Raw genomic sequence first — 72089 nt, 5'->3', positions numbered from 1 at the left:
TCCATTTCGGACAGCCGTGTCGCGGGCCACTTCACCGCAAAAATACAAAAAAGAAAAAAAATAGAGCAGATACTATTTTTTATTAGAAACAAGTTGTGCTTACCATTAATTATGTAGTAATTAGTTGGATATTTGAAGTTGTCTTCCCGAAATCAACTTCTGAATGTCCGGCCTCATCGTAGACACCAAGTCGGAGCACTGAATCGAAATGTTCGTCTATCGAAAAAAAGATTGAGAGACGCCCCTACGTAGGGATAAATACTTCTTCTTCCCTTTTTTCGTTTTGGCAATATTTAGAATAGGCGTTTCGAGTATTGCTGTTCACTATTTTCAACATACACAGCACACCATACAACATTTAATGTGCCTGTCATGTAAAGTAACAGAAGAAGATGAAGCACACTTTGTGTTACAATGTGGGATTTGCTTGCACCTTAGATATTTACACCGTAGATTTTACACTATGCCTAATGATTCAAAACTGAGTGTATTCTAGCATCAGCAGACACAAATATCATAAAAATCTGTCATATATCTTTTTATGCATTTGTATCCGCTGATAACGACGAACCGTTCTGTCTATCGAGCTCAATGAATGGTTTGTCTACTGACCCCGACGATTTCTCACCCTGTAGGTGACTTTATTTCTGACCATCCTGTGTATGAGACAAATATCTTGTTGCCGCTTGTGTGTTGGTTCCACTGGCAAGCTCACATCGTTCAATCCACTCTTTCCCCACCCGAGGGGCTAGGTTTTAAGGGGTAGGTAGATAAGTTAGAATAGAAGTAGTCGGGGCCCGTTCTACCATTAGGTCCACTAGGCGGTCACGGAGGTGGGAGGGGCGCGGAAATGGCTTGCTTTTTTTTTTTAAAGATGAATTTTAGGGGAAAATATCATTTTCATAGAGTGACATTAGCAGGATACCTTTATCTCTTCTTGTAATTCGACCACAATGCTAGTTTTTTTGTACGTGTAATACAGGAAAATCCCATTACTCAGGGGCATTTGTAGTGACCAGCTACCAGAGGGGAGTAGAGGTTGCAGGAGAGTCGCTAAAGAGGTGGGGCGGGGGAGGCGAGTTGTTGGTGGATGGTGTTGGTGTTGGTGGCGCAGTCCCGGAGGGGGGGGGGCGCAAATATGTCCTGCTGTTTTTTTTAAGTGATGAAAAATGTTAGGGAAAAATATTTTCATAAAATGACACTAGAAGATCACTAACTTTTTTTTTTGTAGGTTCACTTCACAAAATCACACGCGACTTTCTCAGTTCATGTGTTACGGCAAAGCCTATTACCTGAGGGCGCAGTTGCAGTCACCAGCTCACCAGCGGGGAAGAAGGGGATGGGTGAATGTGGAGGAGGGGTGGCGTTGGTAGATGGGCAAGGGGCTGGTCGGGGAGGATCCCTAGAATGCATGGGACCACATTCCAGCCTCACCTTTCTCTATTTTAGCCTAAGTCGGAAGAAGTTCCACACATTCTAAGGAAACACTGCAGCTGAGTTTAGGGACAACACTGACCTAAGGGCTGTGTACTGCGGTGACACTACTGGGGAGCTGACGAGTTTTGTACCGACTGTTGCTACTCATGGGTGTGAATATTTCACTTTTTAAAAATTAATTATTATCTTTTCAATTCAATGGGTGTATTACGCTTTATTTGTCCAATTGTAGTGTTAGTTTATTTTGATTTACTTTTATTATCTCAGAGTGCGTCTGTTTGCACACAGTTCTAACGGATATAGCTTGTTGCTATGCTCTATTGACAAAATATTTGAAATGTGGTCACTGCAAATGCCCCTGAGTAATGGGATTTTCCTGTATTATACAGGGGCATTTGCAGTGACCAGCTACCAGCGGGGGAGTAGAGGGCGCAGGAGATACGCTAAAGAGGCGGGGGCGGGGGAGGGAAGGTGTTGGTGGAAACCTCTCCAGTTGGCTTATAAGCTTGGGTGGAAGTAAGGAATGTTACACGTGATGGACATTCAGCTAGGTTATAATGTTTATTTGTCACACACATACACACCCACACCCACACACACACATCGTTCTTTACGGATCGATCGGCATTGTGTCTGGACTTTTCGAATGACTGCTAAATGTTTTGACTATACAGGGGCTCGCGAATTTGCATTCTGAGTCCTAAGACGGACCACGAAAATCAGGAATAGTAATATGCAAGGCTAGGTTTACTGTTTAAATTTGAAGTTAAGAAAATGAAGTTAAGCCTATATGTATAATTATTCCTATATTTTTGTTGATAAAAGGTTGTCTTTTGGGAGGTGATGTGGTGGTGGGGGGTGCGGTATTTGTCTCTCGCCTAGGGCGCAGAACAGCCTTGCGCCGGTGTTGGAAATAATAGTTGTATCACTTGTATGTGTAAATAATGTAAATAAATCTGTCTTTGAATTTGCTTATCTGTGTGAGCGTCTTACACCGAACAAGTGCAAGCGTGCCGTGCGTATGTCCTCGTGTGAAAGATGAACGCGTATCACTAGAGGAAAGACATTTAAATTGTGTTTCTGTAGTTGTGACACAGAAGGACACACATGAAGATCCGCGGAGAAACGACGCACCGTAGAAAACAATTTTGTCTTGGGGGGAAAGCAGGGTCTTTTGTGGATGCCAAGATCGGCTAAGTGCGGGTGTGTAGTAGGTGGAAAAAAAGAATTACACAACGCGAGGTAAATTAGGAAAAACACCCGACGAAGCAGAATTTTAGCAGAAAACTTTCCTTGGGAACTTCCGTCCTCTTCTTTGGAACACCAAAGAGGAAGGGACTGATGGGCGTTATGGGGGCTCAGTGTTAGCCTATCGGTCCGGCAACTCTCCTATAATTATATAGTCCACAGACACAGTAGCAAATGATGGCTCAATGACTTTCTATAGAAGTCCTCTCTTAGATAGTCTACAGGAGCTAACGTGAAGACGATGATTTTTACCTAGAAGTCGGTTTTTCTAACTAGTCCACAAGAGTCAGTGTTAAGGCATGCAAATGAGCTCAGGTACAGCATCTTCTCCACGCTATCCGCCTGCTAGAGAAAGAGAGAAAGTACAATAGTACTTGTATTGAGTTTCCCCGCGCTGTCTGCCTACCAGGGGAGAGCACTTACACGCAACGTGGAGAAGAGTTCGCTCCCTTGTAGTCTTTAAACATCGTCAAACATTTCACTCGAAGTTCACAGATGTTTCGCTCCACAAAGCTATGTCAGGAACAGTGATTTTGGCAGCAGAACTTTTTTTGCGTGAAAATGAATGCCCTTATCCATCAAGCTTTATTTGGCGTAACACAATTGGATGGGAGTTTAGTCTTTGTACAATGGGTCAGCGTAGATACTAGCAGAGGTTTGTCACTTCACTTGTCGACTGTAATGTTGCTTGTTTGTTTAATTATTACTATTAAATTTAGTATTAAGCTGGAAGAAACAGAGAAGAATATGAAAAAAGCTCATACGTAAAGTTAAATCTTAATTGTAACCTTTTGGCTTGTGATCGTAAAATCTGTTGGGTTTTTTTTTTGTTTCATTCTTTACAGCATGCGATATGGTCTTCCATTAAATTAGCCAGTTCGTCATGAGTCTTGAGAATTGTCAAAAAGAGAACGGAAAAATTAAGACGACCTTTCAGGATAATGGTTGTCAACATGTGCACCCAAACACGCCAAGGCATTGGGACGGCGGTCTCCCACTACCAGCATTATCTCCTACATTCGCAAGAGTCGTTATTTTCGCCATTGCGGTTGTCTGCTACGGCAACAGTTACGATGGAAACTTTGTATTTGACGATAGCGAAGCAATCGTTAATAATAAAGATGTACTTCCAGAAAGACCAGTTACTGACCTGCTTCTTCACGACTTCTGGGGCAACCAGCTTGTTAGTAAACAAAGCCACAAATCATATCGGCCCATAACAGTTTTGACATACAGGTAAGACACCGGTTTTGCAAAACAACAACTTTATGATGTATGTGGACATTCTGAATAATGTAAAGTTAGTAATATTTTATAAATGTTATGATGATGATGTTAATGAGTTGTATTTGTTAGCAAGTTATGATTAATTCATATTTATGTAGATACATATTCTCTAGATTATTTTGATGCCATAAAATACTTAAATTGTGATATGAAGGTTGTGAAATAAATTCTTTGTACAGGTGGAATGTTCAGCTCGCAGGTGGTGTTTTCCCCAAGGGTTTCCATATTGTCAACATCATCCTTCATGGACTTGTGTCAGTTTTGTTGTTTTCTGCATTTATATCAATTGTCAGCACCCATTCTTCAAACCATACATCAAAAGCAGCATTTCTGTCCTCACTGTTGTTTGCAGTCCATCCTATCCACACAGAGAGTGTAAGCATTGTTTGAACTACATAATAAAAAGAACACCTAGGGATGAAAGGGAGACCTTTTACATTATGCTTATAGCCCAGTAATTTTGGTGAGAAAAACTGTAGTTGGTGGATGTTATTCATATTATTTTTGTTATGAAAAGTTGTATTTATTATAGTTGTAGTCCAATAATTTGGGAAAATCTACAGTTGATGGATTCTATTTGTAATATTTTTGTGAACAGTTTATTCATTGATGTCTTATATTTTCTGACTCAGGTTGCTGGCTTAGTTGGCAGAGCTGACCTACTATGTGCCTTGTTTTTCCTCTTGTCTTTTATGGCATATGTCAAAACCTGCACCAATGGTAAGGGGGAAAGTCTTTGTTTTTAATTTCTTAGTCCCTAGTTAGAAATTGCTTTTGACCATATCTGGACATCACACTATTCCATGTTTATTATAATTTATCATAAATTTTAGTGTTCTTCCTCTGTTGATACACTATATGTTTGTTTTCTTAAGCACAAGAATTATATCAATCTGTTCTTTCACTTTGCTGTCTCACTGTATCATAAATCTGGAATCTTTCTGGAATGATTTTTTTTCTTTCCACAATGATGGGAAGAGGCTTGCTTTAGATAATGACAACTAATTAGCTATGTGACATTAACTTTCACCAAATATGCAAACTTTTTGAACAGTTATAAAAAAAAAATCATGAAAAGTAAACATGACGAGACAAACTAAAGTTGTAATTAAGGTTTCAAATCGGTAGAAATAAACTGTACCTACCTCATTCCATTGTGAAACAGCACTTTTTGTAAGCCCAAAGGAAACTAGTTATATCCGTTGCATTTCCAAATAGATGTGTGTGTATATATATGATATATATGTATGTTTGAACACATGGATACACAAAATATATAATCACTGATATGTTTAGTCAGTGGATTTTACTGGTCGAACACCAGGAAGAAATAAATAAGGACTTTCATGATGATGAAAAACAACTTTAGTAATGAAACAGACTCCATATGAAAAATGTCCTAGGTGTTGTGATGTGTGCCCTTGTGTTGCCATTTTTGTAAAGATTCAAATCTTCAGATGTAGCATCTTCGTGTTTCTGTGTAATTGTATTAAAAAATGGTTCACCCTTTTAAATGAGAAGATTTGGTCCATTTTTGTTTCTATAGTTATTTAGTGAATATGAATATGATGGATACACTTTTCTCCTAGAGTTGATTTTCTAGAAGCTAGCTAGTAATTCCTGATGTCTGCCAGCTGTTCCACAGCGAAATGGTAAAGACTGCTGCTCAGCAGTGTTTATGGTCATGTAACACTTGGATATTGCAAGTAGAGAATAGCAGCACACCTCTTACTTTTGTGCTTGTCAGCTTGTTGCTATACTTCTTATTGTCTGTATGGGATATAGCACACTTATTGCTAGGTGTATCTAACCATTTTGCACATTCGTTACAACTTTTTAATCTGGATAATGGACGTAGCACACTTCCTCTTTTTACCTCCTTCTATACATTATATAAGTTTGTATTAAACTTTGTAGTCTGACTATGTAATGTAGCTACATTTCTTAAATTTTGAATGTTAGGTGCAGCAGCTTTCCTATTGCAACAGTAATGGCTTTGCTGTTTATGTTCCAGACAACACTGGTAGACTGTGCTTCCCTGAGAAAGTGGACTGGTTGTGGATGATACTGAGTGTTGTATTTTGCTTCCTAGCAACATTCAGCAAGGAGCAGGGGATAACAGTACTTGTATGATTCCCAGCTTTTTTCTTTAGAGCTCCTCACTTAAACAGCATGCTTCTTAAGTAGTACCATAATAAACAGAATACAGTAATAAAAAACAGCAAAATAATACAGGTAATACAAAATCCAAAGTACTAGTGTTTACATGATTGGTTAAACAATAGCCTTTGATGAAGCATTGTAAGCAAGAATTATTTGGAACTGAAGTTTAAATAATTTTTAAAATAGCTGCTATATTCTGTTATACACTTTTATTTATTTTTAGAGCATTTGCCAGATTAAAAGCACGAACATTCTTTAACTATATGGGCTTAGAGCATCACCATTTGTTTTTTAATGTCCATTAGGAGTGTAGAGTTTCATCTGCCCTTATCCTGCTGTCTTGGGCAGTTTTTGTAACTTCTTTCCAGAGTAAATTTGCCTCCTGATGTTTCTGGCAGTTTATATAACCTCTTTGCACAGTAGATTTGCCTCTTACATGAAATCATACCTCATTGAGTTTTGGGGACATGGTTTTGTCCTAGGGATTCTTTTTAAATGTGACTAAACTTAGAGGTGAGAATGGTAATTTTCTGTTGTAGGGTGTCTCATGCGCTTATGATATCATATTTGTGTGCCAAATTCATCCTTTGAAACTGTTAAGTCCACAATCAGCATGTAAGTTGTCAAGGAAGGAGCAGCAGAATGGACATTCCAGGAATCAAAGGGTAAGAATAATATCACAATATTTCATCTTCAACAGTAACCATGACTGTCACTATTATTCACAAAATTATCATTGTTGCCCTCTTGTAAATAATACTAAAGCAATGCATCTTTTAACAATATTATTATTATCATCATCCCCATGGGTACAAACTCTCCTTTTGATGCTGTAGCCAAAAGAAAAGAGACTAATGCACATTGTCAAAAATCCTGACATGATGAGAATTACAATTGGTATCATGTGTCACTCGGCTCAAATCAGGAGCATGAATTTTTCAAAGAATCCTCTCCACACACTCACATACACAAATGACCTCTGATTCTTGCTGTTCCTGTCAATGTTCATTTGAGATGCTGATGTAACTGATCTTTTTCTCATATTATGTGCTGTCATGATGTCTAGTACATTTTGCACCTTTGACATGTTTTCTTACTCAATTCTGTGGTCAATTGAGACTTCAAATAGTCATGCTGATGTAACTCATCTTGTTCTGGGACTGTTCTTTCAGTTTGGGCATGGTTGTGGGGATGTGGGTTTTTTTTGTGCTCTATGCAAATCAATAGTTTGTCCAGTTCTAACCAAATTTGTGTCCTACTCCTTTCAGCAAGCAAACAATCTACCTGGCCCACAATTTAGTAATGTGTCAAGCACTTCGGTAGGAAAGTCTTGTGTCCTATTAAAAAAAAACAACTAATGTATACTTCTACGTCATATTTCTTACTTCACTACAATGTACAATGTGCCCTAACCTAAGCTGTGAGCGGTCCGGTGGCGCAACGGTTAGCGCCTGTCACCAATACAGTGAAGGTTGGCTGCCCAGAGTTCATTTCTCGTCTCGGGCACGCTGTTCTTTCTCTGCACGTGGCATCTGTTTACAGGGCTGACTGCCTTGCCGTGATATAGCCTTAGTTGCTGACACGGCGTAAAACACCATTCCCCACCCCCTAACCTAAGTTGTGGGTATGAAAGTCTTTTTTCTTATTTAAACGAAAACCAACAACAAAACAACAACTAGTGTGTTCTTCTACAGCATATTTCTTACTTTACCTAACACTCCAGTGCAAAGTGCCAGTTGTAACTGAGTTTTAAGCACTTTACTGCAACTCCCATCTTTTCAGCAATGCACAAACTATATGCATTAGTTGGAAATGAAGCTGAGGTCAGAGCTGTGTTCTCTATGGTTGCACTTTCATTCAGGCTGAAGTGTAAAGAGCAGGCAAATGGCTGCATGTCAGTTTATATACGGCAGCTTATAAACGTTGACTACAACATTTTATTACATTTTCTCGAAAACTGTTTTTCTGTATGCAATTTAAAGTTTGAGGCATTAGTAGGTGCAGCCAATAGAATCTAGGAGTGCAAAATACTTTTGTGTTCAATTTGGTCTTCAATGAGCATGGAGTCTTTACTCCATGACTTCGCTCTGTATATTTTTATGTTGTTGGTTTTTTTGTTTTTTAAATTCACTTTGGTCTTTAATATGCATGGACCCTTTACTCCTTGACTTCATTCTGTGTATTTTTTGGTTGTTTCTCTTATTTTATTTCAGGGATCATGCTTATATTCTTTTGTATCAAATCAACAGGGAAGCTCTCCATGGTTGCAGTCCCTGATTCAACGACAGTTTGTGCTCATCTTTTCAGCGGTAGCTTTTTTATTGTTGCGGTTAAAAGTCATGGGGCTTTCTCCTCCAACATTCCAAGTACATGACAACCCTCATTCATTTGCCAATGGCTCCCTTTACAGGGTTGGTATAGTTCTATATTCTTATTATTCATATCTTCAAGATGAAGCTTATTTTGGTGTTCTGCAGCGCCATTTAGAAAAAATTTTGATTTTCTTAGCATTTTACTAATTTACTAATTGTTTCAGTACTTTTTTCACTTTTATTGAAATTAATGCTGTTTGAAATTTCTTCTCACAAACTGGGCTGGTCGTCCTTTACATGACCTGCTATCGCCCATAATAGGCAAGAGTGGTGGGCCCTGTTAGCTGTAGCATCTAGTCATGTGCTCCCCCAATGACAGGTGTTGGTCAAGGGACAACTGATTGACTTCTCTTTGACCTTTGACATATTGTTTTGCAAATCTTTCGTGGTGACTTTATCAGAGAGCCTTAATGCTTGGCTGACAAATCTGCAGATGTGTGCTTTCTTGCATAAATATAAATCTTAAACATGCATATTGAAGGCAGATAAGTTAAAAAAAATTATTTGCTGAATGTGTTGGTAAATTTTGAAGAAGAAAAGTTAAGTCCTTCAAAGCATGGTTTAGTTCTTATTGGCTTTCACTGTTGTCATCATAAGAAAAAGTACACATTGTTTTTTAGTTGCTTTTCGTCCATTATTTTCTTAGAATAATTATTTGCTGAATATATCTTTCATAGACCTAATTTCTTGCATGCTACTATATGTGTGTAAGGGGAAAATCCAGTTTCTTCACCACCTCAAGGAAGCCACCATGAAAAGCCAAAGTGAAACAAAGAAAGGGGAGAGTAGTTATAACTAAACATTTTAAAGATACAGTGCTAGTTTGGGCCATTAAATGTTAAAGGAACACTCCAGTCCTCTAAAAAGCTGGGATAACATATAATCAGGTAACTCAGATAACTGAGAAGTCACTGTCAGTGAGTTAAAAATTGAAGCCTAAGAAGGGTTTTGGGTATATTTGTGCTATCCTTTAATTAGTGTGGGGAAACTTTAGCATAGGGTTGAGACTGGGACAATAAAGCGTTGGTGCTCGCTATGGTAAAAGGGGTAAAAATGTCACTTTGTATTCTGTGACTCAATAACCTTTCACAATTAGAAATCTACATGCTTTAAAATGAAATGCTTTGAGAGTGATGTCCCTTCAACTAACTGCCTGGAGACGTCCAGATATCTGTCATTTTATCTCATCCATGGATCAAAATCAATTGAAATTTTATTGCATGTCCAAGGAAGTCCAAGACATTTTTTTCTTTTGCTCACAATCACTACGCACATACAAACATAAAATAAGTATATATGCAACATAATGGGCAGACATACATACCTGTACACGACATTCAACATACATGTACACCTATACCTCACACATACACATGAACCTCCTAAAAAGGATGCCAGGTAATATGGTAGACCTACAAGTTCTTGCTTCTTTTATTTAGGATGGTGATGGCTGCTGGCGCAAAGTCCTTTGGCAGGCAGTTTTTGGTGCACGTGGCACTTTCTAGCGCCTGCATGAGGGCAGCAGCTGAAAGTTGGGATGGAGAGGGTGTGTTTGGTCCGAAATGATGTTATATGCCATCTTTCTGACTGCATGAAAGTAAAAGTCAGAAAGTGGCAGCTGTGGTATAACAGTAATTTTATTTGGTTGACTCTGGTCTTCCTTGCCTTGTCTTTCATGAGGAGGTGGCTGTACCAGGCAGCGATGTTAAATGTTAGAATGCTCTCAACGAGGGTCCTGTAAACAGTTTTCAGCATCCCAGAGATGATGTTGAAGCTGCAGTTTCCTCAAAAGGTGCAGTCTTTTTGCTGGGCCTTTTTGTACACCAGGTACTTAAAACTGGCAGCCCTCTTTACCTTCTGTCCTTTGATTTAAATTGGTGGAGAGAGATGGATACTGCCATCTCTTCCATCATGTATCCTCCCAAAGGCCATCTCCTCCGTTTTTTTCAATGTTCAGCTATAAGTGACCTTAGTATTGAAGTATTTTAGGATTCTTTATTTATGAGAATAATATTGGTCCCTAGTATATTTATCGCTTAACCTATGGAATAAATGCAGTTACCTGTAGGATAGTTCATGTTAAATTATTTTGATTCCCAGAAAGAGATTAACCCAGACGCTGTCAATAGAACCAACGAAAAGCCCTTAGACACATCTTTGTATTTTGTCGAACAAAAGAATGTGTGGGTACACAGTGTGTGCATGAATGTGACATCAGCTGGGAGAGTGTTTCAATGACAGTGCTTTGAGCCCACCTTTAATGGTGGGGAAAACCGCTATACAAATCAACTATATTATTATTATTAAATGGTATACCTCATAGTGTTGAAAACATGCACTTCTGCATGTAGGCTGTGATTATTCATTGCAACTATTTTATGGGTATTTATTTAATAATGTTTCATTTTTAAAATATGAGTGTTCTTAAACTATAAATTTTTTCTCATAATTTAGAAACTGACCAAGCTTCAAAGATTTCTGGTGACCTACAATATGACAGCACTTTAAGTCTTGTGTATTTTGCAGGCCTTGAACTACAACTACCTCTATGCAATCAACAGCTGGTTACTTCTGAATCCTTGGTGGCTGTGCTTTGATTGGTCTATGGGGTGTGTGCCAGTCATCACTTCACTTACTGACCCACGTCTTCTACCACTGGCCGCATTCCTGTTTGTGATGGGCTGTTTGTTCATATGTTGTTTTAAAACAGAGATGGATCACGAAGATAGGTATACAACTATTGTATGAAGTGTACGTAATGCTAATAAATTAAGCAAAGAAGTGATAGTAGTTGTTCTGCCATTGGCATTTTGCTGACTAGCCATATTTTTTTTTGTTTAGATGCATGTAAATCTTTGGAGACAAGTTTTGGATATAGTTGTCCACACGCATTTATTACATCATGGGAATGAAAATATCTTTCATTTTTGCATTAATTTTGTGGATGCCTGCTCTGCAGCAGTTATCCTTTTGCTGTCTGTTACAAATTAGCAATTAGTAAATGTCCCCAATAACTGATGTTTTCTGCAGCTTTGGCAAGGGGGTTTTCATTTTAGGAAAACTTGAAGAACTTGTAAGCTTCCCCATTTAGAGAAAATCTGTGCTACTCTTCTATGCTACCTTAAAAAGATGATTATGTAGGAAGATATTGGCAGACTGGAAAGAAAGACATGGTTGGTTGAGACATTAGCATTTACATTGTGGGGTTGCCAGGTAGATTTCAGTGCCAACTTTGTTTTATGAAGCACGAGTGAATATTACTAAGTTGCTGAATAAATATCATTAACCCACTCTTCTGTGTTGGGTTCAGGTAGGAAAAGTTAGGCAGTGAGTTGCTGACTAAATATCAACACCAGGTTTGTTCTTTACTGAAGATCATCCAAGAACCTTTAGTAACATTTTGAAAAGCTAAACTTCAATCCATATCTTTTTTCAGAATGTTTTTTTTTAAATGAGATATTGTAAATGTGGAAAGAATCTTTAGATCTGCAGCTATTTGAAATTGTAATTCTAAATATGAGGGACTGTTGCTGTTTGATGACACAGTTTGCCTTCTGTAAATGTTTTTAATTGCAGATGTCTTGTCCTTGGTCTCACTCTTCTGGTGCTGCCGTTTTTGCCAGCATCCAATATTTTTTTCCGTGTGGGTTTTGTCATTGCTGAGCGCAACCTGTACCTTCCCTCTGCTGGCTTTTGTCTCTTGGTGTCACTTGGGGCAGTTCGACTTTCACAGTTCAGGTCTCTAAAACTGGTATGCATTTAACTCTTTACAGTTTCTTTGAAATACTACTTGGCAGATAAGCTTTAGAGTTAATATAATACTTATTATCTTTGTGTGACAGCATTGACAATTTCCATCCTATACATAGTCACTTCAAAAATAGTGCTTGAGGGTGAAAGAGATACCCTTTTCCTCTCAAACAATCATCCATTTTTCTGATTTTAAGGGTAACAAAATTAGTTTAAGTAAGTTCTGGGAATATTTTGAGTTTAAAGGCCAGGTAAGCTAGTCCTAAAGAAAATAAAAACAAATGGCTATGAGAGAGGTAATGAGAATGTCAGTGTGTCATTTTGATGGTACAGTATTTCAAGAAATATTCAGTTGCATGATGTTATTTGAGTGCACTATATAGTATAAAAGATCAGTAAAGCTCTGTAAACAATGTCATTAATAAATAACCCATTATGTTATTTGAGTGGACTGTGTAGTATAAAGCTTCATTAAAGCTCTGTAAACACTTGTTTTAATTTAAATACTCAAATTTTACACATTTTTCAAAATGTTTTCCATATACCTATGCATGTTTTTATATATATATACACACTATCATAACACTTGATATTGCATTTTATGCTGCTACAAATGCTTGACATTATATTGTGAAACTATATTCTCTGTAAAGTGTGGGGCATGTTTGTCATTTCTTGTTGCTACTCCAGATACTAGCTGCAGCACTGTGTGCACTCCTGCTTACCTTTGTCTGCAGGTCTGTACAGGTAAGCTGCTGAACATACCCTACAAATGAATTCTCATCTTACTCAGAAGACCATAAAAATAAACTTTCATCTTACCCACATGAATATACAAATGAACTTTCTCCCTTTCCTTGATGCTGATGTTGAAGATTTTTTGTCAGTGTTTACCATAGCTTAGTAACTGAAATTATTTTCATAATGGACAGTCTTCTTCACAGCTTCTATTTTACATATTGACTGTAATAACATCTTTTCTTTTAAGAAATTGATGTTGCATTGTCAAACTTAAAATCAGATTCTCTTTATTGTTTAAGACTAAAGAATAATATTAATAATTCATTATAATATGTTAAAGATTTTAAAATGAGTTTTTGTGTGTATATATATGTGTGTGTGTGCATGCACACACTAGACAATTTTACTATGATTGGTGTTTACGTGTGGTAGTAGTAGTAATAAAATATTGTTATTGTTATTGTTAGTAGTAATAAGAAGAAATGTACATTTGTATTGGATTCTACCGCAGCGTAAGGTCATGCTGAGAATGCAAATCAGTTTACATAGCCCTAACCCTGTTCCATAATAGTAGTGCACTTCTCCAGTTGTCTTTATATCAATAGTGTTTATTGTAAGAGCTTAGGATAGCCCTGTTTCAAAATAGTAATGTACTTCTCCTGTTATCTTTGCATATGTGGTCTTTACTCTCTGTTTTGTCACATTGTTTAGCAACCATGTTTCTGCATCCATTATACTTACAGAGAAGTTACCAGTGGCGAGAAGAGCTGAGCCTATTCAAAGATGGAGAGAAAGTCTGCCCTTTGAATGGAAAGGTACTAGTGGTTCAAAGATTGCTTCAGCTTGTCTTTTGTCCATTTCAACTGCTATGATGCCACCATTTTGTATCTTTTGTCCATTGACGCTATCTTTTGTTGTCCTTGTTTTGCCAATCAGTACACTTTAATATTAGTACACTTTGATTACTATTAGTTTAGTGTCAGCACACTTAGAATACTATTGGTTGCAATTTTTCAGTAATCAATACACTTTGATTACTGTTGATACTCCATTTTTTTTTCTATTGTCTATTCTTATTTTATCACTTATGTTTTATAATGTACACACATTTTATATTGCCATCATTGCTGTATGATATCTTGTTCATTAAAGTATTTATAAATTAAATATCACACTGTGTGCCAGCCAGTGTTGTATATTTCAGTTCCATGACAATCAGTTTAATTAAAATTTTTTTTAAGTTTTCAAGCTTGCTATTAAAAAATTTGTTCCCAGGAAGAGCTTTTGCATGAGGTTAAAACTTCAAACATCTTATTTATTAACACCTCATTATAGGTGTAGAGCTAAGAGTTGCAAAAAGATATATGCTGGGTAAAGAGACTTTTCCATTATGATACACTGTGTAGTAGCAGGCATGTGTTAGCTTAACACAGTCCTGAGACAACTTGGGAAGCTTTTAATAAATGTTCATTAAGGTTTAAGAGTAAATGAAACTCTTTATTAAGAAATCATGACTCAAGCAAGGTTTGGCTGCTTGGTGGTTGGCTTTTGTAAACTCTTGCTTCGTATACATGTGTGTGTATATATATATAAAAAGTGGCTGATCTCATAGCTTGGTATGTAATAAATTGAGAGTTGTGTACTTTGTCACTTACAAATGCTGACAGTAACTTCTTTTATGTACAAAAGACTAGGAAATGCACATTCTTACTGCATAGGAAGGGTAGATATTGAGTTTCAGCAACCTAGAATAGAGAGTGTGTAAAGTGAAGAGCTGCTAGACTAGTATTATAAATTACTGCTCATGACTGTCAGGCATAAAGTGCATAACACCCACTTTCTAGTGTATACAAGTGAGTTACTTGAGAAGTAGTGGTCACTTGCTGCTCATGATTCTGTCAGACATAGACAAAGTGCATGACACACATGATCAATTGCATTTCAGTTATGTTCATTAAGTTTGTAATGATGTAATATATACATGTCATGGATGTAATATATACATCTTTATATGTGGGGGATGTCTTTCAGGTACACTACAATATTGCCAAGCTAGTTGGTGATATGGGAGAAACAGAGCTTGCTATAGAAAAGTACCAGCTGGCAATTAAGTGAGTAAAATCCTAGTAAGCAAATAGACCTTTAATTTTGCCTTTCTACTCCTGTATGCACTGATATATGTATCTAAACTTTCTTTATGTCAAAGTAATTTGTGCATTGAAGTCTTTGAATCTAGTTGTTAGATCAATAAATGCAGCAAGCTGTTTTGGACAACTCAGCTGAAGACAAGAGGGTTTAATGGAATCAATTATTAGGAAAGCACTAATGTGGCTAATGTTGTAAGGCTTAAAAACCCGGCCTGAATGGGCTGCGTTTTTTGCAGATATCAGTAGATATAGGTGAATTAAAACTAACCTGCAAATTTCAGCCTTCAAAGCACATCAATTAACAGTAACTAACAGTCCCAGCCTTCCAGTCCACCCCTAGCTTGATAATTTTCAATTCTCGGTTTGTCTTGTCTGGTGAGGGTCTGGCAATGTTTTCTTTGGCAGCACTGAAATTACTTCTCAACCATGGCAAAACATAGGGTTTACAGGCTGTTTTAGTTTGCTTTGGAGGCCCAGGGTTTCTCTTAACATCCCCAGACCATAGCAGAAGATCCTTAAAGCAGAAGACGGTGATGGTCATTGCTAGTAACAGACCGCTGGTGCACCCTACCACTCACAGTAGCCTGATGTACATGGCGGCCTTTGACCTTGCCTGCTAGAAAATTGGCAAAAAAGACTGCCCGCATTGGAGTCTAAAATCCAAAGAAACCGAAGGCATGATAATCCACTAACACACATTTTTAAAAAATCCACAATCAATATTGAAAGTAAAATTAGTTAAAATTCCAAATATTCTAACAAATGTGAAATGGTGACCAGCCTGGTCTGTGACAACAGCTCAACCTTACACACATATATATGTTTCACCTTTCTCAATCTCGCACACACACACACACAAATTCTCCTAAGTCACTGTCCTCCGTAACAGCTTTACAGATCGAAAGAATAAAACTATCATATGCTCAGTGCAATCACCCAGCTGAAGGAATGCATTTATGAGGCACAAGATATGCATCAGAATTCACATTATTTTTTAAGAAAAAAATCTTTACTGTGCATAATGCATATGCTTTGTAATGACCAGTTTATGATACAAATATGGGTATTAATTTTATTAAATGACATATTCAATGCTATGCTTAATGCAAGTAATGTATTTGAAGATAAAGCACAGTGCTGTACAAATGACACACAGCAGCAGCTTGACACTTCAGCTTATCATGTCTGTAGCGTTAAATCAATGTTGTGCTGACTTCCGTTATCTTTTGATCTGCAGACTAAATCCCCAGTATGACCAGGCCATGAATAACCTGGCAAACATTCTCAAAGACCAAGGAGATACCCTTGAGGCAGAGGAACTCCTCACCAAAGCTGTCTCTATAAAGTAGGACTGAACTGGAATTTCACGTCTTGTAGTGTTGTCTCCCTTTCTCCTGTTTCTAGTTCAAGGGCTGCGAGCATGCTTCTTCATGAGAGTGACCACACGCTGTATAATTTATTATTATTATATATACTCTTTTATAAATGATGCATTTATCATTATTATCATTAATTTCTTATTTGCACATCTATAGCCTTTAATAATAATAGATGCATGATTTAAAAAGACTATATATATAGATGTGTTTATAATAAATCTCTCTGGGCACCTTGTAATTGTAAATTATTTTCCCAGTATATAATAATATGCTTACAATTTGATTATGACTATCTACATTTCATTCAGTAACATAATACATACTGCAAACATTAGGACAAGTGCACTAGGATCTACAAAACTACTTGAGCATAGTTGTTGACATGGAGTGGTTAGGACAAGTGATGTTTAAGGATCAACCTTGTAGTACCCCACTCCATAGAAAAAAAAAATCGTCAGAGTGAGGAATGTTACATAAACCTTTCCTTAAAAGAAAACGTAAAGGGAAAGAATGAAAAAATCCACTGACCAAGTCCGACCCCCCTTCACAGCTGCATTTCCAGGTACACCAATCTCTCTCTCTCATCAGGCCTTGATACAGTGTGACATTACACTATTGGTATGGTGTGACATCTTTCTGTTGATACAGTGTGACAGCATATTTTTGCTTTTGATAAAAAAATAGTTTTTTTTTTTTTTTTAAATGGGCCTATGTATACATGTTGTAAAATTATTAAATAGGCTGTGTGTCTGCTTCCTGTGTGTGTGTAGCCATGAGTTTGCTGCTGCATGGATGAACCTGGGGATAGTACAGGCACAGCTGAGAAAGTTTGACTTAGCGGAGACAAGTTACCAGACTGCTCTTCAACACCGCCGCAAATATCCAGATTGCTACTACAACTTGGGAAACTTGGTGAGCTGAGATTAACATTCACATTCCTAAGTTTGTCACCTGCTGACACTCGTATGTGACATAGTTGATGAGGGAGATTTGTTCATGAGACATGAGTGGTTAGGTCATTTTGTTGTGTGACCATTACAGAGTAGACACATTTCATGATCAATTATCATGTAGAGTGCAGAACTGTATGTTTTGTGCATTTTTTTTAATATGCGTCTATCAGAGAGTGATATTTCTCACTCTAGTGTGAGGAGATTAAATAGACTTGTACAGAACTGGATACATTGCAGTTCTTGGAATTTGATGCATGGCAGACCTCTTAATGTCAACAAAACTAACCGACTAGAATGGGCTAAAAGTTAAATTTGTATTGCAGTTCTTGGAACAAGAGCGTCATCAGGAAGCACTAGATGCCTGGCATATGGCCACACGTCTCAAGCCACAGCATGTAAATGCCTGGTCAAATGCTATGATCCTCCTTGACAACCTGGGTATGTGTCCTCATGTGCCTAGTCAAATGTTATGATCATCTTTGACAACTGGGATGCATGTCCTTTTGTGTATGAGTCCTTGTTACTCTGTTGAGATAGTATTTAATGTAAGACAAATCATGCATTTTCACTGCATTTCATCTATGTACAGTGACCTTGTGTGCATTTGTTCTTTATTATTTGTTACTTTACAATATAGCTTTCTATCAGACAGAAAATTTCTGTGTGTTTGTGTTCTCAGGATGTTATGAGAAAACTTTCAAGATAATAATAATGAAATGCAAAATTTGTAAAACACATACTGACCTCCTAAGGAGCATGCTCTTAGCGCCTAAGAACAAGAACGTAGCATGGACAGCATACGAGGACAGGGAAGCAAACAAATAATGTGTGAAATGGCCAGAGAGCACCTGCCCAACTCTGCAGTGCTGGTAACTCTTTGTGTTTGTGTTCTCAGGACATTACGAGAAAACCATCAAGATGGGGGAAATGGCCAGAGAGCACCTGCCCAACTCTGCAGTTCTGTGGTTCCACATGGCCAATGCTTATGGCAAGATGGAAAGATGGCAGGACTCTGAGCGTTGCTTCTTGGCAGCCATACAACTGGAGCCGGCTGAAGAAAAGTATTATTTAAATCTAGGTAAGTTTACTTTCATTAGACTAGGCCAAACAAAAGTATTATTTGAGCTTTGGTGGGTTTATTTAATTATGTTAACAAATAATTGTTAACATGTCCTCCAAGCTTGTTAGGTTCTGTGGGCACACCCTACCTGCATTTGTGAGTAACAACTCGGGGAAGTTTTTCTACCTTTCTGTTTATTCCAGCCATCTTCTCCATGCATTCACATTTTGCACATTATACTAATCCTAAATATTACTAAGCCCAGTAGAACCAATTACCACAGACCGGTTGCACTTCTGTTGCTTATTATGAAAACACTCAAAAAAATTGTTAAGAGCAGATCATGGCTCAGGTAGATAAATATCTTGTACCTACTTCCAGTGTCCTAAGAGCTGGAGGGTGTGTGGACGATGCAAAGTTATTGATGCTAAAGCTTTGTGTAAACAAAAGAGTCTTGCTTCACATCTCCAACTATTCCACCAACTAAAATTGGCACTGTATGGTGGGGGTATGGGAGGGAAAAGTGCTTCCATCTAAAGGGGTTAGGGGAGGTGTGGAAGGAGGTTCATAGCTCTGTGATGCTGCAGGTGTGTTGTTTACCGTTGTTGATGTCCTCTTTTCCTTTTGTAATCTTAATTCTGGTGTTCAGGATTCCTGCCAAGTCCGTATTGATGGTGGACTTTACTGGTTGCATGATCCCATTATTCCTGACTTCTTTTTAGTTTTAGGTAATATATTACTCTGCCGTTAAAGGACATTCAGTTTTTATTACACTCCGACAGCACACGTTAAGGTGCTAAGTATGTCATCACATGATGTCGCGTTTCAGACATTTTTTGTGCCAGCCTCTTAGTGCATGGGACAAACCGTTAATAGAAAAGAAGCTGTCAGCAGACGTTTGACGTCAGATTCACAGGCCATTTTAATCCAGTTCGCGGGGGAAAGGTTGAGGCCTTCTTTCACTGACTGTAGCAATGCCTAATGTCATGCCCATGCACCGTCATGCGTCATCTGCTTTGCCGTGTTTGCTGCTTGTTCTAGCATTAGGGGTTTTCTGTTCATTGCCCCTCTCAACCTTGGTGGTAGCCAAAGTAACCACCAGGGTCTTTGTGAGACTTGAGTTGGTTTCCGGTGCTGTTGGTGTAAGTGGGTTACTGCCGGACTTTCATAAGCCGCATGGCCCTCTTGTCTTCTTATCTTGCAATTTTCTTTTGATCTTTTTGTTGATCTGGACCTGGTTGTTGTCATTGCTGTTCTTCCACATCTTCACCTTTTCCATCGGCTTCTTCTTCACCTCTTTACGCCCTTGTGTGTGCGGAGTCACGATTTTTCTGCGTTTCATCCAGCCCTTTGTTTCTCCATTTTTTTGCCTTTATCCTCCTGTCCTGCATGTGGTCAGCGAGGCAGCTGGGTCTGTATGTGCGCTGGCCGGACAGTGGAGTGGTGGTCAGCGCAAGAACGCTACTTATCTTTTTTTCTTCTGTGTTTTCTTGCTTATGTGTTTATGTATTTTCACATTTAAAAAAAAATCTACGTGTGATTAAATTGTTATTTGTAGTGTTCGTTTTGTCTTTGTTCTGGACTACGTACATTATTAGAAAGATAGGTACGTCGTGTCCCACCTCTGGATGAGCGAGTGGGTGTGTTCGTGCCAGCTTTGTCAGTGGTTGCGAGAGGCATCCGACGACGCTGTGGGTGATCCGCGACATGTGAGGTGCTAAATCTGTTACCACAGTGCATATAGGAGGGTCTTAATAGCTAATGTTTTCATTCTGTTTTGGCATGGCAGGACATATTTGCTTTGAAGAAAATTACAAGTTTTATTAGTTTGGTCATCTCACTGTTCTAACAGTCTCCTGGTTTCTTTATCTTTACCTCTGTATTTCACTTACCCTTTTATTTTTATTGCTGGCTTTATAGCTGCTCTTCTCTACAACTGACTCAGGATCCTGGACTTAGCCAAATTTTTGTTAATGGGCATCACTCACACACTTCTCACTTGTACTGGCTACCTTCAAGGCTTTTGCTTGTCATTATTCTAGATATTAACAGTTGTAGAAACATGCTGGATAGGAGCGTTCAGAAATTGTCTGATGACTCTTCTCTTGCTTGGTAATGTGCATGATCATGATGGCACATTTTCTGCTTTAGCTGGTGTTACACACATTTTTTTAACATAAATGTCTCAGAGATAAAGGAAAGGATCTTTGACTTCAGTATACACAAATGTCTTCTTCTTCTTCTTTCCTATACGCCCCCAGTGGAGCATAGGGCCGCAACCACACGCCGCCATCGGACCCGGTCCTGGGCGAGCCCTTTCCAGTTGGCACCATGTCATGCCAGCTGTCTCTGCCTCTCTGTGGACTGATCTCCTCCACGTCTGTCTGGGTCTCCCAACCTTGCGCCTCCCCTGTGGGTTCCAGCCCAGAGCTTGTCGCGTTAAATTGTCGGCTGGCTTTCGTAGAGTGTGGCCAATCCAGCCCCACTTCCACTTCTGGATGTCATGGCTAGCAGGGTTTTGGTTGGCTCTCTCCCACAGATCCACATTGGAGATCTTCTCAGGCCATCGGATGTTAAAGATGCGGCGCAGACATTTGTTGATGAATGTCTGTATCTTGTTGGTGATGGCATTTGTCACCCGCCATGTCTCAGACCCATACAGAAGGACTGACTTTACATTGGTATTATAGATGCGGATCTTGGTGTGTAGAGACAAAGCCTTGGAGTTCCAGATAGGTCTTAGGGTGTGGAATGCAAGCCTGGCTTTGTTTATTCGGCTCCTGACATCGTCATCAGTACCCCCGTCTTTGCTGCTGACTATGCTGCCAAGGTAGGTGAAACGGTCAGACTCTGTAATACATTCTCCATGTAGTTGGAGTGGAGCTTCTTGCTTTGTGTTGACCTGCATTACCTCCGTCACATACACAAATGTGGTTCACAAAATTCATCTCCTGGTTCTACAACCTCATGGTCTAGTCTCCTTTGTTGTTGCAAGATCATTGAAGCTAAGACTCTCATTTGTGATCCCTAGGACACCCCACTGATGCCATTCCATTTATATAAAATTAATTATCATTGCAACTAATTTATTCCAGATGCCATGCACTTGATTAGCTCTGCTGCTTTCAGTGATTGTCTGCCTAAGGTGATTAGTGTCCCAACTGTTGTTCTTACACATGCATGTGTAGGGTTAGAAGTTATTACTGACCAAATCTGTATACTTCTAGCACATGAGTGACTAGTTTTTTTTGCAGTTGCCCTTTCAATTAATAAAATTGAAATGTAACCATGTGTTTAAGGGAACATCTTGCTGTTAGACTAACTGAGGATCTTTATGATTCTCTCCTTTCACCTCGTTTCAAATCATTCCGAATATGACCTTGACATACAAAATCAGTAAGGTATGCATGACATTCATCTATTTTCAATATTTGTAAAATATTTCAAAAAACATAATTAACAGCAAACTTCGAGTGAAAGGGGAACAACTGGAAAACTAAGTAAAGTTCAAACTTTTCAGAAATTATTTGTTTCATTTTTCTTACAATGTCATATGCTCAATGGTTAATATTCAGTGACCATATTGGCATTAACAGCACATTGTCAATGCTTTCAGGCCCCTTTTAAGCTATGTTCATTGCAACCAAAAAGATAATATAATGCCTTTGACTGATTGCAGTAGCTGTAAGAACCATTTGACCAGTCTCATTTGTGCATTTTTCATGTAGGTGTATTGTACCACAGATGGGGGAAACTGGAAAAAGCAGAGAAGGCCTACATGAAGACCCTTCAGCTGGATTCGAAAAACAGCAATGCTAAAGAATACCTGCAAATGCTGGATAGAAAGCGCAAAGGGGCATTATGACATCCATTCTTTCATTCAGGTGTTCTTGTGTTGGTCAAAGTGTGTGCTGTATTTTCATACAGATTGTCTTTTATATTGTTCCTACAAATTGTTGTAAATTGTTCATGCAGATTGTGCTCCAAAGTGTTCAGGGATTAGAGAAAAGGATATAGAGAAAACACAACTTAAACCAGGTTGCAGAGACTGGTACATAGGCTGGTGGCTAAAGATTCACAGTTGGTGATCCTTGAAAATGCATAATTACTGGTTCTTGCATATGTCCAGGTGAAAGTACTTTATCCAACCATCAAAGGCAGCTGAAGATGCTTTACGTAAAAGACACAAGTAGACGAAGATATTTACAGCACATCTTTTCACAACCATGTGCTGTACGTAAAAATCTTGTGCCCCTCTCCTGCATGGATTCATATAAAAACAAGTAACAAGCAACACATAACAGCACTAAGATATGAACCTTGTGGATTGTTCAACGATGAGGAAAAAAACAAGTATCACAGCTGACAAATTTAATGTAGAGAAATTTGTGAAAGGCCATTTGGTGAACATTTTGGCTAATGGACATTGTTCATTTCCTGGCATTTGTGTGTCGAGACTGCATAGTTTAGCTTTCCAACAGTGGCAGCACAGTAGGTACTTTCTTTACTTTTTCAGTGTTTATGATATCTTAAAATGTTCGTGTAAACTTGTTGATGGTGTGCAGCTTCATTAGACAAGCTAGCGATCACATAACCAGCTCAGTAGATAAGCTTGTGACCATCACAATGGCTTCGGTAGAGACTAGTGATCACAATATCATCACCTCTATGTCCCTTAGCCCTAAGTGGATGTGGACACATCATAGTAATCTCAACACCTACTCTTTATCATCTTTGACATTTCTGTCATATTCTGGTGTCTGCTGAATGATGGACCATTCCACTTTTCATTGTTGTCAGCATTGTGCATTATTTTGTCTGCCTCTCTATATCTAACTCTATATAATTCAGGGAGGTTTTGAAAAGTTCCCATTCCACTTTATTTTGCATATTTTCCTTCTGGTTTGGTCCAGTTATTTGTTTCCAAAAATCTTTGTTGAATAGCATCATTATATTGTGTATACTAAAACTAAGAGAAAGCTAAGTTTTTACCATGCACACTCTCATGACCATTTGCAGGAAGCTGTTGAACAGTGTAGGGAAGTAGACCGCTTTTTCATGGTCTAATGATTAGCCCTCAGCAGTGTAGGGAAGTAGTTTTTTCATGAAAGTGTGTCATGGATTATTTCAAGGTTTTCCTTGTTGCAATAACTGCAATATTTGTCATTTCTGTTCTAACATCAAGCAATACAGTAGTCCAAGCATGGTATCAGCATGATAAAGGTAGTCTTTATGCTGTTTTTTTCTGTGCCTGCATGGTTTTTTTTTGTGTGTGTTACTGAGAAAATCTTGCTGATTTCTTACATAATCAAAGATGGCAGCATTCAAATGTTAATGCTTTATTCAAAGAAAAGTAAAAGTGTTAGTGAAGTAATGCAAAGTGATGTAATAAGATATATAATGTAGCACAGAGACGTTTGTGATGCTCAATATGAAAGTGAAAACTTTTTGAGCCTGAAGGGCAGGTGTGGAGAACATTTTTTCTGATAAAGGCCATTTGAATATTTATAACATCACAGGCCATACACAATTATCAACTTAAAATTTATCCCCCTATATTTGATAAACATTTAGTTTTGTCACGGTGTATTAACACTTTTGCAAGATGTACACTCCCTGCCTGCCAGGCACTGACTACACTGTACAGGCAGACCAGAAGCATATGTTGTCTGCCCCATCATGCGCTGGTATGTGTCCTGTTTATTATTCCTTGCTTGCCCATTGCAATCTGTCACTATTATGACTCAATATTGCTTATGAGGAAAAAAAAAAGTCATTGAATTTCGAGTCCCACCCTCAGTTGTTTTGTGACTGGGTCGCATAATCCCAACTCCTGCTATAGAGTAGGGTGATGACCTGTAAAATGCAAGATTCTGAAGACTCAATGAGGGCCATGGGTGGTGGAAGATATTTAAGCGCATGAAGTCAACAGAAATTGTGTTTATGAGCAGGGTTTTATGAAGTCAACATAAAGTTTGTTTTCTAGTAACTCAGTAAAACACAGGCCTAGTAATTTGTGTTGATTAATTGACCAAATCATGGATAATTTACTCTATGCATCTCACAGACCATATGAAAATGCCAAACTATTGGCTGTGATGTATTGCTGGAATTCACCAGAAATGAGCTATCAGGCCATTTAGGACTATTCCCGATACTCTCCCTTTGACCGTACCTGCACATTATAGATATTCATTTTCTATCTTTAGGAATAAGCTGAATAGATTCTCTACTGTATTAAAATCAGTTGAAAATTTTTAGACAGTTACAGAGGACAACATCCAGGCAAGTACAGTAGATAGGGGGACTCTGTTTTACAACAAAATAATTATTGTTTTTATAAGTTGAGGATTTTTTTTTTTTTTTTTTTGAGTGATGTTGCAAAGCATGTTCTTTATAAGTCGATGGTCTTGGTCTTTATATATATATCTTCCTTTGTATATTTACTATAAAAATTGAATTCTATCCTCAAATGGTTTTGTTAATGTCTAGTTTATATCTAGTTTTTTGAAAGCCTTTGTATATTTACTGTTTAAATTGAATTCGTTGTCTCAAATGTTTCAGTAAATGTTGTCTGGTTGATAGTTTAGATCTACCGAGGCTGTGTCCAAGTTTTTGTTTTTTCCGCATGGTCTGTTTCAATACCCCATGAACATTAAAAATCTTTAAAATTAAGGTAACCAGAGGTTATGAGGTGACTTTATAAACAGACAAGTTTCACTGCAGCAAAAATGTTAGTGTCAGCCATAAAGATATGTTAATTTAGTAGTAGTGTATATTTCAGGAACCAGGTAGGCTGTACATGTCATGTACATTATTTGTACCTGTTTCAAAGACAGTAGTCTCTTCTGACAATGATCTCATGCTACATATCATATAAAATCTGTTGGTTGCTTGGTAGTATAGTGTAAATAGGATCTATTTTCATACTTCTATTTTGTAGAAATATTTTGGGGGCCAGTGTCTGTGTCATGCTGAGTGTAGAAAGTGTTGTATATCTACAATAGAGCATATCAATTTTTCCCTTTATATCAAAAGTGTTTTAGTGCACAGGTTTATAATTCTTGTTTTCTTTAAATATATATTTGTAGTTAGTAAATTAAAAAAATCTGATCTCAATTTTGTTTAGAAAATTTTTGTAGATGAAGACGAGTGGTAATTTGAGAACAGTAAGCATAAAATCAGCCTATATCTTCATCACCACCATCACATCTGTCACCAACCAAGTCCACCTCTGCTTATGGAGCTGCCTGCATCCAGCCTCCCATGCAAAGCCATTTGTAAAGTGTTACGATTTATTAACATGACTGAAAAATGTCAAGACAACAAAGAATCTTGCCTTGCATTGGTTTAGCTAAAGACCACACCACCCAAAGTCAACCCTAACCCTTACATTGGTTTAACTAAAGAACACAACACCCAAAGTCAAAAATCAAGAGGATAAAAATACCCAATTAATTTTTTAAACAACTTAAAAAAAATGTTCTGTGGACTCAAGATCCAGTTTTCTTGAAGTCAAAGACCTAGGATTTGTGTATGTGTGACATTACAGGGAACAGATAATCGATGTTTGGGAAAGATTAGGATTCGTTTTTCATAGTGGTGGTGGTCAGGTTAAGGATTTAAGGGAAGAGGGGAGTGTTAAGTTCATAAACTGGGAAGGTACAAGTGTTTTGGCTGTGATTTTGTTAGAAGAGGGAAGGTTAGAAGATGTCACAAAAATTTCGTTTGGGAACCAATGAGCCTGGATAAACCAACAACTCTCCTTGGTTGTCATGTAGTTAGCCATGTGCACATGTACAGTTCCTCAGGTTCCTACAGCGACATGAATTGTTCATGTGAAGAAAGGGCATATTTATGAGAATGGAAGATAAGTGAAGATTTAACCATCAAAAAGTCAACTGCTAGGTCTCAGACACATCACATACATCTATGACAAGGACACAGAAACTGTTCAAACCAAATTCAATTTTTTTTAAAGCACTTTGGTCCTTGCCAAACAAAATAACTGTCAACTATTTTAACCCTCTTCATTTCTGACAATCAAATGATGAGTAAGTTGGATCTTTTTCACTTTCAAAAAGAATCATCTGTTTTGATAGAACACTGTCCCATGTGTGTGTTGTAGATACACAGCTCGTGATCTCTATTATGAATTTTTTTGACCAATGTGCCTCTTCTTTGAGTAAGCAAGACAAACATTTTCTATCCACAAACTGTCTATAAGCAGTGAAAGTTGTACAACAATATACACAAATTTTCACACATTTCAACATGTACATTTACTCTTTCCCTCTCATTTGTTCCACCTCCCACTCAACCCAAAAAAAGAGAATAAGGGACAAAGCCAGTAGTTTGCATGGACTTGTACAATGTCTTCCAAACCTTTCTCTACTAGATACTTATGGTGAATAAGGGAGCAGGTGTAATCTGATCAGGAAGCAGTAGCGTTAAGTACGTAAGGTGAGGTGGAACAGGCAGTCCAAACTCGTATCACACTTTCACAGCAACTAAACAGAACTGAAAACATACAGTTCAATGCCCTGGTCATGCTGATGTTAATAGTAAAAAATACTAGTACACTCAACAATTTTACATTTCACAACATTTTTGATCATAAAGTTGTATATATTGAACAAGATCTGAACTTAGGGTTTTTGTTTGCTTTTTTTAACATTATTGAGTCAAACTGAAAATGCTTTGCATCTGCCAAATGCAGACAAATTTCTTCATAAAAAGGCACAACATTTAAAAAAAAAAAATAGTGCAAAAATAAACTGTTAACAAATGCAACATGTTTCCCAAAGTGTACAATCTGTTATCATACACATTCTTTGTGCATGAATCATTGTAAAAATAAACATATTTACAAAATTATTGGCTAATGGGAAAAGACCACATTTAAACAGGATCCAATGTACATGAAAATCAAGTATCTACTAGGTAGACAAAAATCCCTGATTATTTCATATTTGAAAACCAAGTATCAAATTCAACAATTAAAAAAATAATGCAAGTGAAAAAGAAAAAAAATTGGCAAAGAAAGTGAGAATCTTGCACACAGTTGTGAAGAACTACAGTTTGAATTCCCCCTCACCCCTTTAATGATTTCTCTGCATTAACGCATAAAATTCTATCCAGGGTAATTTTTGCTTCAAGCTCTATCTCCTTCACTCCATTCCCCTATTTAAAAAAAAAAGCACAACTTGTATGGTTTGGGGAAAAAAAATTCACTTCAGCAAAATGACAATGGAAGCTTGAAGAGATGGTAGCTAGAGTCAGAAAGAGGTTAGTTTATATCAGTGGTTATCAACCTTTTACTTGTGACGCCCCCCTGACGAACAAAGGTACGTCCGCGCGCCCCCCTTAGCCAGCAATGTAAGCTAATTTCACTAATACCGGTATATGAAACTTTTAAAAAATGACCACCTTCGCGCCCCCCTTGTAAGCACATCGCGCCCCTTCAGGGGGGCACGCCCCACAGGTTGAGAACTGCTGGTTTATATCATCACACAGTTTCATTTCTACATACACATCATGCATAATAACATATACGTGCTTGAAGAGATTGTAGAGTCAGAAAGGTTAGCTTACATCATCACACACTTTCATTTCTAGACATGTATCATGCAAAGCAGTATATATGTGCAGGAAAAATAAGATGCCGGCATTTGTTATAGATTTTTTGACATTTCTGAAGTTTGGGAAATTTGAAATTGTTAAAGATGTTATGAAAAAAAGTGAAGTTAAAGAGTTAAGCAAGAGACTTATTTGTCCTGTCATGAGGACACTTGTGAAGAAGTCAGTCTTCTTCACAAAAGTATACATACTGCAATTTGAAAATATTGGGTCTCATATTACTGGACATATTATTTGTTGGGACCAGCAAATCCAAACTTAAATGGCATTCTAGCGTATACTCTTAAGGAAGTTTTTGTTATTACTGACCAATATTATCGCTTATCAATAGTCTTGCAGCATATGCCATACATGAGAATTCTATAGTTTCTATAAAATACATCATATTCTCCCCATCACTAAAATGTCACTGATGAAATCTTAAAATGAAAATGACAGCCAACATCGTTGTTACATTTATCAAAATTTTTGCTTCCTATAGTGAAGCACACTAACAGGATTTTCTAGTCAATGTCACTTATGTGGATCATCAATGTTTGCTTTTAGTTGAAACACAAACACCTGCGTCAGGGTTTTTAAGGTTCTATGTATCCCACTGGTGCAACAACAAAATCATTGAGGTTGGCCTGATTGACAAGTGCATGCTATACAACCTTGAAGAAGCCAAGCATCAGACTTTCTAAAGTTTGTGTTGCAGACATTGCATGCAGTGTCATCTTCTTGCATTGTTTTAATGGATGTGTTGCAAGCTTTGCCAAGATACAATATTATACCATTTTAGATCTATAAAAAGACATGTTTGTCTATGTAAATATGAACTGATGTGTAATAACACATTCATGAATATAGATGACCTAAAAAAAATTAAATAAAATAGGATACTGAAAATTGTTTTAACCATCAAATTTAAGACACTCAAACAAGAATTAAACTGCTAATAAGTTTGAGAACCGCAGAAAAACAATGTCATACCTAAAAAGTATCATCTATATTTTCACAGAATGTTCTTGGATGACCAATGCTGTGCTGCTATGATCTTTGTACTTTATTTATAAAAGACAACACCCACACGAATTGGATTTTTAAAAATGTTCTTACACTAATATTGGCAACACATGCAAGCATGTTATGAAATGTAAAAACAAAGATAAGCTGCAGAGTTGTGGAACTTGCAATGTCATTGTCATCCACAGCAAAAGTTAATTGTTCTTGAAGTTGTGATGAATGAGTTAAATAAATGTCGCAAGATGTTTATACACTGACAGGGAAATGACATATAGACGAAAGGGACAATAGACATGTTTATGAAAGCAAATAACTGCTGTTATGACAAATGGTCCTCTGTAACTGTGTGCATATGCTGCCCTTCCTCACAGACCACGGGCATTGGTTTAGGATAACGTTAAAGCCCCCAAATACTGATGTTGCAGCAAAATTTTAAAAAATCACTACAAATGATTATGGCTTGGAAATGGAAAGCACAGTTAATTGAATTACAGTTGGGTGGTTCCTGATAAAATTGTCATGCTGCTTTCATGCCTTTTTTCTCCTGCCAGTGATTTGTATTTGTCAAACACAAAGCTAAAAGCTCAAGTAGGCTAGCTAGTACGCTAACTAGAACCCACAAAAGCTTAGTTTAGCTTGTCTTTCTTTATTTGCTTTACCATCTTGGTCCAACTAATATTCTTTGTACACTAAAGACACTAGCGTCTCCTGTTTTGTTCAACAGTCAAATCACTGACATGACCCTAAAGATGCTTAAACAACTTTCAGCAAAAATAAGGAAACAGAATATAAAACACAATTTTACATTCCATTTTGCACTTCCATCTTAAGAAACATGATTCTATTATATTCAATCTTATGAAATATATGATTATATTCAATAATGAGAAGTATTTTCACTTTCTCATTATAAAGCTGAAAATTGACACTGCAGGCTAGGTCTTTTTGAGGTCAAAATGCGCTTATTATCTGGAGGGGGAGAGAAATCATATAACCAAGTAGATCCCCAGTTTTCAAATTTTTTCCAGACGTACCAATTTCAAAGATTTGAATTGACTGAGTACCACTTCCCAACCCTATCCCCTACGAATATACACACACACTCATCGTTTCTTCTGCTTATGACTCTTCTAACCCTTATTCTACTGATTATGACTTCAGTATTACCCTCGATACGAGTATACCTTTTTGAGATACTTCTGGGGGCACCACGTTTATTAGTAATTGTAGTCCCAACTAATGAATTAAAGCGTGAATCATAGAAAAAAGAGCAAGGTTTCTGGCTGAAATATTTTTGTTGAGGTGCAGGCAGGAGGGCAGGTGGTGTGGTGGTGAAGGGAAGAGTTGGACTGGAAGTAGTGAGGGTGGGGGCTGTAATATGGGAGTTGACTTGTAATGCTATGTTAATATTTTCCATAATGTATTTCATAAATTGTTTCCCATCTAAATAAATTTGTGTAACTGTCCACCAACTAATTTTAAATTTTAACTGAAATGAGCATACTCATCACCTTACATTATCATTTGTAAAAACAAATATTTAATCTGTGAAGATGGGAACTGAATGCTCGTAATCATGAATAGGACACTGAAAAACATATTTTATTCTTGCGTGGGGAGCTTCCCTTCTTGCTATAGGACCATTGCACAGACCTACTGCAATGTCAAAGCATCTAGGTGACCAGGGCTTAAACTTACATACAGGTCAAGCGCTTTCCTACAAATTCCAACTTAATAAATAGAAAACATAAACGTTAAAGTGTTTTTACTAAAGAAGGTGTTTTTACTAAAGATGGTGTTTTAATATGTCTAGTGACACAAAGGCAAGATTAAATGAGTGTGATGCCATGAGTCTTCATATCATGCAGTCTGATTTTGGCTGCAACATTTCCAAGGAATGTCATGATGCTGACTCATGCCATCACTAACACACTAGACATCACAGTATATCTAAACCTTAATATCCAAAGGCAAAAGCTGCAAATTCTGCATTAAAAAAAAAAAAAGACAACTAATGACATAAGGTTGAGCAGTTACAAGATTAAGTTCAGAATTCAGCCAATAACTGTTTGGATCAAAAGAAAACCATTTATTTTCAATAAATTTTAATTTCAACATCTTTTGACCAAATAAAATGTTCATGACAGTGTTATGTTTGTTAAATTTTATCAAACAAAATGTTTGCCATTTAAAATTTTCTGGACGAAGTAATCAAAGGAATCTGTAAGATATGAAATCTTTACCAACATTCATGAGTCTTTTTCTTGTGCTCACTTCCCATTTAGATAAGGTATAGTCTTACCAAAATAAAACCATTCTATGAATTGTGAGAAATACTAACGAAGCAGTGAGCAGATATACATCAACACATACAAACAAAACAAAAAACAAAGAAACTTACAAATTCTTTAGCACAGCCTTTTTCACAAATTCTACAGGAATGCAGGTTTCTTGGTTCTGCATTTCATACAAAATTTTTAAAAAGTCACTATCTTCACCAATAGCCCACTTCCTAGCAAGTGCCTTTCATTGCTATTGGCTTCAACCCTTTGTTTATAAACTTGCAGTGAACTCCTGTTATCTACAAATGAAGTTTTATTTACTTTCTTTTTGTCTATTAACCATCTGTTTACGAACCTTGCTGCGAACTCCTGTCGTCTACAAATAAAGTCTTACTTTCTTTTGTCTACAAACATTTTCTTGAACTTGAAGGTCTTGTGGAGTGCCATTGTTTTTTTTTAATGATGGCTAGATACAGCCTAGAGGAAGATACTATTTGTCCACCTTCTCTGGAGCTAGACAACCACATCACCATGCACATGGAGGTCGATGCCACTTCTGCACACTGGATTAGGCCTTCACAACATAAATGAATCCCTGATTAAACCTGACATTTGTGTTGTTGACCTCTTTCTATACATGATAATATTTGTAAGTGTGCATATCAATAAGTAATGGGGGATACAGTGGTACCTTGACATACGAGTGCCCTACTACAGTGGTTCTCAAAGTTTTTCTGACCGCGGACCACTTTACTAAAGTAAAAACTATGGCGGACCACCAAGGCCTAAGTAAAAAATATGGCAGACCACCAAGCCTAAAAATCAGTCTACTATGAATTTCAAATTTAAATTGCTGCATTTGTTTCATTACAATTCAAAACTAAATGTCCTTTTTTAAAAGTAGTATAGTAAGAAGATAACATAAAACTACGTACCTCGTTCTTTGTAATTAAAATGTTAATGCGAGGAATGCATCACTTTAAACATCACTTTGCTGGTATATGACGACTGTCAGCCGTGGACCACCTGACGACACTTTGAGAACCACTGCCCTACTATACGAGTGTTTTGAGCTGAGCGAGCGATATTTTGCTTCGAGATGAGAGCAAGATTTGAGATATGAGGAATCGCACACTACACCGCTGCACATGACCCCAACATGCGGGGCGGATGTTGGGGTTGTGTGCAGCGTGTAACAGTTTCTCCCACCTCAGACTAGACCTCAGTCTGTGTGCTTGTTTCCCTCGTTTTGGAAGCATTTTTGATAAGTTGGGTTCGCGTATTTGCTTTTTGTACATTTACAAAACATTGTCACTAAACATTAAACATTATAGAGATGGAGGTGGTTATCTCTACAAGAGATATAAAGGAGATCTTGGGAATGTGGGAGAAAGTTGTAGAGTTTGTGGATAAAAATCACCCCGAAAAAGTTGCAACTGGTCGTGCATCGGAGTTGTTCAACGAAACTTGCCTAACTCATTTCCACAATATCCTGAAAGGAGGAAGAAACAAACCTCCTTGGACAGATTTTTTAAAACGATTTTCAGGTGAAAATGAGCAAAGCGTGATGAAAAAAGCGAAGACCAGTGACAAAAATTAAGCGTTTCTGTAAGCATTTCACTTTTTCTTTTATTATGTTTCTATAGAATATGTATTTGTTATTTATAAATAAATGTTTCTTCTTGTAAATACATTTTTTATTCAATAACACTTGACAAAAACAACTGAGGTGGTGTTTTGGGAGCTGGAACAGGATTAATGGCAGTTCAATTAATTTTCAATGGGGAAAATTGCTTTGAGATACGAGCAATTTGACATACGAGCAAGGTTACGGAACGAATTAAACTCTTATGTCGAGGTACCACTGTATTTACCCAGAGTTGGGGAACTAGCATCTTGCACCGCGCATTAGACAATCACTAGTGGGAGAAAAGATGTGCACTGCACAAAATTTTTACATTCTTACAACACAGAAAGCTTGGGTTACAGTTATAATGGAAATCAATGGAGAAGTGGTGCAACCTATTTAAAAAAAAAAGACAAAAAAAAAAAAAACAAAAAAAAAAAAAAAATCCAGCACTAGTTATTTTGAGTTGCTGGAAGAAATAAAAGTCATTGATGCGATTTCTAAACCATCTGACACTAAGTTTCTCAAATACCTGTTTGACTATAGGCTCTTAAGTAACTTTCATTTTCTTGTTCTGGTAAACAATGATTCTGACTTGAGCAAAAATACATTTGCGGCAAAAACTGACTATCTTTTAGGAAATCTCCCACACTACGGTACACATTGTCGGGACTTTTCATAGATCAAAACTTAAACCAATGATAGAGCAAAAGACTCACTCAAATTCCTGTTTAGACACAATTGAACAGTTTTAGAGAAAGGTAAAGCCAAGATTGCAACCATGAAAAGCTCTTTGCCAAATTCATCCTTTGTAGCAACATACTGTTTGTGGGATCCAGAAGAAACACAGACATTGTAAAAAGTGTTTCCAGACAAACTATTCCTGGGTTAGAAAACTAAACCACATGAAGAAAAGCTATGTGGATAAGGGCAAGATGCTGCCATGGAACCAATAGACAAAAAGAGTTTTGACTTACACAGTCAATAAACACCTCCAAACAACCATACATCCACAGATTCAATGAACACCTCACAAAAAAAAACAAAAACAAAAAACATTGCAATCTAACATGTACGGAGCCAATGAACACCTCAAAACAGCCACACAAGGCAGTCTAACATCCACAGAGTCAATGAACACCTTCCAATAACTATGAACAGAGGAGTTTAATTTTCTCTATTAACCTGTTTATCTCTACACACCAAGATCCGCATCTTCAACGCAAATGTAAAATCAGTCCTTCTGTATGAATCTGAGACATGGCGGGTGACAAATGCCATCACCAACAAGATTCAGACATTGGTCAACAGATGTCTGCACCACATCCTCAACATCAGATGGCCCAAGAAGATCTCCAACACAGACCTGTGGGAGGGGACCAACCAAAAACCTGCCAGCCAAGACATCAAGCAGCAGAAGTGGGGCTGGATTGGACACACCCTGCGAAAGCCTGGGAACAATTTAACAAGACAAGCTCTGGCCTGGAACCCACAGGGGAGGCGCAGGTTTGGGACATGGAGAAGATCGGTCTACAGCAAGGAAGAGGCAGATGGCATGACATGGTCCCAACTAGAAGGGGATGCCCAGAATTGGATCTGATGGCATAGTGTAGTTACGGCCTATATTCCACTGGGAATAAATAGAAAGAGGAAGAAGATTAACCTATTCATAAATATATAGATTAGTGATTATCAAAATGATAATTCTCAATCCCCTTTCTTGGATTAAAAAATCACCTATTCCATATCAGAAATTATTATTCAGAAAATGTCCAACAATTCCAAAACTACCTAAAAGTCTTGTACTAAATATATATATACTTGATGAAGACCTAACATTTTAGCTGTTTTCTTGCAAGGTAGCTAAAATATTGTGGACTACAAAGGGCAAGCTATTGAGGAAAAAAGCACCCCAAAATAAATTTAATATGAAAGTTGGCTGTTGATCATAACTATACACAACCTAATCAAAAATTGTTTCATAACTAATAAAAACAATGAATTCTGACTGCTATCATCACAACCACAAATGTTTCAACTGTAAAGCCTCTTATCTGCTGAAGAATAAGCTTTTACTTTCTTTGTAGGAGTACTGCACATTAAGTGAATTTCGGGGCAAAAGCGGGACACGTGCTTCACGAAAGACGCCGAAAAAGGTATTTTTAAAGACTGCACATCACAACTAAAAGCGGGACTGCCTTCTGGTCAGGAGTAATGCATATAGTAATCACACATTCATTCATGAATAGAAATAAAACAAAGTCCTTTTTGAAGCTGCTATTCCACACACACAATAAACACAAACAAAGGTGCATAATCTATCAAACTGGTCATTGTCACAATCATTTCTGTACTAAACAATAGAGAGAAACTAGTAGCATTAGGTGACCCACACCACTTTAACAAAGGCCGATGGAATTTACACAACAAAACAGATGTGCTTGAATCATTGCTGGCTTAATTCTGTACAATTAAACAACTGCAGGGTGGCCTAAAAATTGTGCTACCATTTAAACATTAAATAATTTTGTTTTATATTTTTTGAAAGAACATTTCTGTAAATGACAATATAAAATTGTTTAGTGTAATAATAAAAGAAAATATCACAATGAATTGGATAAATAACTGCCAATTCCTTAATTGATAATGATAGTGTATTTATGCTTTTAAATGTGCATGGTGGACCATCCATTTTCAAAGTAAAATTCTACAATTTTGGTTTCTTGGACCATGTTATATATTTCTATCAATTTTGAAGGTTTAAAGTGTTAACATCTGACACTATTTCTATAAGTAAAAAATCCCTTTTATGACAATTGATTTGAATTTTTTTAAATGACAGCATGACTTTTGGGCCACTCTATAGCATTCAAAGTGCTTACAAACCAACCAGCATTGTAAGTACTCATAAAAGATGCCCACTAAACTTGATTATTGCTGCAAAAAAATTTGATGATGGTGCAAGACACATCTATGGCAGTGTTAGAGGTTACATATCAGACCATTTTGTCAAATGTCAAACAGTATTAAACACAAAGCATAATGAAACCAAGGTAGTGCAAACATTTGTTTGTGCAAGGAATACCTCCATGTCACACATCAGGTACCTGAACTCACACATGAAAGTACCTCAAGTCAACCAAGAAAGATGACTTAGGATGCCTTTAAAATGATACCGACCTACTCAATTACTTGAAAGCCACTTAAAGCTCAGTTTGAATCAAATGACACCACCCTGCTCAATTATTTCAAAGCCACTTAGACCTCGATGTGAACAAAATATCTACAAACATTTAAATAATACAAAATCTTAGAAAAAGAAACAAATGATTGTGTATGTTAATGCATGCAAAACCTGCAGACAAAAAATATTCACATTCAAAGATACCCTCTGATACCAGTTTTCTAGCTTTATACAGCTCATCATCAAGAAATTGTGCACAGTCCTATGGAAGAAGCCTACCCTCTAAGAGACATCATGACACCACTTTCTGAAATCTTAAGTGTCATTCTGAAGTATTATGAACACATACGAAAGCAAGGCTACCAGGAAAACTATACAACAGCTATGGTGTCTAACAGATTTAGCTTTATTCTAGAAAGTCTTAGAATGGAACAAGAAAACAAGATGATGAGACAAATGACACAACACAAACAAAATGTGACAAATTTACTCTTCAGCTCCCATCCCTCCATCTTATCATACTACAGAACTGAAATGTTACAAGGCAAAATGCTTGAAGAAAATTCTTACCAATACACAGTGCTGATCACAAGCCCTGTGAACAATTCTTAGCACAGAGTTCATTTGTGCAATCCGCTAACACATTTCTGTACATGTGCACACACATGCACCAATACAGCAGTGATTACCCCCTCACCAGCATTATTAAATGCAGTTCAATGCTCACATGCTTATGTGTATGTTGACAAATGCATACACATGATCAAACCACCAATGTGTAATTTTAAAATCACACAGTCAGCAATCTGCATTGTGTGGAATGTGTGCGCATTCTAAATGAAGTTAAAAGGCATAAAAATTGAGTCATTTCTCGTTACTTTAATACTTTGCTTCCTATATCATAGTACATAAATAGAATAGCGTAGGTTGGTCAAGAGCATGTCAGATACACAAAGTGTATGACTGCCAACTTGCGTTGACCCAGTTATGAAAATAAATTTGATGTATGTGCACATACTGAAGGCATGTATGAGTATGGCATGTTGTCTGTGGAGCACACACACAAAAAAAAAACCTTGGTCAGAATGCATTTTGCTACAATGGCTGCAAGTAAGAAAGAAAAGGAATGATTTCCAAATTTTAGAAAATGGTTTACAAATGTCTCAAGTTGTTTAGAAACCTCTAAAGTAGTTTAGTGCTCTTTTAATCTGTAAAACAGGTGAGTAATAATTTTAATCTGTAAAACAGGTGAGGGATATCAGTTAAAAAAAAAAGAGGAACAATCTTTATCTGCAAAGCAAGTGAGAGATAAGTTTAATCCGAAAAGCAGTTTAGTACCAATTTCAAATCCTAAAGAAGTTTAATTAACCCTAATGCAGTTTCATAGTAATTCCTAAAGCAGTCAAGCAGTAAATGATGCCTCTAAAGCATTTGTTAGTTTAAATCTTTACAGTGCTAATTGTATAGCCCCAAAAGCTTTAATTTTAGCCTCTGAGATGGTTTAGCGGTAATTTTAATATCTAAAGCATGAGAGTTATAGTTGATACCCATACAGCAAGAACATCCAAATGAACAATTCCAATAAGCTCCATTTGTGGTTTCTTCCTGTGAAACCTATTACAAGCGTATAAATACACTTTTTTTCAATCAAAGGTAAGTATTTTAATCGTTAAAATTTGTTACTATTGACACAAACATGCTGATTTGAAGTGATCTTTTGTCAAAAGTTTAGAAAAAAGACAAGAAGATAGATGAGAGGTGATGCACTGCAGGTAACTCCCCACAATTTGTAAATTATTTTGTCATGACATTGGCCACTAAGCAAGAACAATGCATCATTTGAGAAGTGTTTTTCTGCTACCCCCAGCTTCTTAAACATCACCTCTCCACCTTTCCATAACTACATAAATGGTGTATTGTGAGACCTGCTGTAAATATTCTTATGGAGTACATTCACCTTTTCAGACCGGCCCAGGAAAAACTCCAGGTCGACAGAATATGGCAGAAGGTTGTACAATTTTGTCATGTGAACCTGCAGCATGACGGCTGGACAGACCTCCCTCTGCTTATCCTGCTGGCGGGATGGATGTTATGCCTTGACAAAACCTACTTTGAAGACCCTTGTCAGATGCTACATCTATTCAGACCAAAGCACATGGAGAGACAATCCTAGCTCTATAACAATTATAGAAAAACAAAGATTTACTTGTTTGGCCTTCAAATAGTTTGATATGGCTTTGAAAATAGAAACTGAACTTTACACCTACAGCTGTCAGATGGGAAGACCATCAGAGACTCTACTGAGAAGGAAGCTACACCCTTCCCCTTCTTAATGTTTGTGATAGAGAAACAGCTTCACTGACATTATTGTTATTGTCAAATGTGATTCAAACATTCACATACTATGACACAGATATACATAAGCAAGATTCAAACAAGGGTGGAAATGAACTTTTTTCTCTAAGCAAAAATCTAAGAAATATTGGGCTTTTTAAATTACTACTTTAACCATGCAAACCTGCAGAACTTCCTTCCCATTGTTATATCATTGCATTATATGAATGCTAGATGCTAATAGAGATTGGACATAGTTAACATTCAAATACTGCAACTTGTTACCCATGGAATTTCAAAGACAAAGTTATACTTACAGCACACATCTTTCTGTCATTTACTCCAATCTTCACATTATGGCAGTCTACAATCTAAAGCAATAAGTAACTCAGTTCGGGAAGCTACATTCTTCCAATGATACACTTCAACTCGGTCCCTGAGAAACAGGGCATAATTTCGCTATCATTAAAAAAAAGAACAAAAAATCTTAGGAAAACCAAGAGCTGCGTTTTGGATGTAGGTAAAAAAAAAATAAATTACATTTTGTTCCAAAAGGAGTTTCTTCCAAACATCCAAGATGCTTCCAACTCTGTAGGAGATTGTGGACTTCCCTATGCTATAGATCAGGGGTGGGCAATTAATTTTCCCAAGGGGCCGCATAAGAAATTGAGATGGTTTTAGAGGGCCGGACTAATATAGTTAACTCAGTTTTACCCAATACTGTATATATAGTATATATACTGGCAGTGGATAGACTTGGCTCTATATTCTGATTCATATACATTAGCATAAAATATAGGTTCACAGGGCTTCTGCTAAGGCTAAATTCTTTGGGGTCCCAGGGACCCCTTCTTCAGATTTTTAAGGGGTCCCTGTTCTTCACTCAAATTGGACCCCATTGACGAAAATTGAAGGGGTCCTCCGAACTTTTAATGCGTACTGTATGCAATTTTTCTGCTATAGATGGTACTCAAGAATATCAATCAATCAGGTGTTTTCTACCAATAGAATATTCAATCAACCACACTTAAGATGCGTGTGGGTGTTTATGCAGTCAGCCACATCAAGAGTACATTGGGAATGAGCACTCACACCTGACATTTGTCAATAGAACACTGGGACTGAGCCCTTACAGCTAATGTTTGTTTAAAAGGACACTGGGATTCCAAATTTGCTTTCAATCTTTTCCCTCCCAGGGAATGCCCTTTCTCACTCACTGAAGAAAAAGGGATACATAAGTTTCCTTGAGAATATCGTTTAACTCATTCCCTGCAACAGTACTGTGGAAAACATTAAGGGCTCACAGGTGACTACTATGGAGCACACTAAGGACTCGCATGAAGTGGCAGAACACATGGAAAGTGTTAACCCCTACATGATCAAGACCATTCAGATGTAGAATCTGTCACTCCTAACTTAAGCACACTGAGCATTAAGGGATTACAGGGAAATAGCAAAACACAGGGAAAGTATTAGCCCCTACATGACCAAGACCATGTAGATGTAAAAGCTATGTGTTGCTCACTCCCTATCTTAAGTAGACTAAGCATTAACATGCTGAGCAGTCAGGTCCACCACATCATGGCATCATCACCATTAAGACGACCTAAGCAAGCAATCAGCACCTCAAAGAATACCTGGCTAGGCACAAGGTACATTTCTCTGTCACCTTTACCTGGTGTTAGGCTCTCCTGGTGCTGATACTAATTTTAGAGTTAAACAACAGTAATATCCATCACAACTCTCTCAGGAAAAAATTCTTCATAGCAGCTATTTTCAATGCTCTCTTAATAGACCTGTTAGAACTATCATCTAAACACATGATTTTACCACCCAAAACATTGTTTGAAAAAACCTGTTTTGTTATTGTCCGTATGATAAGCCTGAGAGATTTTTTACCATACAAAGTTTATTTACATGTAAATGCCAGGTAGGCAGCACTCTTCTCTTGACTTCTTGTAGCACTGTGAGATGAAAACAGCTTAATTAAAGGCGCAATCCCATCATTTTACAATGTTTGTTCTTACAACAAAACTGTGAAGAAATCTGAAAACTTTTGAGTGGACACCAATATGCATTGTGTGTGGCAGGAAGGGAAGTAACTAAGTGACACTTCTTAAGAGCATCCACAATCATCTACAGCTTCAGCCACCTCACCCATCCGCACCACATACACACAGACTTCCTACAAGAACATGGCTGTTATGACTCAAAGGAGTACAACAAAAAATGCAAATGGTTAATCTTGTAATTCTATATTTTTCATTAAACAAATCTATAAATCCAAAGTAAGCATGGCATTAAGTGAAAGCCTTATAGCAGCTATCCAGTTTATTTCTGCATCTTTCCCTCTCTTTTTTTTTGTAAATTTAATCTTCTGGAACGCTTTTGAGGTCTCCAAGAAAACTGAAATATTGTCTACTCTACAAAAGAAATGAAAAGCAGCATGACAGTTGAGAAAAGTGGCTTCTACTCTAACCTACTCTACAGTTGTTTTTGCCAACAAAACTACGATGGTATATGTAGGGCACACAAAGTTGTTTCCAATAAAACTAAGATAGTATGTAGGACGCATGAAGTCTTTGAGAACAAAACTAAGATGGTATATGTAGGAAGCATGAACTCCACCTCACAAGCACACTCTAGTCGTGAGTGGAAAAATTCCTGTAAGATACCTGAATACAACCTTCTGTTGGTGATATGTCGGACACAAACTGCACATAATAAACAAGAATAACAACTGCCACTTCTGGTATGCTGCTTGACAGTCTTTGCCTCTGGATACGGTGGAGTTGCAGCAAAAAAGCAAATGCTCCTTTTGGAGACGTGTCAAGAAAAGAGAATATGCTAGACTGGCTACTGTTGTAAATTTGTAACTTGCTAACAGCACATCATTAACATCCAGGGCCATGTACCTTGACAGACTGGCTACAGTTGTAAACATGTAACATGTAACATGTAACATGCTAAGTGCACATTATTAGTCTCCAGCCTAGAGGACCATGTATCTTGCATAAAAGCCTGCATCTGGCTCAAGTCTCATAATCATGAAGAAATGTATTCAAAAAGTCAAAAGAAGGGCGTGAATGTGAATTGGTTTGCCAGCAGGACAAAATGACATCATACACTTCTGCTGGACACATCTCCGGTCGAGGCATTCGATACCCATTCTGTACACTTTCGAAGGCTTCTTTGCTTGGCATTCCTGTCAAAGAGAAGCGTAATAATCCCCAAAGACTTTATTTTTTAAACAGCATTTCTCTAATCATGTGTTAATAAGCTCACATTCTGTTATTCCTTTAATCTTTGATGAGCACAGTTAGATATAAAGGAAAAAAATCAACTAACACCTGTGATTATTTCTGACAACATTCTTGCCAGCCATACTTGACAAATTAAAGGACAGTAATAAATAGGTTGACTACTGAGAAGTGAAACCAGCATTCTAACAAACTTCTAAATGACTATTCAGTATACCTTACACAGAGCCACAACAAATTTGACTTTGAATACACATTTCTGTATCTTTGTGCGAGAATTTCAGCAGCGTACATGAGCAACAATAATCAGGAGTAGTTTGCGTAGTTCCTCCACACACACAGTTTGTGATCATCCACACAGGCTGGCAATCAAGACTAGTTTTTTTGTACATCATCCACACACAAGCACACACACAGACAAAACAGGTCTAGTTTGTTATGACCACATTCACACAGTTTACACATTCACATTCACACAGTTTGTATAGATCATCGACACATGCACACACTGACAATCAGGATTAGTTTGGGTAGATCAACCACAAACACAGAGAGACTGACAATCAGGAGTAGTTTGTCCACACACACACACTGACGAAAACATGGAAACACAAAGATTAGGATGAGGGAGTGGAGTGGAAAAGTGATATAAGCAACAACTGTGACTGAAAGAAAACAGAAAACAAGCTTATATTTCAGATTGATCTTCTGCAACAAAAAACATACCTTCATAAGGCTCTTTGCCGTAGGTGAAGATTTCTATGAGAACAACTCCAAAGGACCAAACATCGGCCTTAGTACTGTACTTGTTATAAGACAATACTTCAGGGGCCATCCATTTTATTGCCATTTTCAGCCCTGAAGAAGAAAGATTAAAGCACTAAAATACTATTTCTATAGGTCACATATCCTTTTCTTAACACATTTTAATATTGGTTATGCTTAGCACATCTGTGAAATGCATGAGGAATTGCAAGCAAAGCGGAATATGTGCTACCGCAACTGTCTTGGAACAGTTCTTACAGGCGGAACTTCTGGCCGACAGAAAAGAATGGTATCACATGTCTGAGGGAAGGTAGGAGTACACATGGTGCTGACTACTAGTGTTCAGCTGTCTCCAATTACTACCTGGACAATAGGCAGTGTACAGATCTCAGGCACTGCAAACTAGCCTGGCAATAAAATGTCTTCCTCGCACGACCAGTACTTGCTGTAGGGTCTGAGTGCTGAGGTAAAACGACTTCTATCTGAGCATACTGTCATGGTTAGGACTGAATGTATTCTCCACAAACCAAAAAAAATAGAATATGTAAAGGAGAGAAGGATGAACAGTGCAAATGACACAAACTTAATGACAACTGAATTTTCAAACTACTTTTTTTTTGCTTTTTATCTTTCTTTATATCTCTTATCTCTCTTTCCTCATAAGTAGGGATATCAATATGCGGCCCTATGCTCCACTGGGGGCGAATAGGAACAAGAAGAAGGGATATCAATATTTGGCTTATAGTCGGTGCTTACATTTATGGTGTATGTGTACATTCCACCTATTTTGAGTGTGACGTGCATGCCATTAGAGTTTAGGTTGTTTAGTTTAGTTCTTGTTACTCCTCAAGGAGCATATGGCCACAACATTACTGTTGCAGTTTCTGTAACATTTTTTTTTTTTTACATGAGTGGGTTATTACCCCAAAGCAAAACCCCCAACCTGGAGGGCCAGGGTGCAACATTTTAGTCTGGCCTCTCCCCTGACAGACCTGTTCGGCTTGGTTACACCTGCCAGGAGCACAAGGTTCCTGCCGACATAGCTCTGTGGATCGACAAGGCACGCAAGCCACCACACCACTACAAGGTAAGTTGCACCAACTGGTGGTGGGTTCAGACTGTAGTATTATCATTATTATTTTATTTTCAAGTTGTTGTGTATACTTTCTTACACCCTGAATCTGGGAAATGACAGTCTGTATCTATCTAACCGTCCTAACGAAATTGGATGTCCTTTCTCTACACTATTTTCTTACCACTATATCTGCACTTCCAGAGAAGCTACTCATCATACATTCTGGGAAGTAATCTGTAAATGCGCAATAAAATCCGAGGCTGGAAGCAAGAGGGCAGAGCTTTTAGTTTGGCTCTGGTGTGGTTTGTTTCGTTTTGGACAACCAAAATGAAAACTAGTAAGAGAGGGACAAAAGGGCAGAAACAACAAAAAAATATAGTTTGCAATTGAAATTGGTTTTAATTTCTTTTTATAATTTCAAGCCTGGGAAGTGGTGCGGGAGGACAGTGAGTACACAAACCTCTGCCATGCAAATTTCCTAGCCTGTTGAAAAATATAACAAGCCTGAGATCTACTGCCTTTAAAACTTATCATATTTTCAGGAGTGAGGTGGCAAAAGGCAAGGCGCTGGGCCTTCTTCCGAGTGCACTGGCCACCCTACACTCCCCCTTAAACCAGGGGACACATGGACAGCTGTTATGATGCCTTCGAGAAGGAATCATCTCCACAGCGATTTCATTGAAAATTGAGGTAAAGAGCTTAACAAAATGTAGCGTGGAATCATTGCCAAGGTCTTTTACTTCAAAATTAGAACTAGAACTATGGAGAAGGTGGGTGGAGCAGAGGGTCTGAAAGGCAGGCCAATCTGCCTTAGTCGGGTCCCACCCCGCATTATCCTGCTCCAGACTAGTTAAAAATTGTAAAAGTATTGGAAGTGATTCGCTGCCGCACAAGTTGCATGTACAGCCCAGTTAAAATCTGATAACGGTGCTTGGCTGACCACTGAAAAATCGAACTGCTGAACTGTGCTACTGCACAGACGACAAAAGTGTTAGGAACATAACGACAAACTCTGAACGATGTTCAAAAGGCAGAGATCACTTTCCATAAAAAATATAAAAAAAAAATAAAATCCCAACAACTCATCCTTGGTGTCAGTCGAGGCCCCGCTACACAATGGGTGGTGTCTGTTTAAGTCCCCCAATAGAAGGAGAGGAGAAGGAAGTTGGATCAAAAGAACCTCAACATCCTGTCGGGATATCCGAGCAGGAGGATAAACACAGCAAAGAGTGATAGCCTTGTCCGGGGAGACCTGGGCAGTAACAGCTTGAAGAGGGGTGGAAAGTGTTATCTGGCTAAATAAAAGGTGGGAGTGAATGAGAAGAACAGTCCCACCTGAAGGGACATCAGTCTGAGAATAATGACGTAAAACTCGAAACCCTTTGAAGGAAAAAGAGTTGGAAGGTAGGAGAAGTGCAGGTTTGTACAGAGAGACTTTGGCCTGCATATACCCAACCTCAATGAAGTCAGGTATTTTGGGCAAACACAAAGTTAAGAAAAGTGTATTTGTTGAGATAGATTTCCCGTACTTCTTCAGGATGATTCTCTGCACCGCTATGACCCCCAGGTGTGCAAATTCTGATTTGATGTCAAGTTCTGATATTGGCAAGGTCCGGGCAACAAATGACTTCTCCTGAAGAGTTGAGGGATTGATGAGTTACCTTTATGGGTTGGTTGACAAACTGTTTTCCATCCTATCGGCGCAGGGATGCTTTCTGATTTGTGCACTGGAGAGGAAATTGTCCACAGCGCAGATGTTTAACAGCAAAAAAGTTTGCAGAGATATTTTTAAACCCTTTTGCTATTTCGAAAGGGGAGAGGGATGAGAGTGGCTTAACCAGCTCTGCGCTCTCTACCACAAGAAAACAGGGCCAGGCCCCCTCAACATTCTTTCTCATGCACTCTCTCGCCTCATCCTCCCTATCAGTAGATTCATTCTCTCTTGTTCGTTGGTTGGTTGGTTTGTTCTGGGGTTTTTTTTTTGGTGCCATGATATAAAGGATTCGTTTCATTCCTTACGCTTCCCACCCACCATGGAGTCCAACAAGGGGATGCGGATGAGCGGTACCACTCAGGGCATTGCCAGCAGGGTTGCACCTGGGATACACAGGGAATATACTCTGGCCTTACGAGTACGAAGACTAGATTGACCCCAGCTGCAGCATTCTAGCAAAGCTAGGGCAATACACAACCAGCTGGTTGATTGGTGTGGGCCACACCAACCTCCCGTCTAGGAGAAGTCCAGGTCAGAGGTGTGTTGGTTTGATGGGTTGCAACCCATCAGGGACTTCAACCTCTAGGATCCCATCCTTCCCAGACAGGGGTCGCCCTGCACAAGAAACGTAGGGGGCCTAAAGGAGGCCACACAAAAAACAAAAAAAAAAAAATTACATGAAAAGAAAGGCATGATGGGAAACAAGAAGGGAGATGTTTGATAATGTAACCGAGTGGTGGGGGTTGTGGTGTAGTGACGACAACACACTTCCAGCACTCAAACAAAAGCAGGAACCGTCAGCAGGTGTGCGACCCTTTATTACACAGGCTAGTACAATGGCCATGGCTGCGTCACATCGCCCTAAAATTCCGGCTGTCCCCTACTGTCAGATGTCTGTGCTCTCTCTGATCCGCCAACGTCTCCTCCTCCCTTTCGTCTCAGCTCTGCCCTTATAAACCCATGAGAAGGGTAACTTTCCACGATCCTTCTATATGGCCGGGGCAGTAACGAACTTTAACCCTAACCAATCACTGCCGAGTATACTTTCTCGCAAATGCCTTAGCAGATCCCGCCAACAACAATCATCCGCCGGCCCCGCCAACAACAACGCCGGACTAAAGGCCCTATACATCGAGAAGAATATAGGTGAAAGAGGCAGGTTAGGAAGAAAAAGGAAAAGTATAAGAAAAAGGGGTCTACATCAAGGTAAGCTTCTTAGCAAAAAGTTTCTCACACCCCCCAAAAGCTAGCGAAGAAGGTGTTCCTTCAACTATTTTCCAACCCAGAGATCATGTCAAACACAACCCTTTAACCCTGATTCTGTTCTCTAGGTTGATCAGGTCTTCTTCCCGTTTACTTAGCAATTTAAAACAGAAGACGTGCTGTCACAGCAGACCCAGATATTTATATCATATTGCCTTGCCTTGCTTGGAATGTATTGTTTGATACAATACATTCAAAACGGACAATATATTGTTTGATCTGCCCCTAAAGATGACTAACTAATCATCAACGGTCACCAAATATCAAATATTTCAGAGATTGGTGAAAGCTTTTCATTGGGTCATCTTTGACATCATTTAACAGCACCAAATTGAAGCATTCTCCTCAACTGCACAAATCTAGCTTTGAGTGTGGCTTTTGGGAAAAAAAATTGAAGTACATTCTCCTCAACTGCACAAATCTAGCTTTGAGTGTGGCTTTTGGGAAAAAAAAAAAAGCTCCTCTGTGCTTTTTGCTGCACAAGTGTTCTATCAGTTCATCCTGAGCCTTATCGACACCTATTATTAAGACCCCTTGTACGCTATAACTAGAACCCTAAAATGTCATCTCTGCTAGAACTACCTCTCCGACCTGACTTATGACCAACAGTTTGTGCTCTAAGATCACTTTCAACCTGGAGAGTTAGTTCCCCTTAATCTTCAGTCAGGTGAAGCAATGGCAAAAAAAAAGAGAGACATAATCAAGCAAAAGAGAAACTAATGAAGAAAAGCATTATATCTTAACAGCCTTATTTTAACATTAAAAGAAACAAAATGAATTGAATGCATAAATGTTTGAAGTGACAACTTCTGGAATGAAAGCAAACAGGCTGATCTCTCAACTATGAGCTACGTCAGGTATGATCAGATCTGAGCGGACTTTAGTGAGTCTTAATAGGGAGATTTTATTGTATTTAACATTTGGCATTCAAAATTACATCCAATATAAAGTCTATATAGTAAAATTCTCATATAATACACACCTACCTATATATCTTTAAATGCAATCTCTTTCTCTCTCACACACACACATACGTTCCCTGACCAGAATGTAGGAGCTAAAACATTAAAACCTATTTTTTTGCCTCACATGCTCTTTTTAAATCCTTTTATGTTCCTTGATTATGATACACAAATACATACCTTCTCCTTTTACAATCAACATTCACTTGCAACTGAATTTACTAACCTCTTCGAAAATTGAAATCAGGATCATCCTTTGTACGTGTCATGCCAAATCCTGCAACTTTCACCCTGTTTTGTTCCCCAACCAAAATATTTCGAGCACCTAAATTGCGATGGATGAAATTTTCCTTTTCCATGTAGGCCATGGCATCAGCAATCTGGAGGAAATCAAGGAAAAAATAAAAACACTACCGCTCTAAATGTGCTGCAATAAAAACAGAAAATTCTTCAAAAATCCTGTAAAGATCCTGAAGAAAATGTCCTTAATATAGTGTGACAGAAAGATAATCAGGCTCTTAATCTGGTGTAATATTTCAGGGAAGACCACAAGCTTCACCTAAAATACACAATGTTTACAGTAATGGTGACAGCACAGTTTTGCTGCTGAACCTTCCTATATCCCAGTTAAAACAAAACACAAAACGCCTGTCCACTTTTTAAATCCAAAACATAAAAATAAAACTTCCTTTCTCTCCTTAGTGCATGAATATCATCAAGATCAGGAAGTCTTCTCAAGACAAATTCCATTTGAGAACAGCAACAATTTAGTTGGGTATGAAGTCTAAAGTGTTTTGGGTTCAGGTTCTAGCTCTAGCTCTTATAACGTATATGAGTTGAGTCACCGTCAGGGTTAGCAATAATTTGGTTTGGTATGAAGTCTCAAGTGTTTCCATTAAGGCTGCAGCTCATTCAAAAGGTTACCTGGGCACCAATATATATGAGTTGGGTCACCGTGAGGCTCTGGCCTGCACCTTCACGTAAGTACAGAGATAAACGTCCGTTGACCATGTACTCTGTCAAGAGGTACACAGGTTCTCGTTCACAGCATACTCCCAGTAAGCTGATAATGTTGGGGTGCTGAAGGGTCTTCAGGATCTGAGCTTCATCCAGAAAAGAGGCCGTGCTAACACAGTCCATTTTTTGCATCTTGGCAGCAACCTCTTTAGATCCATTCCACTTTGCTGCACAGAGGAAAAGTAACTAATCAGTGTCGTGCAGTTTTATTTATAATTACAAGCATTTTATAAAGTGATTTTCCACAATAATTTGCTCAGGGCCATTCACAAACAAGGAAACTACAAACAGGCCAAATCTTTTTTTTTTTTTTAACAAAAAAGAGCTAACATTCATACCACACATGTACTTGTACAACAGACACACCCACAGAATAAATACATACACATACTTTACACCTGTTCACGGTCAAGACACGGATGAGTGTACTCAATGACTTTAAAAAAAAAACTCTTAAATTTGGATTTAAAGGTGGTCAAAGAATCAGTGTAACCAAGTCAGATGGGTAATTTGTTGATAGGACAACAGGAAAGAAAAAGACCTCTGTCCACTGACTTTGTCAGTGAGACTGGAAGTAGCCTTGTATGCAGAAAGCCAGATTGCACGGTTATCATGATAGTGTGCGAAAAATCAGATGCAAGGGCCCCTGATAGCTGGCTATCGTATGATACAATGATTTATCAGAGGACCCTGCATCAGAATCATTAAGTCCAAACATGGCTTCCTACATACAAGAGCTGGTGTCAGAAATTTAGCAGAATAGTTGTGAGGGGGTATAGATGGGAATAAAATTAGAGAGGTATTGAGCATTGGTAGAAGGACCAGCGGGATAATTCAGAGTGGCAAGGTTATAGGCTGTACAATAAGAGACTTGCCAGTCAAGAGATGGGAGTGAGTTCAGAGAGGAATCAAGGACCAGTAGCAGAAACAGCAGAATATGAGTGGAAAGTTTGCATGTTATACAATCAGAGACTTGCTAGCCAGCAAACAGAGCAAATGATAGGTGTAAGACATTCAGACCCCTGTGGGACCCCGGGGTATGCTTGCCTAGCAAGCATTGTAAGAATAGGGTCCCTGCCATCCAGCCAGGCATGTCGTAAGAGGCGACTAAGGTGGACACCTCACCTAGAGGTAAAATAGGTTGTGGTAGGGCTAACAACCCCACCATGTAAAAAAAAATCATGTTACAGAAACTAAAACCAGAGAACTCGTCACAGATGGCGAAGGTAATGAAGCACACCAGGAGACTGGACTAATGACGGACGACAGCCAAACCCGAAAGGGAGCTGGCGCCCCGACAGCGGATTTACTGAAGCCGAGGCAAAAGTTGAGGGTGGGGTGCTGGAACGTCCAGACTTGTACCAGACTGGCAGGATGCTCCAATTAGTCAAGGAGTTTGACAACTACAACTTGGACATCCTGGGAGTCAGTGAGGTCAGATGGACCGGCACGGGAAAGAGGAGACTAGCGTCAGGACATACCATCTTGTTCTCAGGAAGATCAGACGCTCAGCACTCTGAAGGAGTAGCTCTACTCCTCAACAAGAAAACGGAAAAGGCACTGCTGGAATGGAAGCCTTATGGACCCAGGCTTTTGAGAGCAAGATTCCATTCAAAGTACACCAAGCTGACAGTGCTAGCCTGCTATGCACCAACAAATGACTCTGAGGCAGAAGACAAGGATGCTTTTTACGATCAGCTTCAGGCAGCCTCAGAAAGCGTTCCAGCCCACGACATGTTGCTCATCATCGGCGATCTCAATGCCAAGGTGGGAAGTGACAACACCTGCAGGGAGCATGTCATGGGCAAACATGGAATCGGAACCATCAATGACAACGGAGAGAGACTGGCAGACTTTTGTGAAGAAAACAACCTACTGATTGGAGGCACACTCTTCCCACACAAAGACATCCACAAGGCAACATGGACATCACCAGATGGGATCACAAAGAACCAGATAGACCATGTCATCATCAACCGAAAATGGAGGAGCTCACTTCAAGATGTTAGAGCCTACAGAGGAGCAGACGTTGCCAGTGACCACACTCTTGTGATAGCCACAGTTTCTCTGAAGCTGCGTCGATCACAAGGAAAACAGGCACGTCAGCGGAGAGTGGACTCCAGCAAACTAAAAAATCCAGCCACTGAAAGGGCCTTTGCTATGGAAGTAAAGAACAGGTTCCAGGCACTGGGAGACCAACAAGAGATGACCTTAGACGACTTCAATCGAGTCTTACAGGAATCAGGAGAGAAAATACTGGGCTTCCAACGGAAAAAGAAAGAACAGTGGATCAGAGAAGAGACATGGAAGAAGATAGAAGAGAGAAAGTCAGTCAAACAAAGAATCAACAGCACGAGATCTGAACGCCTGAAGGAACAACTCAGACAAAGATATACAAAACTAAACAAAGAGGTAAAGAGGATGGCAAGAACCGACAAAAGAGACCATATAGAGAAACTGGCAGATGAAGCAGAAAATGCAGCAAGTAAAAATGACCTAAAGACACTGTACAAGATAAACAAACAGCTAAACAATGGGTTTAAGAACAGTGATGTGCCAGTGAAAGACGTGAACGGTAATGTCATCGAGGGAGAGGCAGGAAAACTACAGCGCTGGAGGGAACATTTTGAGTCGACCAGACCAGATCCCCCTCAGCTTGCAGACATCCAGCCAGCAGCTATAGACCTTGACATCTGCACAGACCCACCAAGCCTGGAAGAAGTGACAGCAGCAGTCAAGACAATGAAGAGCGGCAAAGCAACAGGGGCAGATGGAATAACAGCAGAGATGTTGAAAGCAGATATAAATGTGACAGCTCCCAAGCTGACTGAAATCTTAAGGCAAATTTGGGAATCAGGGCAGGTCCCTGTTGCGTGGAAGACAGGGCTCATCTTCAAGCTACCCAAGAAAGGAGATCTTGGAGACTGCAATAATTGGAGGGGCATAACACTTCTTTCCCTCACCAGCAAGGTCTTCAGCAAGATTGTTTTGTCAAGACTGACGGCAACTCTTGAGAAAGACCTCCGACCACAGCAAGCAGGATTTCGCCCTGGGCGATCCTGCTCTGAACACATCTTCATTCTGCGACAGATTCTGGAGCAGAGCAACGAATGGAACACACCGCTGTACATCAATTTCATCGACCTGGAGAAGGCTTTTGACAGCATCCACCGCGAATCCTTATGGAAGATCCTGAGGCATTATGGAATCCCTGCAAAACTTGTTCAGGTCATTGCAATGCTGTACAGCGATTTCAAATCCCAGGTTGTCTGTGACACAGAGCTCACAGACCCCTTCAACGTCAGTACCGGGTGAAGCAGGGCTGCATTCTGTCGCCGTTCCTCTTCATCCTGGCCATGGACTGGATCATGAAGACTTCCACGACAGTGAGAGGAGAGGGATCAGATGGACCATGACTATGACAGCAACAACAACGCTGGAAGACTTAGACTTTGCTGATGACATTGCCCTGCTGTCACACCGCCACCAAGACATGCAGGAAAAAAAAAGGCCTTCTCAGAAACAGCTGGAAACCTTGGCTTGAAGGTCAGCACAAAGAAAACGAAAAGTATGAGAGTGAACGCCAGAGTCCAAGACAGCATCAAACTAAATGGAGAAGAGATTGAGGAAGTTGACAGTTTCACCTATCTTGGGTCCAAAATGTCAAACACCGGGGATGCGGAGGTGGAGATTCGAGCCCGACTGGCGAAAGCCAGCCAGGCCTTCGCCTCACTCAGGAGCACATGGAAGGCAAAAAACATCAGCCAGAAGATCAAGCTGAGAATCTTCAAGTCAAATGTGATCAGCACCCTCCTTTACGGATCAGAATCTTGGAAGATGACCAAAACCATCAGTAACAAGCTTGACGTCTTCCAAAACAGATGCCTCAGGCGCATACTTAACATCTTTTGGCAAACACCATCACCAACGAAGAACTCCACCGAAGAACTGAAACCGAGTCCATCACCACGCAGGTTCAACGAAGGCGTTGGCGATGGATTGGACATGTGCTCCGCCAGCAGACAGCAGACCTTTCCAGAGTCGCCTACGATGGACTCCAGACGGCCGAAGAAAACGAGGCGCCCAAAGGAAACTTGGAGAAGAACAGTGGAAAGGGAGATGAAGGGAAAGGGCTGGACATGGGGTCACCTAGAGCGGGTTTCAGCCGATCGACATCGGTGGCGGACTCTGGTTGAGGCCTTATGTGCAACCTGATGCACGAAGAGGAATAGATAGAAGACATTCAGACCTAGTTGATCTACAGATAAGACAAGCAGCCTTATTCTGGATCCTGTGAAGTCTATCAAGAAGATACTTAAGAATTCCAGACAAAAGGAAATAGTCAATTCTCATCAGCGCAAATGAGAATTCATGACTGTGAACATTGTTTGCTGCATTGGTGAGATAATGATCAGTGAAACTAATCCTACGAAGTTCAAGGTCAGCAATCATGCAGACATGAGACATATGACAACAAATATGATGAGAAATATGATTATGAAAAGTCAAACTTGTATCAAGAGTGACACCCCAACTGCAGACAGAAGCAGAGAAAGGAATCATTGACCTCTTTATGGAAAAAAAAAATCGAGAAAGGAAGGGATGAGCTGTTTATGGAAAGAGAAGATGGGAGAGGGATGACCAAACCATTTCTTGTGACAAATCAGTAGTAGTTTTGAATGAAAACATACCCACTAACTGTAACCGAAAGAACAAAAAATGTCAGAGATTTCCCATTTCAATGATATTTTAAAAATCTGCAGATTATACTGGAATGGCTATTTTTGAAACCAAATTATTAAATACAATAGAAAAAATAGTAATTTTTTGGATTGAATAAATGGGTGTACATTTTTAATAAGACCTTTGCTAAAAATCATGAAAAAAAAATCTTTATCATTTTTATTCCCATGTATAATAATGGAATTCTGACAGAAGGGAAATGCACAAACATGCAAGAATACAAACCCATCTACGGAAGGGAAACATACAATTATGGAAACCCATGCAAGTAGAAGCGAGAAATGAAAACGAGGCTGCACCTAACTCTTTCTTTTTATACTTGGTTGTAACTGCAGTGGATATGCAGTTTGTGCCTGTGTTCATCACTGACCGAACTTTACTTTCTGCTGTGTTTCTGTGACCGACTGTAGGAATCACGTCAGGTTTTGTTCTTCAGCCATTCTTCTGGGCGTTACCAGCGTCATTACTTTTCAGCTTTGGCATTCCACATTCTGCAGGAAAAGCGGTGAGTGGCCAAAAGAAAAAAAAAAAGAAAAAGAAGACCTAGACCTATTAGATCCATTATATGACTAGGAGTGGTCGGGACAAGATCATTTGCAGCCTGGATCAGTTTTTCAAATGATTTGCGCACGCTGGACCATCTTGTTGCTAAATATCTTTCATATCATCTGCCATTCTCTAGTTTACGATTTTGTATGTTATGTTGCGTTCGTCTATGTCTATTTTGGGGTTGTTTTTTTTTCGTAAAGCGTCATAGTATAATATAGTACCGGAATATGGCGCTAAACAAGTTCACTATAATAATAAATAAGTAGGAAGGCAGGCAAGTAGGCACTGAAATTGTATAAAAAAAGAAGTGGCATATAACCCTAACTCTGGAAGTATGTTTTTGTGGTTACCGGAATTTGAAGAAAAGCTAACAAAAGAGAAAGAAAAAGTAAAAATCCACTGGGCTTAGCAGAGGGTGGGTGTGTGGAATGGGGCAGGAGAGAGCTCGGCCTTGGTCACTGGCTGGGAAGCGTAGTTAGTGGTATCATATTATTGCTGGACAAGTTTGGAGTTGGAAGGCTGTTGGACACTGTGGATTTAGAACGTTTATGCATTGAGATTCAGGGATTTAGGTGCAAGTCAGAATTGACAGTGAAGAGCTAGGTATGTTACTGATGTGTGGCCACTCTTTGAACCAAGAGAATGGGGGCCGACCCTTAGTACTGTAGTTGTAAGCATATTATTATATACTGGGAAAATAATTTACGATTAGAATTACAATGCACCGAAGATGATGTCAGCCCTAGGGCTTGTGCTGGCTCTCACAGCCCTAGAGTTTACACAAAAGAAATAGGAAATACACTTTCAGATCTTTGTCTTTTGTTGAGCAAAAGAACATGTGGACTTATGTTTTTTAAATGGCTAAATGCAAAGTTGGAAGAACAGATATACTTCCATACAAAACAAAATACGGGTGAAAGGTATTACATTATTTACAAGTACTTACCATGCCAAACCTCAGCAAACTGGCCACTACCAAGGCGCTTGACGAGATGTAAAGTGTCTCTGGTAGTGTTATATTCATCCTGCCGACCTCTTTCCATTGCCCATAACAAGGATCTTGGCTTTGCACAGGTTTGAGACAATTTGCAGCATAATCCATCAGCAGAATCTGCAAAAAAGTTGGGTAGGAGTAAAGTAGTTACAACACAAGACATTATATGAAACAGCCTTACTACTCGAAGGTTTTTCTTTTGAAATTTAAGTGAAAAAAGTGCAATACCTATTAATGAAATATTGATAATCTTCTTAGAGTTGATTTTTCTCACCACAAATGTTTATTTGTCTTGACATTATGATTTAAGTTTACTGCTTATATTATATGACTATACTGTCCCATTGTGACTTTTATTCCGAACTCAAACACCCAGGTCCAAATCACCTACCTTCAAGAACAATATGTAACAAAAAGAAGTACCTATGTATAATAAAACCTTGCTATTGAAACTTCCTGTGATCCACCGAAATCAACTCGTAACTGGAAGGGGTAGAGAAATCAACCAGTCTGATTTTATTCTATAAATTATGGCTTTGGACACCAATAAATTTAAGTTCATTTATTAAAAATAAGCTCCTGATATCATATTTAGTGCTATTCTTTGCCTTTATCATTCAATTATGCTTACTTATTGTGATGTTGTTACACTTGCTTGAAGATTTATAAAGGTAAAATCTAAAGGTAATAGTTATTGATTAGTACACGGGTACCATGGTAGACAAAGATACACTCTTTAAGTGCACTATATATATTAAAACACTTAAAACAATTCTTATCAATAAATCATGACTGAAAACAGACAGTTGCCACACAATCTTTTTGAAATGTGACTGCAAAAAACTGTTTAATATATACAATCAACTGACGTGTTGGTAAACAAAGAGACAAGAGTGAGCACAGAGGGCTAACATTCTAATCAAAAATTAACTCCCACAGCCATACAGACACCCCACCTGAGTCAAATCGACCCACTTTAACTATCTCGGCCCACGTCAGACTTGAGAAAGACTTTTCAAAAACAAAAATCAGCTGAAGAAAAAAATAACTGCTTATGTGGCATTGTGAGATTTGTTCTCTAAATATTTTTTTGGTGGCTTAACTTGTTCGGGCATTACGTGAATGTAGTAGTTAATATTAAGAAAATTTGCAATAGAGTGATGTCCCAAACTAGTTGAAGGGTGCACAGCTCTGTGGTAGTTTTGTCTTATCCAATGTCATCCTTGTGATTGGGCATGGTTCTGTTATGTCTGCCACTGTGAGCGAATGCGGTTCCTCTTCCCTGTTGGTGGCGTCAGTTCTTTTTCAACATGTAGACATCACCATCACTGCAGTTGTATGGGATTCATGTCTAACTGACCTTTCTTGATCAGTGAACTATTGCATATGCTAGGGCTTATTTGTCATTACAGTTCAAATGGTGTCATCTGTTGTATGTGCTATTTGAAACAGCATTTGCTAGGGCGTGCATTCCAGCTTGTGCGACAAGTTTGATATTTGGGCTACAGATTGTGGATGCTGCCCTTTCGCGTGGAGTACAGTCTGCTAAGCACTTATATCATTTTGTTTAGTCGCCACCTTATTTTGATGTCACACCACCTGTCATTTAAGCACCTTAAACTTGTCCAAAGGGTAGGATAAGGCACACCAGCAAACTTTTATTTTTTCTATTCAAATATTAATAAGAACAATATTTTAATAGCTACTTCTGTCATGATTGATTCATTCTTCATTTATTATTATTGTTATTATTTGAGTTAACAGCTACTTGTGTCATGGGTGATCCATTCTCCTTTTGGCCCTAGATAGATTCAACTTGTCTGTTGGGATGATGTACAAGTACACGAGCACAAATTGCAGGTGGGGAGCTGTGTTGGGACAATGTATAAGAGCAATAACTGCAGACAGTAAGCTGTGATGGGATGATGTACAAAAGAACAAACTGCTGGTGGTAAGTGGTGCTGGGAAAATGTGCTGGGAAAATGTTAAGCTGTGTTGGGTGAATGTACAAGAGCACAAACCGTAGGTGGTAAGTTGTGTTGAGGAGATGGTTATGATGGAGATGACATATTTGGGGTTGCAACATGAAGGTCTTAACGAGGGGGCTTTACTGTACTTACCATAGAGTTAAGCATGAAACAATTTAATTTAAACTAAGATACTTCTTTGTTATTCTTTAAATGAATTAAAACACACCAAGCGGGAACATAATGTAAGCAACAGGGTAACTGAAAATAAACATATTGCAGAAAACAAAGTTTGAAGACTACAACATTGTTGTAAAAGTTTACATCAGGTTGAACCAGACTGAACTTTTATCCCTAAGCCAAGACTACAATGCCCATTGAGTCTGCAGCTCTAAGAAAAGTATAAACATGTTGCTTTCTACAGTGTTTCATTTGACAAGTGCAAGGTGGATAAAATTAGTAGAACTGGTGGAACAATTTTATTTCTCTTAAATTCTGACTTCTAAATGCATTTTACAATTTTTGACTAGTCATTAGAGCTCATTTGTTTTGAAAAAATACCTAAGACATGGTGTCACTTAGGGGTTGAGAGGCTTGCAAAAGGTAGCATTGTAACTGCTAAAACTTTACTGGTAGCCCCATCAGTGAAAACCAGATTAGGGCCTACTAACATCATTTCTTGACCGGTTACCCATTAATAAAAACCAGATCAGGGCCCATTAAATCATTCCTTCTTGACTGGTAACCCCATTGCACCTTGTCCGAGAGGAGAAACCAGAAGGAAGAAATAGTCATAAGTACCAATGACTACTGCAAACAAACTTATTGTTGTCATGTAGACTATTTCAATGCAAACTGAGAATGGAGTGTACAAAAGCTAACTAACCCTCATCGCAGTTGTATTTATTTCATGGGGGTGGTGAGAAAAAATATTAAAGAAAATCCAGTCAATAAGTGAATTTGTGCCTGGACAAATAAAGCCACCATTTCTACAGAAGATCTATGAAGGCTTTTTTTTAACCAGCCACCATATCAGAAGTTCAAGGTCCAATGTCAATGGACTGATAATATATTGTGCAGCCATAATAAAATGTCTCCATAGTAGATCCCTGGGCATGAGTTTTAGCAGTACACCTCTATACCTTTCTTCACGTCAGTCTGCTTAGTTTTATAGTAAATCCACATCCTTATTTTCGGTTTTACAAAATTCTTGAATTGTTAAAATATTGTTTTGGCCACTAATGTTGGATTTGGCTGAATACTGAGTGAATTTCAATGTATTTCCCCTAAGAAAAATGACTTTCATTCTGCAATATGCATTTAGTTTAAAAAGCCCTTCAGGTAAGTAGCTGTGAATCTGGTAGTGTTAGCAAGTTTGCAGCAGAAGTCTCCCTAAAATTTTTCCCATGCTAGAAAATACAGGGTTAGTCAAAATTATGTTAACACTTATATGATGGAAGTTATTTATTCGTATAATATATTTCATATGTGCAAGATGATGTGAAGGATGATCTCAACCTTGTAACCTACTTGTCACTGTGTTCAACACAGAAACCATCAAGCAGCAGTACTATTTAAAGCCCAGGCATAAATTTTGTGGGGAATAAATGATACTACAGTCTGTATTAGTGTTATAATTTTGGCTAACTCTGTATATTGTATTTTGTTTGAGGTAATTTGGAACCATAGACTAAAGCTTGATAATAATCATGTGCTACAAAGATTGTATCTCAGAGCTTTTACAATGCAATACAACTGTATTCCTCTGTCAGACTTTTTGTCACACAAATCAGTTTCTCTACTCTAAGCAGGCATAAACTCTGCATTCACTCACCTTGGTAATGTCTAACAGGTCAGCCAGTGAGGTAAATGTACGTGACTTGGTGATGTAGTAAAGTTCACATGAATGGTCTGGCGTACGGCGTGTGACAATCTTGTAGTGTTTGGCTAAGTACCTCGCAAGTCATCACATAGTCCCGTACTGACAGAGTATATGTGCCTGAAATAATTAATGCAATAATGTAAACATTTCAACAACAATGTACATGTTTATACTGATTCACATGCACACATTTTAAATTAAGATGAACAATGAAAATAGGACATGATAAACATTCTTTTGATGGTTTAAAAGACCTGAAGAGGACCCTTTTCTTTTTCCACTATTATATAAAGACGATAGTTGTTGCCTGGTGGTGGCCACATTATTGTTGTTGGCGAGTGGGAGTCTGGTGGTTAGTGACCTTGGCCTTCGAGGAGAAGTTGTTTTTCAAGAGAAAGGTTGTTTCTTAAATCCATGGGTTCCCCTGTACTCTTTCTAAAACTTAATCTTTATAGCAGTGTTGTAAGTCTTGAGAAAAGGTAAAGAAAGAAGAGTACTATGTAGCAGTGTTGTCAATCTGATATTTGACAAAAAAACGATAAAGAAGAGTGCTTTGCAGCAACAGAATCCAAAAGTTTGTCTTGATGAATGCACACAGAATAATGGAAGATTTCAGCTATACTGAGAGGGCTTCTCTTGATTTGCCACTCACATCAAACATGCGTGAGCACAGCAAAAGCCTCAGCCATACCAAGGAGGCTTTCCTGATCTGCCTCTCATACCACACAATGCATGCACACAGAGGAAGAACTGACAAACCTGAAGCATCTTATCTTTATTTTAAGAGATGTCCCCCACTAAATGGCTTTAGGGACACAGCTCTGTGGCAGTTTTGTCTTATCAGATGTCTTCCTCATGTTCGACTTGTAACTGTGTATGTTTTGGACAGAACTGCCTTCATGCATGTGGAATGTGTTGCGAATTCGTTTTGGTGGCTACAGTTCCTTTTGACATGAAGACCTGACATCGGCGCAGTTCAGTGAGTTTCATATCTATTTGATCTTTGTTGATTAGTGAATGTCACGAAAGAGTAGCAATAAAAACATTAAGGAGGAGGTCGCGGCCACTTACGTAGGAGCAGTCATTGCTTCCGGGGTAGTCCGCTGATTAAAAGACCGTTCACGTCACGATGGACACATAACATAAGGTCACGACGTAATGCGAGACGCTAGCTGTCCCCACTGACGTCACTGTGGCCAACATATGCCCCTTAATTACAACTTAGAAGAAGGACAATAGTGAATATGAGATAGTGGAATGGAAACCAGACAATAAGGCGTCGTACCGTATTACCAGGAGGTTGATGGACCTTGTCTGCACAACAAGCGGTGATGCGTGATTGTTGTAACGGTATGTCTGTGGTATGACTGACCATTTGAGTGCATGTATGGTTCAAGCAAGCATTTTAATATTGGGCTGGGACCCAAACTACTGACTCTTGGAGGGTGAGCATCAAAAGAAGACTTTGCAACTCAAGTCTTCACCACCTCATGTGTCAGCTACTGCCAGTCATACAAGAGACACGGAGTAGGGGACCGGCCAAGAAGGCATTTGGCCACTCATCAACCTGAGTGTAAAAGAAGAGTGATCTCTGTCCCTACGAACCCAAGATCAACTCTTGGCAGCTTAGTGGACACAAGAGTCGGCGCTGATTTCTACTTGGAGAAACTTTAGGCCTGATGGCGACAGAAAGGTGCACGCTGGTGCACGGGGGCGGTACACGTGAGAGTTTGTCCCAATTCTCTACTTCGTACATCTCTAGTCACGGTGCTTTGGACAACGACAACCAAAGTCATCGGCCATCATTACTTCTACGAAAAAGTATGAGAGTGAACGCCAGAGTCCAAGAAGTCATCAAACTAAACGGAGAAGAGATTGAGGAGTTGATTTCCCTATCTTGGGTCCAAATGTCAAACAACGTGTCACTAGATCGAGCACATAGAAGGGCAAAAAAACATCAGTCAGAAGATCAAGCTGAGAATCTTCAAGTCAAATATGATCAGCACCCTCCTTTACGGATAAGAATCATGGAAGATGACCAAAACCATCAGTAACAGGCTTGACATCTTCCAAAACAGATGCCTCAGGCGCATACTTAACATCTTTTAGCCAAATACCATCAGCAACAAAGAACTTCACCGAAGAACTGAAACCGTGCAGGTTCAACAAAGGCGTTGGCGATGGATTGGACATGTGCTCTGCCAGCAGACAGCAGACCTCTCCAGAGTCGTTCTATGATAGACTCCAGACGGCCAAAGAAAACGAAAAAAAAGGAAACTTGGAGAAGAACAGTGGAAAGGGGTATGAATGGAAAGGGCTGGACATGGGGTCACCTAGAGCAGGTTTCAGCCGATCGACATCGGTGGCGGACTCTGGTTGAGGCCTTATGTGCAACTTGATGCACAAAGAAGATTAGATAGATCATTTCTTCTGCGTCGCTTCGGGTGGGCACCCCTCCAAACAACAAGCACAATTGTGCGAAATCGCCAGTGACAATTGGGTGTGTTTATCAGAGACTATACATTCCACACAGCAAGGGCGCTTGGGTCAAGCAAAGTGGCGTGTGTATGCATATTGTATTGAGTGGGTGTATGCATATTGTATGGAGTGTAGTTGAGCGAGTGTGATAGCTACGAATAGATTGACTCACTAGGGATCTGGATTAGAATTAAGGAGAATAATTAGCATTAACGGGACACCCTAGATAACTAGCCAAGATAGGAAATTAGTTCAATTGTATATTTTTTTATTCCTTCATTGTTTTGTAAGCTCTTGGCATTTTGTTCTTGTGACTTAATAAGTACTCTTTGCTTTCACTAAAATTGCGTTGTTTTTTTGGGGTGTGAGCTTGGGCCTCGAGTCGGTAACTAGCATTAATTAGCGTTAATTAGGAATTTACTGAAAATGCATCGCACACATGATGTTGGCGTGGATGGCAGCATAGTCAAGAGTGTAGTAAATACCTTACTAAAAGTCTCTGCCTATCACACGTGCCTAGATCCATAGGGTAAGTGACAGTGAACTTTTGCTTGTTCTGGGGCTCATTTATCACAATTACCCTGAAGAGGGAGGTGCAAGATATTTTGAGAGAGGGACAGGGTCTCTTGTGGTTAAAAAGTGAACCATTAAGCCAGAACCTTAAACTAACAGAACAGCCTGAAATTTGATAGTAAAGCCCTAAAATCTTTAAAATGAGAAAGAAATAGCTCCTGATGAGATGGACCTAAACAAGGAAAAGAGCAAGCCAGCTGTAATACTGCTGGTGGTTAGTTGGTTGTGTTTTTACATGGTGTCAGAATCTAAAGCTCAGAAGATTGAGCCAGGTGCAGAAGTTGCTCCTGAGGAGTCACCCATTCTCACCACAATCATAGGTATAAGGAGACACCAGATTCTGCATGTACACATTGAATGGCTACCTTGCACTTTGGACAGTCTTTTTGAGGATGGCATGAGAACCATCACAGTTTGCACAGTGGGTCCTTGAGGAGCAATCACCTGCTGCATGGCCATAAAGAAAACGGTGGGATTGGGACTTGTAGAAGCTTGCCCCATGTCATTAATTCTGACAGTAGAAGCAGCTTATCTGAGAAGATATGAGGAGAGATACTTAAGAATTACAGATAACCACATTAATAAAGTCAGGTATTTTCAGTAAACACACTTTCCTTTCTCTATTAAGGAGGACTCTTTGGAAAGATGTAACCCACTGGGACACCAGTTCTCACTTAATGTCCAGCTCCCACATTCCAGCAAGTTCAGGACAATGAATGACCTTTCCCACCACCGGAGATAAGTTGAGAGACCTGAGCAATGTTACAATAGGTCTGTCTATAAATTGTCTGCCATTCCATCTGGGGGCTCAAAGGTCTGCTGGGTTCCACACTTTGACCAGAAATTGTCAAATGACAAGGCATTTAACAGAGGAAAATCCTGATTTACAACTCTTAGCTACTGCAAAAGGGGAGTGATGAAAGCAGCAAGGCTGACTCTGCACCTTCTACTAAAAGAACATCTACATCTCATGCCCTCTATTACAAGAAAAGTGGTCAGGCCCCCTCAGCAGTCTTTCTCACACTCTCACTTCATCCTGTCAGAAACATCTCATCCACCTGCTGTTTCCCCAAGTTTTGATTGTTTAGTAGCCATAGTTAATGACAACGATTTATTCCTTTGTTTCCCATCCACTATGGAGTCCAACAAGGGGATGCAACTGAGAGGTACTACAAGGAATTTCCAGCAGGGTCGCACTAGGGTAAGAGATGGAATATACTATAGAATACAAAGATGGGGACAGATAGACAATGGCCTCGCACCAACCTCCATGTAAGAAGTTCAGGCCAAAGAGGTGTATTGGTATGATGGGCTGCAATCCATCAGGGACCTCACTTTATAGAATCCTATCTCCTCCAATATGGTTGCCCTGCATGGCAATGCAGGACCCCTAAAGAAGGTCACAGAGAAAAGAGACCAACAGAAAAAAGGTGTGATGGGAACAAGACAGGAGAAATAACAGTATGTCAATCATTCAACTTTCTGCTCCAAAGTTTTGTGCATTAATCACAAAAGGAGCCAGGGAGCCTACCTGGAACAGATGCTACAACCAAGATTCAGTCAAGGGTGCATCAGCAACGAGTTCAACTTTCTGTCTGAAAGGAATTCTTCCATGGGATGCAGCAGTTAAAGACAGAACTTCTTCTGGCCGACAGAAAAGAATGGTATCACATGTCTGAGGAAAGGTAGGAGTACACATGGTGCTGACTACTAGTGTTCAGCTGTCTCCAATTACTACCGGGACAATAGGCAGTGTAGAGATCACAGGCACTGCAAACAAGCCTGGCAATAAAATGTCTTTCTCACCTGACAAGTTTTAGGGTCTGAGAGGTGATTGAAATGACTTCTATCTGAACATACTGTCATGATTAGGACTGAATGTATTCTCCATACAGAAATAATGTATATATATATATAAAGGGGAGAAGAATGAACAGTACAAATGACAAAAATGAAAAGACAACTGAATTTTCAAACTTTATATTTAATGGCTTTTCTCTTTTTTTAATTGTTGTTTTTTTTCTTCTAATCTTTCTCTATATCTCTTACCTTTTGTAGTCCATGATTACATCTACGGTCTATGTGTGCATTCCAACTAAGTTTTGAGTGTGGCGTGCGTGTACGTTGGCGTCCACACTATAGTATTATGATTTTATTTTTTTAGTTGTTATGTTCTGACACCCTGAATCTGGGAAATGACAGTGTCCTTCTAACAAATTTGATGTCCTTTTTAATAGGCCATTGTCTTACCACTATCTGCACGTGACAGCTACTCATTATACACTTTTTGGAAGTAATCTGTAAATGAGCAATAAACTCCAAGGCTGGAAGCAAGTGGGCAGAGCTTGCATATACATCTTTGTTAGTTTGGCTTTGGTGTAGTTTGTTTCCTTTTGAAGAACTGAACGGTTAGGGAAAAAAGAGCAACGATTACAAGAAGAAAATACAGTTTGCAACTGTAAATGGTTCAACATAAAATGTGTCATGGACAGCATGTAGTCCTCTGGATGTTTATAGAGTAATGGCCATGCAGAAAGTGGCCCAAAAGATTGATATCAGTAGCATCAGTTAGCACTATTAGAGATGGTGTATATTGCAATTGCCTGCATGGTGAGCTTGGTTACAGTTGTCATGGATGTTTCAGACGTGTGCAATACATCCATCCAACAAGTGCCTTAGTCTCACAGGGTCGCCATCACAATATTCAACACACCAGTAAACATGATCCCTAACCAATTACTGTCTTGTTACTTAGCTGAGGGTGCCACGTCTTGCCGAGGTTCACTTTACTACCTTACAACAGTTTTTTTCGTCCCAGCTTTCATACTTTTAGCAAAGTGTCACCCTTTGATAATGTGTCTAACATCTTTATTTCTCGCTAACTTATTAATTGCTGCGTTACAGTCATGAACATGCTCTTGCATGATGACACCTGAGGCATTGATACTTTCATACATCCTCTCACACCACACTGCCTCGTGCTGCTGGATGCACACGTCATCCTCTTCGGTGATGAAGATTTAGAACCTAGTGGTCCCAAAGTAAAATCTTCAGTACATTTTTTCGACATGTGTGCCTTGCATCTGTCATCAAACTAATCCTGTCGGTCAGAGGGTACTGTTCTGTTTGAAGTGAAACTGCGACCAACTGGCCCTTCATGAAGTCAACGACTGCAGATCTGTGGCAACAGTTTTTTTGTTTTTTTTATCTTAATGTATAATTTAATGTCCCAAATTGGCACACATCAAATTTTTTATACTGAATGGGGATAATCCTGATGTAATGTACGCAAGGAACATTCTTTTAACTGTCACCTTGTGGAGACTAGTTCCAGATGATAATTATTATGTCCGTTAGGACAACCACATGATCAGGACATGAGCATTCATTTGTGATATCTTCACTTCGAGCAAAGAAGTGCAAGAGACTGAATGTGCATGAACATGATCTATAATGTCCTTCACCTTGTCATGCTCACAAACAAATATGGACTGTGGGGCCACTTCTGTAGATGGTGAATGGCACTGTGTTACTTGCATGAATTGTTGCCCATTTGTAAAGTATGAGCGTTTCACACAAATACAGATGTCAGTCACCAGGGGAATAAACTGAAAGTGTTGAATATTCGTATATCCGCTTATGAGTAAAGAATGATGAGTAAAGAAAGATAGGTACCAATAAGGGAAAACTGACTGTACCATGTACTCCTATCTTTCCTCGCATGGGAGAAATCCTCTTAAAAAATGCCCACATGAAGTTCCGCCTTTCAAACTAATCATAAATATTCCTCTTCTAGAATTACAATAAGACTATGCTTTATAATTATGCCTGAATGTTCTCCTGTAATTTTACTTAAATCAGCATATTCTGTAATTTTGTAAAATGGAAATCTGTTTCAAACTCCTCTCAATTCTAAGTCATGCAGGAAAGCGAAGAAAATGAAAGTTTGTTGTACTGACCTGGGGAAGCCTCCCCTTGACGCACTAGAAAGGTGCCTCGTGGGTAGCCTGGAGACAACAGCCAGTCTTCAGAAGCGTCGCGACTCACTTTCCCAAAATACCATCTGCCATTAAGTGAACAATAATATGGATGATCTTATTAGCTGTTAATGAGACATTATGGCTATTAATCAGCAAAATTCCAACTGTTATTGACAGGTACTGCATATTGCTAGAAAAGAAAGTCCAGAAATCTCCATGTCAGTTTTGTTTCATAAAATACAGACATACCTCTCTATACTATGCAAAGCAGACACCAATCTGTATGAGTAAAATGTATAAGCTATGCAAAAAATGAGAACTGTGTAAATGGAAGTGCATCTATATTGTTATACATATATAGAGTGGTCATCATGTACATATAGTAGTCAACAATGTATGACAGTGCACATACTGCTGTACACATGATGGTGTATAAAAAAAGAGTATGAGAACTAGGTCAACCACCAGATATTTTCAAATTGAGAGTATGCTTTTTTCCCACAGAAATAATTTACAGATAGTCTTCTATAATGTCTTTTATTTCAGAATACCTTATACTACACATAGATCTTTTCTAACTAAATGCTGCATCAGTTACAATTGTGTTAGAACATCATTCCTTGCACCAAACTTACTAATAGTCTTCTATCATACCTTTAGTTTGTTTATGTTTGTTTTGTTTTTTTTAAAGGAATGCCATATTCAGCAAGTTCTTTTCTAATGGAATACTGTATCAGTTATAATTTTGATAGAATGTGATTTGTTACACTAAACTTATGACTGTGCTGTAAGTTTCTCTCCAATTGTCAACAAAAAAATCAAGAGGGGTCTACTGATATAATTTAAGCAGCACTGTGACATGCCTCTTGTGACTTGTTTCTTGCTACATAAGATGTCATCAGGGACAGGTGACAATTGGTGCAGATGAGTTAGCTTGTTGTGAACCAGAAAATTGGGAAAGCAGGGAGACAAGGCAAGTGCTAAGTCTTCAAAACAAGTCACAGAAACTAGGCTGGAAGATTAAACTAATCCTAGTAAGAGAAGTAAATCATGAAGACTTCACTTCTCACAGACACATGAAGGGTTGGTGTTTTATGTGGAATCAGCAATAAGGTTATATCAGGGTAAAGAAGACAACCCTGTAAACAGATGGCACATGCAGAGAAAGAATGACATGTCAAAGATGAGATCTGAACCCAGAGCAGGCAATCCTAAATGTATTGGTGACAGGTGCTCGCAGCACTGATCTGCTGGACTGTGTCATCCAGACACTGGAGATGCCAAGACATTACATGGAAATTGTCTTTCAAGTAAGGCACAGAAATGTATCCTAGGAGGATAAATGAACATCAAGAGCTTCGTCATTGCTATCTCAAGAGTTAGCATTACAGAAAAAATGAGGGTGTAATCGTCCATCCCCAAGAAGCAGCACCTATACATTTAATAAGTGTTTTTACATTCAATAAGTCATTCAATAAAAAATTATAGCAGAAACTAAGAAACATACAATGTGCATACAAATGATGTAGCAGCTAGCCACATTCATGCGTGCAATGTAATGAATTCGTTTAACAAAAGATTTAACAAAATAAAACGGCAACATAGACTTATATCCATCAGCAAGAAATACATTGAAAAAAAATTACAACAGTTCAAAAAAAACATTTACAACTATTTTTAGTAATATGTCCTGAGGCCTGACACCTTGTTTTAATGACAATTTTTGTTATGTCTGGCTGAAATGTTTATTGATTTCACAAAGGAAAATAACTGTTTACACATAGAACCGAGCATCATAATCCTTGTGGAAAACTTCCTTAAGTTTTTTAACTTTTTAGAAAGGAATGAAAAGACCTATAAATCAGATTTTGTGAATCACTAGTGTCTTTTTTGTGGGCCTCAGGTGTACTTGCAAAGGGCTGCATGCCACAGGTTTAACATGCTTGCCCTGGAGGCAGCACCAGTGTTTGCAATGTCGTCCCCTAGAGCAAGCATCTTTATGTTGATGATATTTATGGATTATATATATATATCAAGATTCACTGAACATCAGTCCCAACTGTAACTGTGTTGTGAGTACAGTATCATGTGAGCATTGTTTGACAATAACAATGTACGTGCCAAACTAGTTCCTATCATTCTTCAGGTCCGGCAAACTTATTCTCTTCTTCTTGTTCCTATTCGCCCCTAGTGGAGCATAGGGCTGAATCCAGCAAGCTACTGGTTGAGAAAAACCTGTATTACTATAATATGGCGAGTCATGAGTGTCATTTAATCATAGTAAGTAATCACTGGATGTAAATAAGTTGAGTTTTTATTTCTTTTTACTTCATAATGTACTTTTAAGTAACAAGTGTTGCCACAGTTCATTTTCTAATTAAAACTGGGTAGGGCCTGCAAGAGGCAGATATATTCTTTGTTTAGAACGAAAGATTGAGCTAATATCAAGATGACTACATCAATGTTGAGCGCATATATGAGTGTATGTGAAAGATAATCCACATATATCTCTAGACTTTGCTTCAGTCCCTTCTTTGAAGATGTTTCATACCTTAGCGAGCCAAGATACGAATACGAATAGAATTTATTTTGTTAGGCCTTTGGGCCCATTCAAAAGGATTGTCATGCAACATGTCACAATAGATACAGAGTGTTATTAGCGTAGAATAGCATCTCTTTTCTTTGCCGCTAAATATAAAAACTTGGCAAGATTGGACAGTATTGCTTCATTACTTGTTGACATAAGCATCTGCAGTTTGGAATTATTTTGTCTAGTGCTGTACATTGTCGGAATGAATTTTTTTCTCAGATCTTTCAGGCATGGACAACATAGTATAAAATGGAACTCATCCTCTTCATCAATTTGACACATAGGGCATATTTTACTTATATTATTGTCAGAATATCTTAAAGTATGTATCATTATATCTGAAATACCAAATCGAATTCTCACTAATGCATTTCTGATGAAACTATTAACATCTAAACTCAAATACATCTCTCTGTGAGTCACAGATTTAATTGACTTATAGAAACTATACAAGCAAGCCAAGATGCTGTTTTGTGATGTTTTGCTCCCCCTCTCCAAAAAGTCAGCACCAAGTATATTGTTAGTTGTTTCAATCAGTATATTTCTTGTAATGACCCAAACGATTTTGTCTACTAACCTAGTATATTGTTAGCTCTTTTGACTAGTACCATTGTTGTATTGACCTGAACTTTTTATTCCTAACCTAGTATACTCTTAGCTGTTTCATCTAATACATTTATTGTATTTAAATGAACATTTTCATCTCACAACTGGCATATTGTTAGTTGTTTCAACTAATATATTTAATGAATTATTTTTGTCTCACAACCATGTTTCTTCATGATGGCAGGAAGATGGCAGGTATGTAGCAACAATGTTTTAAATAAAGCATGACAAATACATAAAATATTTTTTAAATATGGTACCTTCACTGACTTTAAGATATTAGGGGCACAACTGAAATGTATTATACTACCACCCCACCCCCCTTGCCCCTGTCTACCTTACATCATTCTATGTCCTCAAGTTATTTCCACTTTACACTGCCTACTGTGAAGGGTCTTTAGTTTGCTTGACAAGCAGGGACAGGGTGCTTAAATAAGCCAACTTTTACTTTACTGGAATCGTGATGTGGGCAACAGGAGCATTTGCAGGTTTGTTAACAGTTCAATTGAATTAAGCAATCTGGAGCAAATAGGAACTAGATATCTTTCATCATGCCACGTGGCATTCTGTAGATAATATTTGTAGATTCTGTTGCATGTGTCTATGAAAGCGTTTTTATCATTATTATGTTTCGGTGTTTATATTTTTTGTCAAGTGCTTTGAGCTAACCTTTGATGGTGGGATAGTGGTCTACAAATTAACTTTTTTTTTGGACTGTTTTTAATGTTAAAAATTCAACAATTGGCTGTCCTTTTAATGGTAATCATGTATCTGCTTAGTACCTATTAGAAACTTCCACTGAGATTAAACTAAATTTATGTTTTATACTACTTTTCAACCCTTATCCTCTCTGCTAAAAATAATTTAAAAGTCTAAATATTCAATAAGTCACTGCCACACTTACTCAAAGCATAAATAGACAATCAGCCACCACCACAACCACTTACTCATAATTTCTATGTCGCTGTTCTCTTGGTGAGGGTGGATACAAATGGCGAGGAGGAGATGATGATCCTTGTAAAGATGAGAAGGATGAAGAAGAGCTGCTGCTACTGTCCAGGAGACTGGAATGGTCCCAGCTCTCATCTTCTAACAAGGTGTCTGACAAACTTAGTAAAAGGAAATTGTCTTGAAACTCTTGCACCCCACCTTCTGGGATAAATGTATCCTTTCGACACATTGGGCAGGGGAAATATCCTGGACGGCCCCCAGGGTGGCGTCGAACGTAGTCTTTTAAACAGGCCTCGCAAAAGGAGTGCAGGCAAGGAAGGGCCTTAGGCTTTCGCAAAGACTCCAGGCAGATTTTGCAGGACAAAAACTCTTCCTGTAGCTTCTCCTTCAGGGTTCCTGAGTTCCGATGCTGGGCCATATTTAGCCATTCTGCACCCCCCACCCACAAAAAAATGCATCAGTAAATAAATTATATAAAGACATCTAAGAACTGAAACGTGAATAATTTGTGCACACAAGGTTCTATGCTCTTACCCAAGGAGTGCATGATAGGTATAAACATCAAGATATTCCCAATGTGTGGCATTTGTTAAGATCTTTAGCACACATCTACTTTCTTTTATTTTCTTATTATAGTTTTCCTCTAAAATTAATCCACCTCCTAGTCTTTGAGTCTCCTTCCCTTAGAGTGTGTGAGACAGTTTAAGCTATGCATCTGTGTGTGCATGTATGGACTAATATTACAGCATAGTCTCAATAGACCAGGCATTCACAGAACCTGTAAAAAAAAACCTTTACATTTATGTTTTTTGTGTAAGTGTGTGCGCACATATTTATACAAGGACTAATTTTGCAGAAGACCAGGCAGTCTCAGTTAAGATAAAAAGAAAACTTCATGCATTTCTTCTTTATCTAGACATTAATCTAAGTTTGTCAACTGAACCCTAACACTTTTTGGTCAATTTTAGATGCCATTTAAAGAACTTTTATTAAAATCACTGAATGCATCACCACTTTTGAGGTCAGCTGCACATTTATTAAAAAAGATTCTACAAGCAGAAATTAAAAAATATTTTAAAGAAATTCCCTGCAAGTCATTCAGATGCACTTCACAGGCATTTCAGCAATATTTTAAAAGTGGTTTTTGCTTCTAAGAGCTTGGAGCTGTTTCAAACTTGGTAACTAAAACAGTTTTGACAGCTGTGACTGCGCTTTTCAGAATCCTCTTCAGGAAACAACTCCTGGTGCTTATAAGAAAACAAGAGAATCTATGCGATATAAAAAAAAAAAACTCGTTTGGTGGTGTGGATTTCAATAAAAGACAAAGCCAGAATTAGTAAAGATATCACACTGACTACTGATCAAATCATTGCTCAACAGTCTGTTATTTAATTTTTCAATTGCAAAATGTTATAGCACATAATGTACTTGTGTGCATTAGAACAGTATTTCTGAAAAAATTTTTGTTACCTCCTTGGGAGTGGTAAAGTTTTCTCATTTTAACGACCATCTTTGTACTGGTCCAGTAGGCCTGTTCAACCATGTGGAAATCTGGGATTGGTTTCATGCGAGGTTTTGAAAAAAGGTCTTAAATCACTGATCTCTAGTGCCAGTCAACTTTGCCAAGTGAGGCCAGAATAGTTCACTTGTCATCTGAGACCACTGACTTAAGACTTATTTCAAGAGTTCACATGAATACAAGCCAAAAGAGATTTTTGGAAGTTAAGCTAAGTACTTATGGTGAGTCTTTCAGATACTTTCAACAAGAATCTTTTTATTAGTTTAGTGAGGGGCTGTGGGTGAGGGTGTGAGTCTTTATTGTATATTTCTAGTCACACTGACTGGAACAATAATTTTAATATGAAGCAATTATCAATTTCTTTCATAAAATATTCTGAATCTAGAACACGCTGATAGTCAAATAAAAGTAATTTCTACACTAAACACGCTGCCCTCATCATCACTAGTTGTAGCATTTCATGTGCCATTTACTTGATCAACTCTACCAGCAGTGATCTTTAATCTTTAGCACAAGGTGACCTAAGGTCACCAAATATATTTTACTGTTTCTGTAAATGTGTGTATATACACATATGTGAGACAGAAATTTCA

The 72089-nt window shown here is 38.5% G+C and overlaps 2 protein-coding genes across 5 annotated transcripts; one reads left to right on the top strand and one right to left on the bottom strand.

Moving 5' to 3' along the window:
• The first annotated feature begins 3097 nt into the window (after window positions 1–3097).
• LOC112555250 (transmembrane and TPR repeat-containing protein 4-like) lies at window positions 3098–25656 on the top strand. 4 transcript variants are annotated; one of them, XM_025223562.1, is made up of 18 exons: window positions 3178–3340; window positions 3531–3921; window positions 4152–4347; window positions 4605–4692; window positions 5987–6099; window positions 6675–6800; window positions 8385–8546; window positions 11034–11236; window positions 12084–12258; window positions 12948–13004; window positions 13742–13813; window positions 15030–15109; window positions 16383–16490; window positions 17295–17436; window positions 17801–17915; window positions 18373–18555; window positions 22266–22421; window positions 22667–25656. In XM_025223562.1, exons 2-17 carry the CDS (start codon window positions 3569–3571, stop codon window positions 22400–22402), a joined length of 2310 nt encoding a protein of 769 aa, XP_025079347.1. In that variant the 5' UTR covers window positions 3178–3340; window positions 3531–3568; the 3' UTR covers window positions 22403–22421; window positions 22667–25656. The 4 variants fall into 4 exon arrangements, with proteins under 4 accessions (XP_025079349.1, XP_025079347.1, XP_025079345.1 ...); XM_025223564.1 differs by having other exon boundaries at window positions 3098–3340; window positions 3819–3921; window positions 22266–25656; XM_025223560.1 differs by having other exon boundaries at window positions 22266–25656.
• Window positions 25657–35352: 9696 nt separating this feature from the next.
• On the bottom strand, window positions 35353–71592 carry LOC112555261 (tyrosine-protein kinase SRK2-like). The gene is given in 11 exon segments (XM_025223580.1): window positions 35353–41813; window positions 42595–42726; window positions 47874–48027; window positions 48572–48831; window positions 54903–55077; window positions 58761–58873; window positions 58876–58888; window positions 58891–58916; window positions 65810–65913; window positions 69974–70406; window positions 71448–71592. Coding segments are annotated over 11 exon segments (1680 nt in total). The 5' UTR covers window positions 71545–71592; the 3' UTR covers window positions 35353–41640.
• Window positions 71593–72089: the final 497 nt, after the last annotated feature.

The sequence above is a fragment of the Pomacea canaliculata genome, linkage group LG14, assembly GCF_003073045.1.
Source record: "Pomacea canaliculata isolate SZHN2017 linkage group LG14, ASM307304v1, whole genome shotgun sequence".
NCBI classification, from domain to species: Eukaryota; Metazoa; Mollusca; class Gastropoda; order Architaenioglossa; family Ampullariidae; genus Pomacea; species Pomacea canaliculata.
This window is presented reverse-complemented; position numbering and strand designations above follow the sequence as displayed.

Excerpts from the sequence above, each read along its gene's own strand:
- LOC112555250 (XM_025223562.1), top strand. The coding sequence starts at position 3,569 with ATGAGTCTTGAGAATTGTCAAAAAGAGAACGGAAAAATTAAGACGACC. Across the intron at positions 4,693-5,986 it reads TGTCAAAACCTGCACCAATG|ACAACACTGGTAGACTGTGC; the intron begins GTAAGGGGGAAA and ends TTTATGTTCCAG. Across the intron at positions 18,556-22,265 it reads AAAGTATTATTTAAATCTAG|GTGTATTGTACCACAGATGG; the intron begins GTAAGTTTACTT and ends TTTTTCATGTAG.